The 72,089-nt window shown below is 43.0% G+C and overlaps 1 pseudogene; it reads right to left on the bottom strand.

The window, feature by feature from the left end:
• Nucleotides 1–28,207: 28,207 nt before the first annotated feature.
• LOC100715024 (serine/threonine-protein phosphatase 2A catalytic subunit beta isoform-like) lies at nt 28,208–29,200 on the bottom strand (annotated as a pseudogene).
• Nucleotides 29,201–72,089: the final 42,889 nt, after the last annotated feature.

The following is a 72,089-nucleotide window of genomic DNA, read 5'->3' on the forward strand; positions in this document are numbered from 1 at the left end:
GGATTACAGATGTGTGCTTCCGTACCCAGCTTTATTTTCATTTGTTCAAAAAAAAAAGAACTTCTAGTCCTAGAAAGAAGGAAGAAAGGAAAGGAAGGGAGCAGGGACAAAGAGAAGAAGGGAGGGGGAGAAGCCAGGAAGATGGGAAGGTGTTCAGTTTGGAAGCAGGACTGGGTGCAGGGTTTGTGGGATCTCAGCAGAGCCTTCTTTGAGAAAAAGAATATAGAAAGCATCCTTCTTCTGCAGATTGCACACTGCCCTGCAACCCCAAGCCCCGCCAGGCTCTCCCAAGATCTGGGAAGAAGCCAGAGTCCTCAGCTCTGTTGTAAGCAGCCTCAGCCTAAGAGCCAGCCCTCTTTGGTCTTCTGTTTTGAACACTGTCCAGAACTCTGTGCCCTGCCCCAGGGAACGAGGCCTTATTGAGCAACTGGACGGAAAGGTTCCCAGGCCAGAGAGAGCGGATTTGTATTCTCAGGCGAGCCCCTGCAGTGTGGGTAGTCCTGATGTCTCCCAGCACTTGCCCTGGGGCATGTTTCCTCCAGGAGCCGATGAGATGGAATAAGCCCAGGGCCGAGGGTCAGCAGGGCCTGGGTATAAGTCCCACCTCACGGCAAGTGAGATCAGAGCAGAAGCAGTGCTGAGGGTTCTGCTTGGCTCAGATGGGAATCATCAGTCAGCCAAGTGTAGCTGTGCTGGCATCTGGTGACACCAAATGACACGGAGAGCCACTGGCCAGTGCCGCTGCCAGCTGACACTGTCCAATGCCAGCCTTTGCGGACACCACAGGAGGTCCACCTGGCCATAGAGGACCACCATAGGAGGGCCACTCGGTCTCCTCCTCCTCCTTCTCCTCCTTCTCCTCCTTCTCCTCTTCTCCTCCTCCTCTTCTTCCTCCTCTTTTTGGAGACAGAACTTCATTAGATAACCCAGGCTATCCTCGAACTCAGGGCAATCCTCCTGCCTCAGCCTACCTCACTCATATGAGCTGCATCTTATTTCATTTTGAAACAGGCCCTCACTGGGCTGGCAAGCCTGTATTCAGTCTTGCAATCCTCCAACTTCGGTCTCCCGAGAGGTTGGGGTTACAGTTGTACCCCACCATGTCCAGATTACCTTCTCTCTTTAAACACAAGATTCTCTTCTTGGGAGCCATCGCTGATAAAATGCAGGTTCTTTTGCTTTCCTGCCTGCTTCTTGGAAGCCCTAGAAAGTGTGCTGTGAGCAGCTTCACCTGGCTTCTGTCACAAGCTACTACCTGTTCCCCAGTTTTGTTTTTGTTTTGAGACAGAGTCTCAGTATATAACGTAGGCTGGCCTCAAAATCATGATGATCCTCCTGCCTCATCCTCCAGAGTGCTGGGATGACAGATGGCACCACCCCAGCTGAGGGCAGTGTGACACTGTTGCTTCTGCCATTTGTCACTGCGAGAGAAAACAGTGGTCTTTGTCACCAGCTCCTCTTGCCTGCTCTTTATATATGAGGACACAAAAGGTAGATATGGCAGCACACATCTGTAACTGCAGTGTCAGGGAGGCTGAGGCAGAAGGATCACCAAGATTTTGAGGCCGGAAGCCTTCCAGGAAGATGGTAGAGTGGTGAGCAGTGAAGAAACAGTCCCTCAGAGATTTGGTGTCCAAATGCTGGAGTGTCACAACATGAGGAAGAGAAAGAGGGAGGAACTGGTGCCCAGGACCCAGCAGGGAGCAGAGCTGAAGCCCACGGGGAGACCCACGTGAGACATTAACACAGACGGAAGAGGTGGCAAGCAGTGGACACTGCAGACTTACGTGACTGGTGAGTTTTTCTGGTTCAGACATCCACCAGGAGAGGGTAATTGGCCAGTAGCCGGAGAGAGGCCAGCTGAGCTCAGAACTTGCAGGAGGTGTGGGTTCATCCAGTCTAGCGGCTCTAGGTGTGGGGAGGAGAAACCAAGTTAGACAGGGCAGGAGACCAAGGAGTGGAGTTCGAGCCTGCAGGAGACGTGTAAAGTACCGCAGGCTGGACAAATCAGGTTCCAGTGTCGCAGCTGGACACCAGCCTGAACTTCAGTGGGACTAGAGGGGCAGGCTTCCCAGATGCATCCACGCGGTTCTGGGCTCTGTCTGCCCCACTGGGTCTCAGAGGAATGGCAGAGACACATCCTGAGCAGGAAATTCTTTTTCTTACTTCTTCTTCCTTTTGAAATTCTTTTGCTTTTGCTTTATTTTTTCTTGATTATTCTTGTTTTTATGTGAATGTCAATACTTTCTCTAGTTTTTCTGTTGTTCAGTTCTGTTTTTGTTTTTATTTCTTCCTTCTTTCTTTCTACCCTGTCTTCTTCACTAGTTTCCCAAAGTTCTCATAGTCTTTCTTTTACCACCAGCCTTGTTTCTTTATTTTTATTTTATTTTATTTTATTTTTGGTACCAGGAATTGAACTCATGACCTTGCGATTGCAAGGCAGGCGCTTATGCCTCTGAGCTAAATCCCCAGCCCTGATTGTGCTACTTTAGCCAAGATGACATAATTGTTCTAATCAGTTCTTCTTCCTGATATACAAGACTGAGATTGCCTACGGCTCATAAATAATACTATAGGCCACTGCTAAAAATCAGGAGCTATGCCCAATAGGCAGCAACTTCTCACCCCTAATAAACTGAAAAGGTGGGATCTTACAATAGACTCAAAACCCAGAAGCAGGTTATGCCTGAAAGAATCTCTGAGAAGTCATCTCCTTCCATCTCCAGAAAGAATGGCCAGGATCAAGAAAACTACCAACAACAAATGCTGGAGAGGCTGTGGGGAAAAAGGAACTCTCCTGCACTGTTGGTGGGAGTGCAGACTGGTGCAACCACTGAGGAGGTCAGTCTGGAGATTCCTCAAAAAGCTGGGATTGGAATTCCCATTTGTTCCAGCTATTCCACTTCTGAGCATATTTCCAGAAGAACTGAAAACATCATACCACAGTGATATATGTGCATTCATGTTTATAGCAACACAATTTGTAATAGCCAGATCTTGGAAACAACCCAAGTGTCCATCAACTGAGGAATGGATAAAATAGTTGTGGTATTTTTATACAATGGAGTACTATTCAGCTATAAAGAATGATCACATTGAGATATTTATAAATAAATGGACACAGCTTGAGACCATACTCATAAGCAAAATAAATCAAACTCACATGTATTAAATACTATATAGTCTCACTAGTATAAGAAATGGTAAGAGTACATAAGATTTTATGGTAATCATGATTCCTCATTATATTGCTTTGAAGCCTTATAATGTTTTCATTCATTAATTGGAATGGTTTTATTCCAGCTTGTTTGATTTTATTATCTGTGATGGTATGAACAGCTATTTTGTTGATTTCTTTTTTTTTTTCTCACTACCGGGGATTGAACTCATGACAGTCTGCTTGCAAGGCAGGTGCTTATTCCACTGAGCTAAATCCCCAGCCCTTTGAACAGCTATTTTGAAGAAAACAAGACATTATAATAGCCAGTGCTGATTTAATATCATCTTGCTTTGAAGTTCTACCATGATTTTGTTCTTCTGTTTCCACTGGTTCTATCATGTTATATCTTATTGGATTTTATTATGTGTGATAGTATAAACAAATTTTTTATGGAAAATGGGATAATGTAGTAGCCATTGTTCATTTTTGTTTTTTTGGTTCTGAATACACTGTAATACTTTCATTCTCTTTAATGGTTTTAACTATTTTGTTATGTTTGATACTATTGTATGTGAAGGTGTGCTCAATTATTTCAAAGAAAGAGACATTATGGTAGTTACTGTTACTATTTGGTTGTCTTGTGATGAAATACTGTGTTGCTTACATTGTTCTGTTTTGATCTGCTTTGTCCAGTCCTCTTTTGTCTTAATCTCTTTAAAATAAAAAGATTTAAAAAAAAAAGAAGTAGTAATCTCCTAAGAGTTCTAAGTAAGCAATAAAATTACCTACTATAAGCAATTTACAAGCATTGGCCCAGAAATTAAGCTTTAAAAAAGTGTGTAGAAAAGAGAAGACATTTGAGTAAGATGTAACCCAACTTCCATCTCACCAGAGGCAAAGCCAGGGAGCAGTAAGTTAGAACAATTTGAAACCCACCTACCTGGATTCTCTAAAGTGGTAGTGGGAGAAGTAATTAAGCAGATGAATGAGGCTCCAGGAAAAAATCAAATCAGAAATACTTTCTCAGATAACTACAAAAATAGTGACCAGCATGAAAGGCATGGTTAGTAACTCTAGAGTAGATACAGATAAAAAAGAAAATAGAAGAATTTGGGGAAATGATGAAACCATGAACAGTCAACATAGGAAAGAAATGGAACCCATGAAACAGATAAATTCCATTGAAAGTGTACACTGCAGAATGAGCCAATGTGAGGACAGAATATCAGATGTAGAAGACAGGATTTTGGTTAATGATCATGAAAAGAAAGATTTCTTAAAAATAACAAGGGACCACAAAAAATCAATACAGTAGCTGCTAAATGATGCAAAGAAGAATAACAGAAGATTGATCAAAGTCACTGAAAAAGCAAGAGAGTGCAAATGAGATATAACACCTGTTCACTAAAACAATGACAGAAGACTTTCCAAGGGGGGGAAAAAGAATTTGACGTACAGATATGTGAGGTAAGTAGAACTCTAATTAGCCATGATTTTAAAACAGATCTATACTAAGGCATATGATAGTTAAGATTTCAGATTATTAAAAGCTGTTAGAGAAGAGAAACAAATCACCCACAAAGGAAAGCTCATTAGAATCACAGCAGACTTCTCAATACATATCCTCAAGTGAAGGAGAGCTTGGAGCGAAGTATTTTAAGCCTAAAAGAAAACAACCAGCAACCTAAATATGTACCCTCAAAACTATCTTTCAAAATTTTTGGAGAAATAAGATATTTCTGTGACAAAGAAAGCTAGACTACTATGACCAGGACTCCAGACTGTTCTGAAGACATTCTATAAGGAGATAATGAGGATTACAACTCCATGAACACCAACAGGATGAATCCACCAGACAAGGCAAGTAATTCAACAGAAGGGGAGAAAAAAATGAACCAACAATAGGAGAGTAACATGATAAGGATGAGTCAATACATATGAGTTTTAACCAGCAATGTAAATGGTCTCAATTCAATGAAAAGAAACAGACAGGCAGAATGGATCAATAAGCAGGACCCAACAACATGCTGCCATCAAGAAACACATTTCTGTTTTTGAGACAGGTTCTCACTAAGCCACTTAGGCTGGCCTTGAGCTCAGGCTCTGCTGGCCTTGAATTCACAACAATCCTCCTGCTTCAGACTTCTGAGTGCTGGGATTACAGGCGTGTACCATCACACCTGGCTGAAACACATTTAATTTAAAAAAGCAATTCATTGACTGAAAGTCAAGATGGAAAACAATACTCCATGTGACAGGAACCTGGAAAAAAGCAGGGGTAGCTGTTTTATTTCCAGACAAATGGTTTTCAAGCCAAGACTGAATAAGAGAGACAAAAAAAGGTCATTGTATGCTTGCAAAGGGAACAGTCCAAGATGGAAAGATAACAATCATAAATATACATACACCAAATACCAGGGAACTCAACTGTATAAAACAAATATTAACAGACACAAAAAATCAAATAAGCACTAATACAATTGTAATAGGGGTTCTCAATACCCCACTGTCACAAATAGATCAACTAGACAATAGAATCAACAAAGAACTAACAAAACTGAAACAAACCTTTGAACAACTGGATTTAGTAGATGTTTACAGACCTCATACATCAGAATGCATCACCACATTAGAATACACATTCTTCTCCACTGCACATGGGATGTTCTCCATGTAGACCACATACTAGCTCACCAATTTGTTTAAATAAATGCAAAGAAACTGAAATTTTCCCATGTATGTTATTAGACCATAGTGCAATGAAATTGGAAATCAATAACATAAGAAACTACAAAGACATAAACACATGGAAATTAAATACCACCCTAAACAACCAATGGGACACAAGATGAAATTAAAAAGAAATCAGACAGTTTCTACAATTAAAGAATCACAGCAATGCAATACCAGAACTTATGGAACTTAACGAAAATAGTCTTATGAGGGAAATTTATATCATTAAATCTTTTTTTTTGTTTGTTTGTTTTTATCGGTACCAGGGATCGAACTCGTGACTGCCTGCTTGCAAGGCAGGCGCTTATGCCGCTGAGCTAAATCCCCAGCCCTATATCATTAAATCTTCATATCAGAAAAACAGAGAACCTCAAATAAATGATGTAATGTTGAACCTTAAGCTTCTAGGAAAAAAAAGAACAAATCAAGCCCAAAGCTCATAAAGAGAAAGAAGTGATAAAGATCAGAGTAGAAATTAATGCAATGGAAACTAAGAAAACAATACAGAGAATCAATGAATTGAAGAGTTGATTCCTTGAATGATTAAATAAGATTGACAAACCCTTAGCCAACCTTGTTTTAAAAAGAGAAGGCTCAATTCCATGCAATTAGGAGTGAAAGTGGTTAATTCACAATGAATCCTGCAAAAATCCAGAAGGTCATGAACACCTATTTCAAGAGCTTGTATTCTAATAAGATGAAAAATGCAGAAGAAATGGACAGAGTCTGAGACACATGAATTTCCAAAGCTGAATCAAGAAGATATAAAAATCATAAACAAACGAATTTCAATCAATTAAATTGAAGCTGTAATTAAAATCCCACCAACAAAGAAGAGCTCAGACCCTGATGGAGTCACTGCTGAATTCTACAAGAAATTTAGAGAAGACCTAACACCACTCCTTCTCCAGTTCTTTAATGAAATTGAAAGGGAAGCAGTACTCCCAAACTCATTCCTGGAAGCAAGCATTACCCTGACACCAAAGCCAGGGAAAGAGCCAACCAAAAAGAAAGCTACAGCCCAATCTCCCTAATGAACATCAATGTAAAAATCCTTAATAAGATACTGGCGAACAGAATGCAGCAAATCATCAAGCATATACACCATGACCAAGTAGGATTCATCCCAGGGATGTAGGAATGGCTCAACATACATACATAAATAAATGTAATACATCATATTAACAGAGCCCTGGATGACAGCCATACAATCATCTCTATAGAAGGAGTAAAGGTATTTGAGAAAGTCCAATACCCATTCATGATAAAAACTACAGAAAGCCGGCCATGGTGGCACATGCCTGTAATCCCAGCACTCAGGAGGCTGAGGCAGGAGGATCATTGTGAGTTCAAGATCAACCTGGGATACAAAGTGAGCTCAGGGCTGCCTTGAACTGCATAGAGATGTGCTGTCTCAAAAATACAAAACAAACAAACAAAACCTATAGAAAATTGGAATAGACTGTCTTTATCTCAATATGACAAAAGCCATTTATGACAAACCAACAGCCAAGATCATATTAAATGGAAAAAAAACTGAAAATTTTCACTCTAAAATGAGGAGCAAGACAAAGATATCTACTATCACCACTCCTATTCAATATAGCTCTGAAAACAGTAACCAGCAAGAACAATTAGACAATAAGAAGAAATAAAAGAAATATAGATAACAAAGGAAGAAGTTAAATTATCACTATTTGAAGATGACATGATACTCTACATTAGAAGACCCCAAAATTCCACCAAAAGACTTCTAGATTTAATAACCAAATTCAGTAGTACAGCTGGATACAAAGTCAACGCTCAAAAATCAATAGCCATTCTGTACATGAGTAACAAACTCAGCTAAGAGAGAAATTAAGGGAACAGCACTTGTCACAATAGCATAAAAAAAAAAAGAGAAATACTTAGGAATCAACCTAATAAAGGAAGTAAAATATCTTTGCAATGAAAGCTACAGAAATCTGGAAAGGGAACAGAAGATACCAGAAAAAGAAAACATCTCCCTATTGTTGGTGGGGTGAACCAACACAGTGAAAATGACTGTATTTTCCAATTTGTTATACAGATCTAATGAATCCTGCTGGAACACCAATAGCATATCTTACAGAATTAGAGAAAGAAATCCTAAAATTCAGCTGGCACCAGAAAAGACTTGAAATAGAGAAAGTAATTTGGCAGAACAAAGGCAAGGCATCACAATGCCTGAGCTGAAATTATATTACAAACCTCCGTGATAACAGCAGCAGGGTACCGCCACAGAAACACACCTGAGGATCAAGAGAGCAGAAGAAAAGATGCAGAAACAACGCCAGGCATTCTTAGCTACCTTATCTTCCACAGAGCGGCCCAACACCTTCATGGAAAAAAAGAGCCTCTTCCACAAATGCTGCTGGAGAAACTGGCTTTCCTCATGCTGAAGATCAAAACTAAACCCATGCCTTTCACCATGCGCTAAGCTAAAATCAAACTGTGTCAAAGATCTAAATACTAAAACATAAACACTAAATCTGCTAAATAGAATAGTGCAACTCCTGAAGACATTGGTGTAGGCAAGGACTTTATGAGCAAAGTCCCAATTGCACAGGAACCATCACAAAAAATTAGCAACTGACATCTTTATTTTTTCTTATACCAAGAATTGAACTTACAACTTTACGCTTGGCAGGCAGGTGCTTATGCCACTGAGCTAAATCTCCAGCCCTGTGACATCTTATCCAAAAGCTTTTGGACAGCAAAAGAAACCATGAATAGGACCAGGGATGTAGCTCAGTGGTGTGGCACCTGCCTGGCAGGACGAAGTCCTGAGTTTGATTCCCAGTACAAAAAAAAAAGAAAGAAAGAAAGAAAAAGAAAAGACTGACTAAAGAGACAAGCATCAGTATGGGAGAAATTTTTAGCCACATGTTCCTCAGACAAAGTACTAGTATCAAGAATATATAAAGAGGGGCTGGGGATTTAGCTCAGCGGCATAAGCACCTGCCTTGCAAGCAGGCAGTCACTAGTTCGATCCCTGGTACCGATAAAAAAAAAAAAGAATATATAAAGAACTCAAAAAAAATCAGACTCCCCAAAATTTAAAGACTCAGTCCAAAAATTGCCACGTGTAATGAATAGAAACTTTTCAGATGAAGTACAAACAGCAAAATATAAAAAATATCTTCTATTTCACTTGTCACGCTGGGTGTGGTGGCACATGTCTATAATCCCAGCATCAGGTGGCTGAAGCAGGAGGATCTCCATAGTTCAAGGCCAGCCTGGGCTTCAGACCAGCCTGAAGTACAAAGCTTGAGTCTCCGTCTCTAAATAAGTGAATAAATAAATATCACGATCATTTGAGAGATGCAAATTAAAACAATGCTAAGATTCCATCTCACAAAGGTTATCATCAATAAATTAACCAATAACAGCCAGGCATGGTGGCTCACACTGGTAATCCCAGCACTCAGGAGGTTGAGGCAGGAGGATCCTTGTGAGTTCGAGACCAGCCTGGGCTACAAAGTGAGCTCAAGGCAGCCTGAATTGCACAGTGAGACCTTGTCTCAAAAAGACAAACCCGCCCCCCCCCCCCCCCAATGCTGGTGGGGCTATGCGGAGAAAGAAACACACTTTTCCACTTTTGGCAAGAGTGTAGACCAGTGTAATCAGTGTGGAGACATCTCAAAAAAATAAGCTTTCATTCACCCCAGCTATTTCCCGTCTAGGTATCTTCCTGAAAGAATTAAAAGCATCACACCACAGCAATACGTGTACTTCCATGTTTATAGTGGCACGGTTTGTCAGAGCCAAGCCTTGGAAACAGCCCAAATGCCCATCAGTGAACGGATAAAGATGTGGCTTTTTTAATTCAGTGGAATACTACTCCACCATAAAGCAGGAAGAAATTGCCACATTTCTAGGTAAATGAAAGCACCTCGAGACCGCATGAAGTGGACACACAGGTAGAAAATGTTAAATGTGACAGGAGACAGGGAGAGGGGATGGGAAGGGATGGGAGGGACAAGGGGAAAGGGAATAGAATAAAAAAATGGAAACAGCTTTTGTACATAAGGGGGAAGGACGGGTTGAAGGAAGGGGAGGGGAGGGGGAGAAAAAAAAGAGTTCAAAGTCAGTTTGGGCTCCATAGCGAGACCCTGTCTCAAAAAAACAACAACAACAAAAAATGAACAAACAAAAAACCCCTCTTTGTACTGGTGTGTTTACACTGGTGAGTCATCTTCTAAAGTGTGTCCCTAAGAACTATTGTACCTGGGCATCTTTAAATGTCAAATCGCACCGTTTGGCAGCTGGTCCTGGGTGTACTTTAAGAGCTCTGTTAAAGCATGGCATGGCAAAAAAAAAAAAAAAAAAAAAAACCAGACTGGGCTGGGAGTTTAGCTCAGTGGCTCAAGTGCTTGCCTGGTAAGCGCAAGGTCATGAGTTTGATCTCTGGTTCAAAAAAACCAAAACAAATAAACAAAAAAACCCCCCAAGCCAGACCTGAAGATAGAGGAACAGATTAGAAAATGCAGAAACAACTCCAGACACACTCAGCCACCTTATCTGTGACAATGGAGCCAAGCACATTCGCTGGAAGGAAGATAGTCCCTTTAATAAGTGGTTCTAGAAAAACTGGCTCTGCGCATGCCGAAGATTAAAACTGGACCCATTTCTTTCACCAGGCACTAAGCTAAAATCAGAATGGACCAAAGATCTTAGTATGAAAACAGAAACATTAAATCTGCTGGAAGATAGAGTCAGTAAAACTCTTGATGACATTGGTGTCGACAAAGACTTTATGAACAAAATCTCAATTGCACTGGAACCATCAAGAATCAATAGTTGGGATCTCATCTTACTAAAAAGCTTTTCACAGCAAGAGAAACCACCAAGAGAGGGAAGAGAACTCACTGTATGGGAGAAAATGTTTTCCAGCTGTTCCTCAGACAAAGGATTACTATCGCAAGCATATAAAGAACTCAGAAACCTCTGAGATTTAAAGGCCTAACCCCAAAATGGGCATCTGAGATGAACACATAATTCTCAGATGAAGAAATACAAGCAGCAAATAAATATGTGAAAAAATGTTCAACATCACTGGTCATTTGAGGGATGCAATTTAAAACAACATTGAGACTCCATCTACTCTAGAAAGAATGGCTGCCATCAAGAAATCAATCAATAACAAATGCTGACAGGGCTGTGGTGAAAAAGGGATCCTTCTCCACTGTTGGTGGAGTTTAGACTGGTGCAACCACTGTGGAAATCAGTGTGGAAGTTCCTCAAAAAACTAGGATTGGAGATCCCATTTAACCCAGCTATTCCACTTCTGGGTATCTTCCCAGAAGAATTAAAAATGTCATACCACAGTGATATATGTGCACCCATGTTTATAGCACACAATTTGTCATAGCCAGATCTTGGAAACAACCTAAATGTCCATCAGTTGAGGAATGGATACAAAAGATGTTGCATTTTTATACAATAGAGTACTGCTCATCCATGAAGAAGGATACACTTGAGATTTTTATAGGTAAATGGATGCAACTTGAGACCATGCTCATAAGTGAAATAAACCAGACATGCATGTATAAACATCATATTGTCTCCCTAGTGTGAGAAGCTGAAAGAAGCTGAAAGTATATAGTTATACTACTGATTTCTCTGAGTTCACGGAAGAGAAAGGTTTGCACAGGCATATTCAGACAGTCAAATGCTGATGTCTTGTGCTCTGGGTGACTGAATTGGGGATGGCAACGTGCAATGTATGTACCATTGTTGCCCCCTCACAGACTTGTTATGAAATTTTGTTTTACTTTTTTTCACTTTGATTTTATTTACTATTTATTTATTTTTGTGGTACCGGAAATTGAACTCAACAGGTGCAGTACCACTGAACTACATCCCCAGCCCTTATCTCTGAGATACAATGGATTTATTTAATAATAAATAAAGAGCTCTGTTAATAGGTAAGCACTCTCTCCTCATTGTCGCCCCATCTCGTTGATGAACCTGGAGGCCTGGACCGGACCTCACAGGGTTTCAAAGTGATGAGACAGCGTTTGCCCAGCTCGTGCCCCATTTCAGCTCTCTGTGTGTTTGCTTTCCACACTCCACTGGGTTTCACGGGTTTCTTTTTCTCGTGTGGCTCCTATCGGGAGCCCAGCCAGCAGTCCCAGTTGTCTGTCTTAAGAGTACGGTGAGAAAAATAAACGAGACAAGGATAGGAATGCATCACAGGCTGGGGAGTCAGGTCTCCGGATGGGTCCTCTACTCCCAAAGCATCCACTGTTTATTAGGGGTACTCAGTGACAGGGGGGCTGGCAAAGGGTTACAGATCGGCAGAAGACTCAGACTCCAGAGGGCGCAGATGATTCAATGGGAAACCTCAGGTGGGAGGTACCGATAATCCCAAACTCCATTTTATCCCAGAGGGAAGTCTGCAAAATTAGCCGCTGTAAATCTGTGGTCCCCAACAGCTTCTCCCTGTGGGACAAGCTCAGGTGTGCTGAAAACCTCACGGTGCTGACCTGGCCCAGGCCTGGTCAGGGAAGGCGCTCGGTGGGCAGAACTAGGGTGACGGCTGCAGAACTGGGGTGACAGCTGCAGACCAGCCTTGTGCAGAGCAGCAGACAGGCAGAGAGAACCAGGGGGACTCTGCCAGGTGGGCCACAGAGGTGCTGGGTCCCCGCAGCATATGCACCCTCTGTGCGTGTCTGTCGCAGGGAGCTCTCTTAGGGCGGGGAATGTGACTGTGTGCTTTCCCAGGACACATTTCTTGTGTGTTCTTTGACATAGTGTCTCCCAGTGCAGCCCACGCTGACCTTGAGCTCTCAGTGATCCTCCTGCCTCAGTCTCCTGAGTGCTGGGATTACAGATGTGGGCAACCATGCCTGAGTCATATCCCAGGACACTGCTTTGGCTATCTGGGTGTTAATCAGAAGGTGCTTGGGGAATGTAGTCGCTGCCCTTCCCCCAAGCAGGAAGTCCAGTGACAGGCGCAGGGCACCTGCCATGTCCACACCAACCTGGCCGGCTTTGTCTTCAGATCCCGGGAAACCCTGGCTGGCAGTGTGGTGTCCATCGCTTCCAACCACACCGCCCAGGACTCTAACTTGTTTCCTCGGGGTTAATCAAGGCTCATTTGGGGCTGCTGGGAGCTATCTAATTATGTATGATTGAATTCAATACAGATGGCATAGTAAACACCATACTTTGTTTGTTTTGAGACAGAATCTTGTTATGCAGCCCAGGCTGGCCTCAAACTCCTGGTGACTTTCCTACCTGATTGCAGGCACCGACCACCACGCCAGGCCCCGAGTTGATACTATATAAATTTTGAGCATAGTGGCATATCTATAACCCCAGCACTCGGGAGGCTGAGGCAGCAGGGTGCCTAGGCTTGGAAGCCAGCCAGGGCTACATAGTGAATTCAAGGCCAGCCTGGACTTGGTAGGGAGACCTAGTCTCATAACAAACAAAAAACAATTAGCAATCTTTGGGTTAGGGAGGAAAAAGAGGGAATTAAGGTATAACATTTCGGGGTGAGAAGGGAGGTCTATAACTTGGTGGAGAAAGTCTTGGGCAGTTCCGAGGAGCCTGATCTCGTTTTAATTCCTGCCCCAGGACAGGGCAGGATATAGGCCAGGATGTCGAGTTCTGCATCCAAGACTGAGAAGAAAGCAAAACAGGCCCCAACACTGGATAGAATCCAGGATATTGCGCTCCTGTGCTCCAGCCAAGCATCCAGTTTTCATCAGGCTATTCTGCTTTTTGGCCGAATTCAGCAGGTCGAGCTTGAAGCCACGTTGGACTTCACTGTCTTGCCGTCCGGGTTCCAGAACGCGATTTCTGTGTGGCTTCCTTCACCCGGAATCTGCCGAAGGGCCAGGGCGAGAGAAATTAATTTCCATGCACTAATTAAAGAGGGGTGGGCACCATCTATGCAGCGAAAGTCTCTGAAATGAATATTTGATAAACAGTATCTGGCAAATTAAAAACCTGAAATGTTAAATTAAATGCAAATTAAAAATCTGGAATGTTAAATTAATTAAAGACACAAAACAGCATCAAATAACATTACAGGTCTCAGTTAAAGCAGGGAAGGATGAACAAGAAAAAAAAATAGCTAAGTTGCTCAACACCGCATCCCGCCCGCGTGCACAGGTGACTCACCTGCTGGGAGTCTCGGAGGGCCCAGAACTTCTGGGTAATTTGGAAATAGATTATGCACATTGTGTGACCATTTCTGTTTTTTTTTTTTTTCCTTGTGAAATGACACAGAGGAATAGAATGGACTGCTCCCTATTGTAGCAAATAAGTCAGACTTACTCAAAAATCATTGACTCTTCTTTTTTGAGATAGAGTCTCACTGTGTAGTGGAGGCTGGCCTCAAATGAACTCTTAGGGATCCTCCTGCCTCAGCCTCCTGAGTGCTGGGATTACTGGCATGCACCACCACATCTACCACTGACTCCTCTTCTAGTTTGAGAAATGAGGGGGTGATTTCTACACAAGACAATTTTGTTTTTGAGGCCAGGAGTTCCACCGAGGCAAGGTGGCTCCCACTGCGTCCCGCTGATGCTCTGATTTACAGATGAAGTCAGGCCCCGAGTGTTCCTGCCAGTAGGCTTGAGAGCAAGGATCTTCTGGACAGGACGGAGCCGTGGCCCCTCGGGCTTCTTGAGAACAGGAGGTGCCTCGGGCTGTGACCTACTCTTCAGATTCTTGACTGGAGCCCAGATTGTTTGTTTTTGTTTTTGCACTGGGGACTGAACACCCGCTGAGTTTCCCAGGCTAGGCTTGAATTTGAGTTCTTCCTGCCTCAGCCTCAGAATTTAGGCGTGTACCAGGATGCCTGGTGGTCCTTTGGGTTTAAAAATCTCCACTGCTCTAAATAGAGGATAGATATTAGGAAGTGGGAAGGGCTAGTTCAAATGGGAAAGAGCTTTTTGGTTTGTTTGTTTGTCTGAGACAGGCTAATGCTTTGTTGTACAGGCTGGCTCTGCTGGTCTTGAACTCACTCTGTAGCCCAGGCTAGCCTTGAACTATGGGAAGTAGTGTTCTGCCTCAGCCTCCTGAGTGCTGGGATTTCAGGCAAGCTTCACCACATCTAATTTTGGAGACAGCTTTTGTAAATGGGGAGGGGAAGAAGGTTGAAGTAGGGGTAGGGAAAAAAAGAACAGAAATGTATTGTGCACAGGTACAAATTCCCTGTGAGGAATGTGGTCTTTAGTGTGGCAAACATGGATTAACACAAAGCACACGAATCTGTTTTGAAATTTTATTAGCACATATTTGTAATTCACGCATTTACAATCATCTTGGGGAGTGGGTACAGGTGCACACACCACTGGTTCCTTCGTTTTTAATTCCCTCCCTCCCCCTTCCCTTCCCCTCCCTCCTCTTCCAATTCCCTCTCCCGTTTTTCATTCTTGTTGATACTATTGATCTTAGCTCATGTTATGGTGCACAATGTTTGCATTAATTGGAGGAGATTCTGCACATGGCAAATTTTTTTTGAGGCACAATCTTATTATGGCAGTTCAGATGGTCTTGAGTTCGCTTTTAGCCCAGGTTGGGGTAAAACTCACAGTGCCCCTCCTGCCTCAGCCTCCTGAGTGCTGAGATTACAGGCGTGTGCCACCACGCCCTGCTTACCCAGGACATCTGTATTCCACTTATTTCCCTTGTTCCTCTTCCTCAGCCCTCACACCTTTCCCCTGGGACCCCATCCCTTTTCTCCATCCTGTAGTAGTCTTTCAAATGAGAGACACCATATGATTTTTTTTTTTTGGTCTTTTTCTTTTTTATCAGTACCCGGGGTCCAACTCATGACAACACACTTGTAAGGCAGGCGCTTATGCCGCTGAGCTAAACCCACAGCCCCCACCATACAATATTTAAGCTTGTGTGTGCATGATTTATTTCACTCAGAATTACATTTTCCAGGTGCATCTATTTTCCTATAAATGCCTCAAATCTGTCATTCTTTATAGCTGAGCAGTGTGCGTTGATCATAGATAGAACATTTTGTTTACCCAGTCATCTATTGATGTGCTTAGAGGCTGCTTCCAGGATTTAGCTATTATGAATTAAAGGTGTTACTATAACCACTGATACACATGGATCGCTGCAGTGTGGTGACTTTAGCTCTTTGGGGAAGAAAGCCAGCAGGCGAATGGCTGGGTCCTAAGGGATTTCTAATTTCAGCTTGTTGAGGAATCTCCACATCGATTTCCATAATGGTTGTACCAGTTTCTATTCCCACCAACAATGCAGGAAGGTTCCTCTTCCAACACAGCCCGCCAGCACTTGTGAAGGGCTGATTTCCTAATGATGGCCAATCTTTCTGGAGTGAGATGGAATCTTAGTATTTTTTAAATCTGCATCTCTCTAATGTCCAGAGATACTGAACATTTTCTTCACATGATTGTTGACCATTTGCATTTCTCCCCCTGTGAAGTGTCTGTTCATTTCTCTTGCCCATTTCCTACTGGATCTTTAATTTTAGGTGATTCTTTTTTAATTTTTTAAAGTTCTTTGCATATTCTAGATATTTGTACTCTCTTGAGGCATAGATAGCAAAAAAAAGTTTTTTTCCCATTCTGTAGGTTTTCTCTTCACTCTGCTGACGGATTCTTTTGTGGTACAGAATCTTTTTAGTCTGATGTAACCAGGTTTGTTAATTCTGTTATTGCATGTTTAGAAAATCCTGCATCCAGGTCTTCAGTTGTTTTACCTATTTTGTGTTCTAGTAGTTTTCATATTTCTTTTTTTAAAATTTTATTTAAGGAGAAAAAGAAAAAAAAACAGAAAAAGGGTACAAGCTATACAGAATTTCAGAAAAAATAAACAGTAGGAAATCACTAGTTAATAGATTACATATTGTCATCTTAGAAATAATTGTTCAAGTTACAAATTAAAGCATATAAAGTGGACATTCAAACAGTGAGACTGCAAACAGTTCTGTTTAATGATCCAACAAAACTCAAGAATATGATTATCTGTCTTATACACTTAAATATACATGTAGTTATATCCTTTAGAGCACTTTCTTTTCCTCTATTTTTTTACAATGACAATTACACATTTTGGATTTTATTACTCCCACAGTTCTTATTACTTTTTTTTTGAAGAGAATAAAACCAAATGTGACATAACAAAACAGAGTCAGTCAAATCAAAAGGATGGACATAATACATAATGTAAAAACAGAATACAAGATGATCAACAATGGTTACCATAATGCCTCTTGCTATTTTAAAAAGAATTGCATATATTATCAAGTATAATAAAATTGAACAAAACAGTAAAGGACAAAAACAAATAAAACCAAAACATTGGACACATTACAGAACTTCAAAAAAAGATAATAGTCAAACCAGAATGGACGTCATAGTGAATCTTATTGTCTTCACCATTGTTGCCTATACTCTCAAACTTGGTACTATCAAGCAAAACAGAATAGAGGAAAATCAGTCAAACCAAGATGGTGAGAGCAATACAGGGTTTCAAATCAAGTTAATAGGAAATCAAAGTGGGTTACTATAATATATCCTGCTATTTTTTATTTATTTTTCTCTTAATTGAAAAGATAAAAATAAAAAAGTAAATAATAAAAAAAGGAGATTGAGATAAAAGAGGACATAACAACAAAACAGCACAGGTCAGAACATAGCCATTTAAGCAAAATAGTGTTTCATCACAAGACATCCCGACATAAAAGTAGTTACCATAATGTCTCTTTCCTTGAAGTCTTTGAGTATAACTTTGTAAACTGTAGCATCAAACTTATCAAGACAATGTAAAACCATTCAAGAGAATGACAGTATTACAGAATCAACTAACAGAAAATGAACAATGGCTTCTGTATAATCTCCTTGTCTATAAAAGTTTTTGTTTATATTATCACATATAATAAAATCCAATAAGATACAACATGTTAAGACCGATGGAGACAGAAGAGCAAAAGCTTGATGGGACTTCAAAACAAGGTGATATTAAATCAGCACTAGCTATTGTGATGTCTTGTTTTCTCCAAAATAGCTGTTCCTACCACCCAACCTTCTCTGCCTCATTTCTGTTGAGCTCTTTTTCTGTCATTAGTTGTCAGTTTGTCTTCTTCATTTTGCTTTCTGCTCCATTCATTGTGGCCTCTCTGCCACTGTTTCTGGAATCTTGGTATTGTTCTTTTTTAGAATGTTCTGCAGTATTCTCTGTAGAGTTGAACTGGTGGTTGCAAATTCCCCTAGTGACTCTTTATCCTGGAAGCACCTTATTTCTCCACTAATTTCTAAGGACATTTGTGCAGGATATATCAATCCTGGCTGGAGGTTATTATCTTTCAAAGCTTGAATTATTTCCCCCCACACTCTTCGTGATTTGATGGTTTGTGCCGAGAAGTCTGTTGTAATTCTGATTGGTGTTCCCTTGTAAGTGATCTGTTTCTTGTCTCTGATGGCTTTTAATATTCTGTTCTTATATTGGATTTCTGGAATTTTGATTATTATATGCCTGGGTGTAGCTCTGTTTGGGTTGTAGGTGGCTTCGGTCCTGTATACCTCATACATCTGAGTATCTTTACCTTTTGCTAAATTAGGGAAATTCTCCTGGATTATTTCTGTGAATAGCCTTTGTAGTTTATCTGTTTGTATCCCTACTTCTTCCTTTACATTCTTAATTCTTAAGTTATAGATCCTCTTATCATCTTCTAGCCTTTGTATTATTGCTGTTTGTTTTCGTGTTATTTTAAGAAGGTTTTAATTTTATGCTCCCACATTACAAATCTGTCCTCCAGTTCTGATAATCTATCCTTAGTTTCTTTCAAGCTGTTATGCCAGCTTTCAATAGAGTTTTTAGTTTCCTGGTAATCTCTGTGAACCTGCTTCACGTGTTCTATGTTTTCTCTATTTTCTCCATCAAACATTCTCCCCTTTTTTTCTGTTCTTCCATTCCACCATCTGTTTTTTCTTGGGTGGTGCTTAGCATTTCTCTAACTATTCTACTTGTATCTTGCTTTACTTCATTAAATACTTCACTTTTGAACTCGTCTATGAGGCTCCAGAGATATCACTTTATGTCTGATATTGCATGTTTTCTGTCCTCATTCTCTTTTGCATTTACCTTTCCTGGATCAGTGTTCTCAGGATTGGGGGGCGAGGACCCTTTCTTGTTGCCTCCTCTTCTCATATTTTTTGTTCCTTCCATACAGGCGTATATAGGAAGCCCAGTTTGTTTCTTTGTGGGTTACAGTTTGTTTGAATCCGCTGGCTAGGTGTCCGCCCACTGCAGTGTACTAGGGAGACACAGACCTGGGCAGCCTCTGCTGGGCCTGCCCCTCCAGGTCAGCCTCCTGAAGGCTTCACTGCTAGGGTGCACCGCCAGGTGCTAGGACCTGGTTTGGGCTAGCCTACAGGATCTTAATGTGCAGCTTCACCTAGGTCAGGTGCTCCCCACCAATCCCGCTTGACAGGGGAATATGCCACTAAAGTCACTGCAGCATCCTGTTCCGGCTAGTCTGCCCATTACCAAAATGTCCTCTGTTGGAGCTTCCTAGTCTGTGGAAGGGTCCCCATTTCTCTCACTCACTGCAGGTCGATGCAGGGCTCCCTGCCAGCCCTGCTCTCAATTCTGTTCACCTATTCCTGCTCTCAGAGCTTTCACATCTCTGCTGTGCCAATTTAGATGCAGCTGTGGTGGCAGGAAATTCAAATCTGGTTTCCTCTGTTTTCCAGAGGCGCGGGTTCCAGCTTAGGCACTGAGATTTTATCTGTTCCAGTCATAGCATTGGGATTGCATTTCCAGTTGGTTTCTCTCAGCTTAGTTCGTTCCTGGATTGGCAGGGTATATCTCCCCTTGCTTAAGACTCCTCACAACGCACCATTCCTGGAATCTAAGCTGGCTATCTCAGAGAGCCTCCATAGCTGCTGTTATCTATCCACCATGTTCTCCCAGAAGCCGCTAGGTCGTTGTCTTGATTGTCTCTTTTTTTGTTATCTTATATTTTCAAGTAAAAATGTAAGTAATCATATCTATATCTCACAATAATATGCAAATTTCCCTTGATTCTGAACGGAGATCATTCAGGTAGCTTTCATATTTATGTTTGTATTTTATTTTATTTTTGATACAGGGCCTTGCTGTGTAGTTCAGGCTTGCTACATAGCCCAAGCTGACCTCAAACTCCTATCAATCTTACTGCCTCAGCCTTCTGAGTACTGGGATTACAGGCATGTGCCACCACAATTAGCTTAATATTTCCATTTTAATTTTTAGATCTTTGATCCATTCTGATTTGAATTGAGTATGTGGTGAGAGAAAAGGGCCCAGGTTATGCACACAGATGTCCAGTTTTCTTAGCACATGTGTCGGAGAGGCTGTCTTTTCTCCACATGTGCTTTTGGCCCCTTTGTCAAAGATCGTATAGCTGAATATGTCCAGGTATGGTGCTGCACACCTATAATCCCAGCACTCAGAGGCTGAGGCAGGTGGATCGATGAGTTCCAGGTCAGTCTGGGACACATAGCAGGACCCTGTCTCAACAAAACAAGATAACCACACACACACACACGCACACACACACACACACACACACACACCCAAAGCTGAATATGTCAGAAGTCGTTTCTGTACCCTCAGTTCTGTCACACTGATCCATGTGTCTGTTTCTGTTCCAGTGCCATGCTGTTTTAATCACTGTTGCTTTGTAGTATAATTTGAAGCCAGGCATTGCTATACCTCCTGCTTTGTTCTTGTTACCCAAAATTACCTTTGTTTTTTTTTTTTTTTTTTTTTTCATTTTTACCGGTACCGGGGATCGAACTCACGACTGCCTGCTTGCAAGGCAGGCGCTTATGCCGCTGAGCTAAATCCTCAGCCCCACCTTTGTTATTTTGGATCTCTCCTGGATCCACGTAAATTTTGATTGGGACTGTACTGAATCTGTAACAGTTTTGGGAGTATGGCCAAAACCTTTGACCATACTGGTTTTGCTTATGCAGGATCAAGGGACATCTTTTCTGTTTTTCTTTTCTTTTCTTTTTTCTGTTTGGTTTTTGGAGACAGGATCTTGCTATGTAGTCCCTGTTGGTTTTGAACTCACTATGCAGCCGAGGCTGGCCTTGCACTCGAGGTGACCTTAGTGCCTCAGCCTCCTGAGTGCTGGGATTAGAAATGTGTACCACCACTCCAGCCATCCTCCATCTTTTGAAGTCCTCTTCAGTCTCCCTCAGAGCATCGAAGTTTTCTTCGTAGAGGTCTTTTATTTCCTTGGTTAGGTTAAAGCCTGCGTATTTCCTTTTCCTTAAAGTGACTGTGAATGGCACTGTTTTCAGAATTCCTTTCTCATCTCCTTCATTATTGGTGTACACAGTGCTAATGGTTTTTGTGTGTTGGCCTTCCATCCTGCTACGCTGCATAAATCAATGTTTTTTAAAAGTCTGCCCTCCTCTAACTGTTGACAGTTCTGGGCACAGTGTGCATTTTTCCTAGTCTCTATTTTCTTGCCTGTGAAATGAAGCCATAACTGTCACCACCACAGAAAGTCACTGCTAACATAGTAGAGCACTGAGAATGACATGTTTGGTTCTGACTTCTACAGATGATTCAGCTTGCTTGCTTCTTCTTTTTTCTTTCTTTCATTGTTGTTTTTGAGACAGGGTTTTACTATGTAGTTCAGGCTGACTTTGAACTCACTTTGTAGCCCAGACTGGTCTCAAACAGGCAGTCCTCCTGCCTCAGCCTCCTGATGGCTGTGGTTACAGGCATTCACACCATGCCTGGCTTTGAGTCACTTCTTGAAAGCAGTGAGAAACCACCATAGTGGATTTTCTTGAGCTGTTCTACTCTCTGGACATCTGGGCTAGGAACTTGAAATATATAATTTATTTCTGAGAAAATAAAAGACTGAAGGTCTATGGAAAAGCTGGGGAGCTTTACAGAGTATTTCACCTTTGTTCAGACCATTTAGGACCTTGTCGGGATCCCTAAATTTGAAGTTAATCTGTTAATGCTTTAAAGGGCATTAAAAGTTAAATACTTATTTAAAGTCATATTAGTAATATATTAAAGCATTTTCTCTAAAATACAGGGCTGGGGACAACTCAGTGCTACAGCGCTTGCCTAGCAGGTGCAAGGTCCTGGGCTCAGTCTTCAGAATTTCAAATACATGCATAAATAAATTTGCATAAAATATACAAACAATATAAGAGAGAGAAGAGCTTTTCATTTTCTCTTTTTTCTTTCTTATTCTTTCTCAGTGCTGGGGATTGAACCCAGGGCCTGAGCTACTTCTCAAAACCTTTTTATTTTTAATTTTGAGACAAGGTCTTGCTAAATAGATTTTCAGGCTGGGCTCAGATTTATGGTATTTCTGCCTCAATTTTGCAGAGTGCTAGAATCACAGGCGTGCACCATCGTGTCCACATTTGTTTCCAATTTTTTTTTGGTCTTTTTCCTTTTTATCAGTACCAGGGATCGAACTCATGACTGCCTGCTGGCAAGGCAGGCGCTTATGCCACTGAGCTAAACCCCCCGCCCCCTGTTTCCAATTTTGAGCTAACATAAAGCTGCACTCCTTGTCCTAACCATGTGTTTTTCTAGAAACATAACAACAGCAAAAATTGTCCCATCTGAAACTGGCGTATTGGCACATCCCTCTAATATCAGCACTTGGGAGGCTGAGGCAGGAGGATCACCTCAGAGTTTAAATCCAGCCTGGGCTATATAGAGAGACTCTGTCTCAGAAAAACAAAAAACCAAACAACAAAAAAATGGAGTCAAGAGTGGGCCCATCAGACAGTGTAACATCTGCTGCTGCTCTGCCTTGGCAAGTTAGCGGTCGGAGCCGTGTTTTTCCTCTGGTAACAGAGGAGAGCATCCATTTCGCTACTGCCTCACAATTGAGCGGCACCTGCTCCTTACCTGTGGAAATCTGGTGGCAGAAAAGTGGAAGGTATAAGGGGTGTCCCCTGAACACGCACTGGACCAAGCAGTTCCTATATGCTGATTGAACACTGTGTTTCGTGATTTGCCTGTTCACGCCCTGACCTACTTCAAATCATCCATCCGTCCCTCCATCCATCCATCCATCCATCCATCCATCCGTCCCTCCATCCATCCATCCATCCGTCCCTCCATCCCTCCATCCAATGACTGGCAGTGCTGGGGGCCGCCCAGGGCCCAGCTGCTCCACCCCCAGCCACATCTGCAGCCCGGGTTTTGCTCTGTAAATTGAGCTGGCTTTTGGCCTGTTGATTTTTAGTTCTTTATGCAGTCTTCTTACTGATTTTGTGTTCAAAGTTTTATTTCCCATTTGACTGGTATTCTTACTGTATTGCCTTTAAACAGGTTCATTTTAATGACAGTACTGCTTCTCACTTTCATTTAAAATATTTAGATTTTGTGCATCGCAGTCCTTTGTCCACAAAGCTTCCCTGAGGCCTGCGCTATGCCTCACGCTCAGTGTCTTGACTGGCGTGTGTTTAACAAGTGAGAGTGAAGAAATAAAGTCACTCAACAAGCATTTCATAAGTGCAAAGTCTACCATGATGTGAGTTTTCACTCATTTAAAGGGAAGTTAGGCCAATAATGGTGATGTTAGGTACATGAATGCTACTGAAATAAAAGACTATTGTGCAAAGTTTTTGTGTGTGAGAGAGGGACAGGGCTTGCTATGTAGCTCAGGCTGGCCTTGAACTCACTGTGTAACCCAAGGTGGCTTTGAACTTGTGGAAACCTTCCTGCCTCAACCACCCGAGAGCTGAGAATACAGGCGTGTTTCACTGGAATGTTTTGAAAAGTCCATGAAGTATAGGGAGAAAATCTGGCTAAGATGTTCCAGTGTTTAACCTGGAAAGTTCCTTTAGCCTAGTTAGTTCCAAATCACACCAGAGCAGCCTTAAGCTAACGGGGTTGGTGAGGCTGTTAGATCACACTGAGAACCCTTCCCACGCGATAACACTGGGCCACTTGTGAGAGAAGAGACAGCTGGGGTGGTGTTCTTTGCATTTACAGGCCTTTTGTTTTTTAAAGTAGCCAATTTATCCCAGGCAATAAGCAGCCTGAGCCTGTTTTTAAATGAATACATTACATGAGTCTAGTGTTTAACTTGGGAAGAACAAGTTAATAATTAAACTGGCTCACTCCTTCAATGAAGGTGAAGATCACACCCATGCCCTTGGCTAAACAAGAATATTTTATCAGGCACACATGATCCTGTGTGTTACCTACCCACACATGTGTGTCAGGGCATGTTTGCACCATGCACATGTTTTTTTTTTTTCCTGGAAAAGTCTAGCTGAAGCACATATTAAAATAATATTCTAAGGTACATGAAGTAGAAAAATGAACCTGATACAAAGAAACAAAACCTCCAATGAATAGCAATGCACATTGAAAGCCTAAATTACTTGTGATTCACAGGACAACCGCAAGAGCACCCTGCATTGGGGAAGCGACCTTGTGCTAGGAAATCAAACTGAAAGCTGTGGGGATTCAAGATGCAATCCCTTCCCAGTGTTTGCACGTTCCCGCATGTACATTCCCAACTAAAGCATCCCCGGATTACTATTAATCCTTTAGCTTCCTTTTCTTTTCAGTATGAACTCAATTCCATCTTGAAGATTTTGTTCAGGAAGAAAAAATACCTCCATGTTGATGCTCCCCTCACCTGGAGCATGCGCAGGACCTGGGCATGGAAATACGGTAGGGAGGCTGGATTCTGTAGCAATTAGAAGAGAGGCTGCTCCTGCAGCCGCCCTTCCCCTGTGGGGATAGTCAATTTCCCCAGCAATGGAAGATATAATTATACTGATGTAAATCACAGGGAGACGCCTGGGAGGGACTGGCCCTTCACCTCCTCTAATTCATTGACAGATCTTATCTTTTTGACAGGTACCAGTCAGGCAGTAGCAGAGTTGCTGGGAGGCAGCTTATTTTTCTGTAATTAATTTGCTTGGAGGGAACAAAAAAGCATATGCTGCAAACACACCAAAGAACTAAGATCACGCAGCTCTGGCAGAGAGATCGCCAAGTGTTTTTCCCCGGCCTAAGTAGCTGTCCTTGTGTCCCGGAGCAGCGGTGCACATCTGGGCAGTGCTAGCACTCTGGAGGCTGAAGCAGGAGGGTTGCCACTGGATGTCTAGGGACCCACAGAAGTCCCCACAGGTCTCAGGTGCTGGGAGCTGAGAACCTGAGGCTGGAGCAGCAGCTGTCTGTCCATTTCCTATTCCACTCCCTACTTGTCTTTTTTGGCAAACCCGGACACAAAGCTACAGCCAAGACACTGTTCATTCCGACTCAGGCTGGCAAATATGATGTCACTTGTCCCTCAAGATGCGCTGTTTCCACAGGGCCCCTGGGGACAAAGGTGTGGGGTGGCTGCCCAGTTTCGGACATGGGGTACCTAAAGGCCCAGGGCAGAGGGTTTGAGCTATAGGCCTGTGCTCTCTTGTGTGCAGTCAACATATTTGAGTAGCTTAGGTTTGGAAGTATTAAAGTAGACGTTTCTAAAAACTCTTGCTAATTTAAAAAATTTTTTATTTTAAGAATCAGATTTCATTAATGAAAAATTAGAAGCCTCCAGCGTGTCAGCTCATGCCTATAGACCCAGTTATCCAGGAGGCTGAGGCAGGAGCTTCACTTAGGAAATTCATTTTTCTAAGATCAACACATTTTGCAGTGATTTCTTTCTTCAACTCTATCTTGGTTCTCGCAGTTTCCTCCTTAGCTGGTATCACTAAGCTTCTTGGGAGCCACGGTTATGATATTTTATGCAAATAAATGATAAAAATGCACAGTGTTGCAAGGCACTGTCCCAGCATCATGCGCTGTGTGGGTGACAGTGGCTCTTAGACCACAGCACTGCCCTCTGTGTCCCCAGTGAGACGGACACGTGATGCACTCTCAACCCTACAGGTTTTGCAAGTTGGATTTTCATTTGACTGTCGAACAAAATGATAAACGCCAAGCAGATTTTTATTTTGAAGTTTGCTATTCGAATAGCAAAAATTTGAGCTTAGAGTCTTTCAACGGCTGAGATACTGTATCATGGTAATGGAAAAGTCACACGATTCTTTTTTTTAATCTTCTTGAGACAGGATCTCCCTGTGTAGTTCCAACTGGCCTTGAATTCACCATGTAGCCCAGGATGGCTTTGAACTCATGACGATCCTCCTGCTCAGCCCCCCAAATACTGGGCTTACAGGTGTGTACACCACGCCCAGCACTAGTTTACATTTCTACCAGCAATGTAGAATGGTCTCTTTTTCCATCAGCCTCACCAGCACTTGTTATTATTTGATTTCTTGGTGATGGCCATTCTTTCTGGAGTAATACGGAATCTCTGTGTTCTTTTCCTTTGCATTCTCAAATGGCCAGCCTTGGTGAACTTTTTTTCATGTACTTATTAGCCACTTGTACTTCTTCAGATATGTGTTTACTTATTTTTGTTTGGATTTTTATTTTCGGTGTTCTAATTTTTTGAATTCTTTATATATCCTATATAATAGTCCTCTGTCTGAGGAACAGCTAGGGTCTTTTCCTCATCCTGTAGGTTGTAGCCTCATTCTGTTGTGTGTTTACTTTGCCATGCAGAAGCATTTTAATTTGATAAGATCCCATTTGTTGACTTTTTTTTTGTACCGGGGATCAAACTCACAACCTTGTGCCTGCCAGGCAGGTGCTTAGGCCGCTGAGCTAAATCCCCGGCCCCCTTTGTTGATTCTTGATGTGACTTTTGTTCGTGTGTATAGTTGGGGTTCTGCTCAGAAAGTCCTGGACTACTTGTCGTTAGATTACTTTATCCACAGATAGTTAAGTATCTTTCTCTAAAAAGCAGGAAAGTATCTTCAAAAACACTCATGACACCATTCTCATATCTAAAAATACTGACAGGAATTCTAAGACATCACCAAGTACAGGGGTACTCCAGTTCATGAACACTTTTGTTTTGCAAAAGACTTGGTTCACCAACAGAGGTGTTCGGTAAAATTTTGTTTTTGGTAGCAAATTCTGCCTCAGGTGACGAAGATGACCACTGCCATCTTTCCCACATGAGCACGAATGTGGCCGTCTTTTCCAAAACAGAAGAACAAATTAAGTTTGTGAACTTGGGTGCCATTGTACCTTGCTGGTGTTTATAGCTTCAATTGTTTCACAAATACTGTTTTTATAGTTTGTTTTTTAACTAAGCAAGGAAACATTTATTAATTATACTCACATACAATTAATGATTAGTGATCTGAAGTGTTCCCTGGGAGCTTAGAAAAGTCAAGTATTAGTTTGCACAGAACTTCTAATCCTATTCAAAGGGGTAAAGGGGGAAAATTTCATGAAACGTTGAGTACCAGCACTGCAAATGCCACTTCCCTCTGGGTAAATGGATGTTACGCTAAACAGCGCAATCCAGTAAGTGTTCTGTTTGCTTTCATGGATTTTCACTTAAAGAATTAATACAGGATGATGGTTTAACAGCTTTCTAAGGCATTAAAATCACGTGACTCAACAGACAAGGTACAAATATTTCAAAACTTACCAATCTGTCGATTATTTTAAAAAGTTCATGTAACTCTTAAGTATATATAGCAATATAATATTTATAATCAGGAATTGCATGAATAGACCCATCATTTAAACTCAACCTGAAAACACTTGAAACAAATCCCAAAACCTTAAGCCTGATGTTACGTAGTTTAACAATTAGATCTTATGGAAGCAGCACAGATTTCTTTCTTAAAGACAACCTCAAAATCCACCAGCAATATGACGAATCATACTACAGGTAACACAAATGAATCCTGTGGTTCATCTGAAGAATGTCAGAAAGCCACCAAAGAGGCTGTGTACTGGCCTTGATACTGATTTTTGTTTACCTAGAATTCTACAATTCTAACATTAGTTGATCTATCTTTAAAACAGCACCTCTTTTGCCCAGTGACATAATTAAAATTCGACTTTCTCAGTTCTTCATTTACAAGTTGATCATGAAAAACACTACAGTAACATCACATCTTACAGGAAGGTGGAAAACATTTCTGTTCAGAACAACTCAGCGGGTTCTGACTGTAACAGAGAGCGCTACCCCAGAAACTGATTTCCTCACCAACAATGTCGCTTCAGCATGCAGTGAACTGGCTCATTCTAAAGTGGTTGTGGCTGTTGATAACATATATATATATATATATATATATATATATATATATATATCTTTTGGTCATGTGAAAACAAGTTTTTGAATGTTAACTATTTTCTGAGGCTTTGGAGTTACTGTTGGTCTTCCCATTCCCATTAGGTCAACAAATGTTTATGGCAAGACCATACAGGTTTAAAATGTCACTACAGGAAATAGTCTGGGGTACACTGAGTGACAGGGGGCTCCCCTCTACAAGGTGCTAGAGAAAGAATCTTTAAAAGATTCATTGAGTTCCATGATTGCAGCTTGACTGCCACAATGATAGCAACAGTTTGGAGCCCTGAAAATTGTTACTGCACTCAGGTCAGTTATATCTCTCCATCACCTGCCGGTAAGCTCTTGACACCAACGAGAGACCACTGGCAGGATTAAATGTCTCACGTACATCTTGGCTGAAGATGTCACCAGCTCCCCGAGGACATATACCCAACCACTACGATCATCTAGTTTGGACCACAGCAAATCACACACTGGACCCTCTGGGAAGCTTCTTGTAGGTGATCAAGGGTTGTGATGTGATCCAGCATATCGGAGAGAGACCACCACGCAGTCACCCGTCGCTAAAGCAGTGAGCAAAAGATAAACTTGTAGGGGCTGGGGATTTAGCTCAGCGGCATAAGCGCCTGCCTTGTAAGCAAGCAGTTGTGAGTTCGATCCCCGATACCGGTAAAAAGGAAAAAGACAAAAAAACAAAACAAAAACTTGTAAAACATTCCCAAACACTGGCATTTCCATATTTTCTTAAACCCTCATCAACGAAACCATAAACTTGTGTGATTTATCTGCTCTCAAGATTCCCTCAAAGAACAATGATGTGCTCAGGGCAGGGAACCTTAAGAGCTACGTGCAGTGTAACTGTTTCAACTGAAGAAGGGCTTTGGTCAACATAATCTCCCACAAACAAGTAATTTGCATCTGATGATTCGCCACCAATTCCACACCCTTCCATGCGATCATAGGATTGCCCATGTACATCTCCTCAAACAGTAACTGGACATCGAACCCCTTGCAGGTGGATTCTCCCATCAGGATTTCTTTAGCCTTCTGGAAGAGCCTCCTGCCTGTGATTTGGAGGGCAGCTCGCACTCACTGAGCTGCTCAATCTGCTGGTCTAGCTCCTTGGTGAACACCGTCTCATCCACGCGGCCACTTGCCCACACACGCTGCGGCCGGTTCCTGGGGTTCTTCTGTGGTCCCTGGTGGTTGCTGGACCTGAGGCCGGCCCGCTGGCTCTCCCTGCAATGCTGGGCTGTGCCTCCCCCTCAGCTCACCCTAGCTCCAGAGCTCCGCCCTGTAATGGCTATAATTTGTCTGAATGACAGTTCCAATGAGGTCCACACATGGCAATTATTTTGGGGGAGATCTTTTAAGCCTCTACGGGTCCATAAGTCTCTTCTGCTTTCCTTGCCATTCTCTGTCCATCTCTCTAAACACTGGCTTACCTGTTGCACACAAGATTACTCAGCCCTGGGGGTTTCCATAGTCTAGGATGTTTCACGTGTAGGTGTGGGGTGTTTGACAATTGAACCCAAGGACCTTTGCACTGAGCTACATCATCAACTCTTTTACTTTGAGACAGACTCTTGCTAAGTCTCTAAGTTGCTCAGGCTCGACGCAAGCTTGGGATCCTCTTGCGTCAGTTTCCCTAAGTGCTGTGGTTACAACTATATACTATCATGTCTACACACCTGAATTCTCCTTCTATCTCTTGGTCCACTCCCCTTTTGCAAAAAAAGTTTGGGTTTCGTAGATCACATCCTTGCTGTGTACTTAGTGTGCTCCTCTCTCTGCCTCCTGCTTTTTCCTCTTGATTTAAGAGGAATATTTGGATTTAAAAGTTCAAAAAGACTGACTTGATTTGTCCTTCTGTATGATTATGTGAGGTGGCTTTCAGTCTTCTAACCAGGGCCACCAGTCGACCGTCTCTCTTGTGACCTTAACTGTTTTTGATGACCTTTGCCTGGGCCCATTTGTCTATTAGTGGCACAGCAGGCTGATATTCTGATTCTGTCTTTCTGTCTTCATCATTATGCTATTACTATATACAGTGCATGCATTTATCAGCCAGAAAACTCCTCTAAAGAGAAACTTCCGTCTACTATCTATTAAACTGCGATGGGCCTGGGATATAGCACAGGTTCAGGTCCTCTCTGGGAAGTGCACAGTTCTCACTTCGATTCCTGGTACATCTGCCCCCCAAAAACCTGCTATGATTTACTGCATGATATATACATGTATATATATGTGGAGAAATTGGGGTGCTAATGATCCATCAGCCTTTGTCTAACAAAATTAACTCCTTGACATTTTTTGTTGGGTGGAAAAGCTCTGCTCTTCCGTTCTTCTCTGGCTCCTCACTTCTCTTTCTTTTGCTTCTCTTTCCCCCCTTCCGGGTGATTGCTTGTGCAGCCTCAGTTCTATTGATGATCATTTCGAGGCCAGGGAGATCTGGGAGCTCTGAACACACAGAAATTAGATTTCAGCAGTGTTTTCTTTTGGTTATTCAAGAAAATGTGGTTTCCTAGCAGCACCTGCCACTTGCGGCTGGATTTCCTGGTGAAGGTGCGAGCCGGCCAGGTTTACTGGAATCCCTGTGAGCAGAGGGTGAAGCCCTTTCTGGAATCTGTGTGTTCAGTTTTTCCTTTCCGGGTATCTCACCGCAGCTTTCAGTCAATTTGTGATGTCTGTGAGGGCGCTGCAGAGCTGGCTGAAATCCACTTCTTATCACACAGGATGCCGCCTCACTCCAGGTCAAAGGACCCTGCAGCTCTCCAATAAAGCTGCTTTTGGCATTGCAATTTAGGGGTTCTAGAAAGATCTGTGCAGGTCGTAGGCTCAGCCTTTGCTGAAATGGTCACACCTGGAAGTCGGCAGAAGGGGTCTTTCTGGCAAATAAGTGCAGGGAGGACTGTGACTGGAAGGTGGGACTCAGGGTGGGGGTGCTGGGCTCTGTCCCCCAGGGGAGCCTGGGTCCAGTTGTTCAGGGGAGGACCTCTGAACAAGGGGCAGCAGGAAGACCCTGGCATGGCTCCTCTGGAGAGGGCTCCTAGATAAAGGCTGACTGTGAGGACTGTTGTGACAGTCAGCCAAGGGTATGTCAGTTATATATTTATGTATTTATTTAGTTGACTTTTTGAGGTAGGGTCTTGCTATTAGGTAGCCTTGGCTGACCTCAAACTCACAGATCCTCCTGTCTCAGCCTCCGGAGTGATGGGATTAAATGCATGTGCCATCATGCCAGGTAATGCCCTTGTTTTGTTTTGTTCTGTTTTGTTTTTTGTCTTTTTGAGACAGGGTCTCACTGCGCAGTTCAGGCTGGGCTTGGGCTCATTTTGTAGCCCAGGCTGGGCTCGAACTTGCAATGATCCTCCTGCCTCAGCCTCCCGAGTGCTGGGATTACAGGAGTGCACCACCACGCTTGGCTAATGCCTATTGAAATGTTATGAAAGCCTATTCAAATGTTATGATTGTTTTATTTACAAAAAAAGGAAAGAAAAGAACAGCATAGTAGAACCAGGCTCAGTCCCAAATATTCCACAGGTGGAGGGAATAGAATCACCTGATCACCTGAGTAGAGGTGAAATCTAGTTTAAAAAAAATCATAGTGAGAAAAACATTATACGTTCATCTCCTTCACGTTTTATTTTTATTTTTTTTTTTTTTTGTCTTTTTCGTTTTTATCGGTACCAGGGATCGAACTCACGACTGCCTGCTTGCAAGGCAGGCGCTTATGCCGCTGAGCTAAATCCCCAGCCCCTTCACGTTTTATTTTTAATGTATTCATTTCTGATTAACTTGCTTTGTTTTGTTGGTTTTTTTTCAGATAGGGTCTTCCTATGCAGCCCAGGCTGGCCTCAAACTAACAGTGAGTCTCCCGCCTCAGCCTCACAGAAGCCGGGATTACAGGTACAGAACACCACGCCTGACTTTATGTTCAGTTTTCATACGGGTTCTCACTGTGTAGCCCAGGCTGGCCTCCCATTCATGACCCTTCTGCCGCAGCCTCCGAATGCTATGATTACCTGCATACACCACCACATCCAGCATTTGTTTTTGTTTTTTTTTTTTTTTATTATTTATTTTTTTCCAGCATTTGTTTTTATTTTTGCATTTTACTTCTGGTTATTACATATCAAACTTTTAGAGATGAACTTGGGTTGCCTCTATAGCTTAATATTTTATTATTATTGTCGTTCTGGATCATTGTATTATCCTTGTCATTATTATTTATGTGTTATAACCGGGGCTGAACATTTAGGCAAGTTCACTTTTGTATAGGGAACAGCCAGGAACATTTTTGTATGTAAATCATTTCCTCTGATTAAGTCCCAGGGGTGCAATAACTGGGTGAAAATTTACGGAGGTTTTATGGCTCCTCATAGATTTTGCTGTACTGCTCTCCAAAGGCTCTGACAATGAACCTGACACCGGCAATAAAAGCATGGCCCTTGAAGTGATGATTTGCAATCAATTATTCACCAACCATATGTGAAGGCCTGGGCCGGCCCGCCTGGCAGGCCCTAGCATTTCTGACTCATTCATTCATGAAAAATCAGACCGGACGCTGCACACACTGGCTGCACGGCAAGCTCCGGCAGGGGCCTAGAAAACCTGCAGGTTTGCCGGCCCTGGGATCTCCCTTGCCTAGGTGGGTTTTTAGCCCCAGCAGGAGAATTTTTCGGCTGATTCTTTGGAATGCACAAAGCACCAATTAATGCGTCCTCATCTGGATTCTTTCATGAACACATGTATATAAGAAACAAGATTTGTTTTTCCCATGCTGTTGTTACAGAGGTTCTGTGGTGATGTTGACATCAGGAGTTGTAAAAGGTGAAGATTTATACAATCTGAAGGGAAACCTGAAGTCAGGTATTGGGGTGCCCCAGCGGCACTCTTTTTACTCAAGATTGTTTACTTTTGAGGATTTTTCTTCCTGCTTTTTGTTTGTTTGGTTGGTTTTTGAGACAGGGTCTCACTATGCAGCGCAGGCTGGTCTTGAACTCAGAGTGATCCTCCTGCTTCAGCCTCCCAAGTACTGGCATTACAGGCACGCCCACCTCACCTTCCCCCCTCCTTCCTTTCTCTTTTAACTATTGAGTTTTGTTAACAAGGCAATAGTGGCTTCTCGGAGTGAGTGTGAAAGAGTTTCTTCCTTTTTTACTTTTACATAATATTTTGAGGAGCGTTGGTATTAGCTCTTCTCTAAAAGTCCGATAGACTTCAGTAGTGATGAATCTGTCCCGTTCTGAGCTTTGCTCTGTTGTCAGACTGTATTACTACTGTTTTAATCTCATTATTTGTTATTGATCTATTGGTAGGTCCTTATCCTGATTTGCTAGTTTATTGGAATATAAGTTTCAAAATATTTCTTAATGACCCTCTGATATCTGTTGTAATATCTCCCTTTCAACTCTATTTTACTTGGTTGAGTCAGTTCTCTCATTCTTTTGTTTAGATTGATTAAGGGTTCATAAATTTTATGGGGTTTTATGTTGGTTTGCTTTGGGTTTTTGTTTTGTTTTGTTTTGCTTTTGGTACTGGGGATCGAACTCATGACCTTGCACTTGCCAGGGCAGGCACTTACGTAAATTTTATGTTTTTAAGAGCTTGTTTCATTGATCCATTGTATTGTTCTTTTAGCCTTTTTTTTTTTTGTCTTTTTCAGACGGGGTTTCAAGGTGCAGTTCAGTTTGGCTTTGAACTGATGGCAACCCTCCTGCCTCAGCTTCCCAAGTGCTGGCATTTCGGCTTGTCCTTTGTCTGTAGTCCGTTTGCTTCTTCTCTGATTTTTTTAAAATCAGAGTCTTGCTGTGTTCTCCAGGTTGGACTTGAACTTTTGAATTCGCTCTGTATGCCGGGCTGGCCTCAAACACATCATCTTCTTGCCTCGGCCGCCTCAGTGCTTGAACAACATCCCTCACCCTACTGTGCTTTTTAATTAGCATTTTTAAAAAAATTGTGCAGAATTGTCTTTTAAGACGGAATTCTTGCAGCTTTGGGGTTCTGCTTGCAACAGTCCTGGGATGAAGGGATTCTTTACTGCTATTGTCAAGAGCACCATCTTCTCAGTAGCTCGGCTGCTGGTACTTCTTGTTATAGAGTCCTTGTCACAGCTCGTGAAGTGGGACCTGTTATCACTCATCAGATCAAGCAGAAGAAGTTGCAGCCCAGAAAAATAAAGAACTTTTTCAACTTCTTGGGCTAACAGGTGGCAGAGCCAGAACTTGAACCCAGATTCATCTCTAATATCACACTAGATCTGTGATCTATACCACACTTGCCTTGAGAGCCACTTTTCAAATAAATATAATTCAACTTAACTTTTTCCCATTATAAAAGAAACATACCCTCATCAAAGAGCATTTAGAAATATAGAGAATGATATTTAAAGAGTGTCAGACTATCTTTTTACACACAGCACCGAGTCTAAGATACTGTAAAGACCATATTTAATTAGCTGTCTTCCCAAAAATAAAAGCATGGAATTTAAGCCTTGAGTCAGCACTTTATTTTTTTTTTTTTTTTCTCATCAAAAGTCTGGCATTCTCTAAAGCTTAAATGTCTAACTCATCAGATCCCACCTACCTGGTTTATGTACGCGCTAATTTCTGGTTTCATACTTATTTTATTTGTTCACATTGGAAGAAAACAAATACAACAAAGAGAAATCAAGCCCTGACTCTGCCCAGTAGCTCACAGAGCATCTTAAATCAACACAGCCACTGTAACCAGCACTGATTCAACTAATTATTTTTGTCTGTAGCATTTTGCATTGTCTCTCCTCCTCCAGCTTGCTGCTCCTTAGCCAGGGAACAATGCCTGGCCCCGATGTTTATTGGGCCAGCTCTCATCCTGTCCCGGGCTTATGAAAAGAAGATGCCTTTTCCAGTCAGACTTCCACAGCTACACCCTTTCTTTGGACTCCTTCAGAGGGGTAGCAGAAATCATTCCTCGAGACACAGTGGAACAGGGCGGCAGCGGCCCTGCAGCTGGAGTTGGTATTAAATTACTTCTTTCATGCCACATCGGTTTACAGGGAAGTTGGGACAGGGTCAGGGAGAGTGCGTCATGGTTACCCGCTCTGCTCAGGCCACACCTGATTGAAACGTTTGGTGTGAGAACAAGATCCAACTTGAGTGTTATTTGGAGTTGGAAGCAGCAAACGTCGCTGCAGAAATGAGCCTGCTCCCACTGGGCTGTGCGAGGGGAGCTGAGCCTGCCCAGCAGTCCCACGGGTGGCTCTGGGCTGGGTTCTGTGCGGCCTCATCAACGCTGACCCAGGAGCCCAGAGTCACCTTGGCTGGGCCTCCAGCTGCTGGCAGCTCAGTCCAGCTGCCCACCCTGTCAGCGTCCACCCTCATGATTGCCCAAGTCAGATCTGCGACAGCTTCACCCCTGCTCCCAGACACAAGTTCCACACAGCTGGGGCTTCAGACCTCTGTCCATCCTCTGACCCAGCAGCACTGGTACATCTTCCTCAGCATCGTGTTCCTATTCCAGCTGCTGGCAAGCAGACTGTTTTAATGAAATTCATATCAGGTCTCAGGGGCTGTCATTAGATGGAAATTATGACCAACTCTTCAGGCAACTCTCAGCTGAATTTGGGAACCTCAAGAATTAATTATGTTCAGAGACAGTACAAGTTCTATTGGTCAATTCGTTTCTTCTCATTTCAATTGAATTTGCCAAACATTCATTGCATTCCTACTGTGTACTAAGCACACAAATGAGTGGGATGTGGTTTGAGCCCTAAGGAATTGTGTGTGTGTGTGTGTGTGTGTGTGTGGTGTCTGTCTGTCTGTGTGGGTTGAACCCAAACCCTTTGCATTGAACTGTATCCCTAGCCCTTTAAAAACAAATCTGTTTTGAGGTGGGATCTTCTTGCTAAATTGCCAAGGCTGGCCTTGAACTTATCATCTTCCTAACTTCTCCTTCCAGAGAGGTAGAATTACAGAGGTGCCCAACACACCCAGGAGTTTTGGTGCCCTTATTTCTCCCTTGTTGCTCATACCCAGCAGGGGTCCTGTTTCTCTTCTGCACTTCCCTGTTGCTACAGATACAGAATCCCTGCCCCATCCCTGTCTTCCCCTGTGGTCCTCCTGACTCGTGACCCTGTGAATGTCAGGCTTGTTCATCTGAATTTGAAGATGAGGCTGGTTGTTATTTTCACTTAAGTGGAGCCAAAATCTTAACCAGGCGGGGATTTGTTGAGGGAAAAAATAGTCATGCTTCATTTTCTGAGTTATGGGAATAAAAGTAGCTACAATTTTTAGTTCTTCTAAAGCATTTGAAGGTGAGGAAGAAAATGTGCAGAAGGTTCCAATCTTTTATGCACGACTTTTACGAGTCCCCCAGTTGTCACAGACCATTTGCCCAGCTGAGGATGGCTGTGCAGAAGTTTTAATTGAAAATTCACTTTGGATTTTCCAGTTTGGACCTACAGATGAGAATCTGCTTTGGGAGGCACAATTGAAAATGAGCAATTTGCCTTGAAAACAGGCATATTTTCCAGCTTCCTATGACTAATGGCACATGAAGGGAATCTAGTAATCACATAATTAGTTTGCCATTACTAAGAAATCATTTTCAGAATCCATGAGATGTGGTTTACAATAATTTCAGTGGTTCTGCACCAACAACCTAGACTTAGGAGGCCCACATTTGACGACAGAGACTTGATTTTCATTGATAGAGCTTTGGGGAATTTCTCTAACTAGAGGACAAAGCAAGGTTTAACTGATTTTCTCTGTATATTGCTTAGAATCCAATCCTTGGACCACGTTCAGGAAAAAACATCCTGGAGGATTTGTAAGCGCTTTATAGAACTCAGGCCCTACTCCATTCGCAGACTCTGCCTTGATTCTATGCTGAGTCTGGGAGTTTGATAGATTATTTACACCTTGTATTATTATTTTTTTTTGCAATTTCTATGACTATCAAACATGAACCCAGAAAGACAAGGCTCCTTTTCATTAATTTGCTTGTTTTTAATGAGCCAAACAGAAATAAAATTGAATAGTGTTTGTACGTTTCCTGGGATTTTTAATAAGAGAAATCTAAGTGATTACAGGCAAACTGAAGAGGAAAAAAAGTAACCTTTATGTTTCTCATCTAAAGTTAACGTCTGCATCAGCTCCGAGTTAGACATTGTGGAAGTTATATGATAGGAACTTGAGTTTTAAAATTTTAATTTTTATGTGTTTGAAGTTTTCTATAATAAAACAAAACTTCAATAAAGTTAGACATAAGACATCCAAGAAGGAAGAGATTAATAATATAAAAAATTAGAATGGGAGAAAGAAGAAGGACGAAAAAGGGAGAGGGAAGAAAGAGAAAATATGCAGAATCCAGTCTTTTATGCTTTTATTCTGGAAGGAGATGGGATGGGGGAGTCAGCTGCTTTGGTTTTTTTTTGTTTCTAATTATTAGGAGCCACAGGACAGCACCCTGGAACCACTGAACTACAATAGGTCATAATTATAGCCCGTTAATGAATACTAAGTATGAACTAGGACTTAAGGAACATTGTTACATTTAACCTGGACAGCCACTCTGTGCCAGAAAAGATGCCAAGATCTGCATTTAAAAAAATGTAAGTGCTGGAAGAAAAAAAATTAAGCCCCGAAGTTTCGAGAATTCTGGGGACTTTCTCCAGATCATAGGACAGGAAGTGGGGACCAGAGCCATGCTCCCCAGCACAAGGCCATTTTATTATTGCCTTCCACAGAATGCAGATGCCTGGGTGGGGAAGAAGTCATCCTTGAGTCATGACGTGGGACTTAGTTAGAGCCTTGCCGAGCTCCCTGCGACCCGCTCTGTAGAGGACGTGGTGTGGACTTGTCCTAGGGCAGGTGTCCCGCATCCTAATTCCCTGCTGGGTAAAGCAGAGCAGGAGTGCTCAGTAGGCACTCAGCAGCGTCTGACTGGAAGTTTCCTTGTGCTCACTTTTTCTCAGGGTATGCACACGCGCTGGGCTGCTTGTGACACCAGGGACCAGACCGAGGTACTTCAGAATGGCTTTGGGCAATAAGAGGAGGCCTAAAAAGTGGCCTTGCCTTCTATGATAGAATATGGGATCTAGGCCTTCTTGAAATGTCCTTCAAGTTAGCCTGACTTCTGGTGGTTGTTTTAAAACTGCAAGAGCACACGGGTGTTTTTATAACTTAGTGAGACAGGGGTGAATCATTACGGCTGAGTCATCCTTGCAGCACTGGGGCTGGGAGGAGGACGAGCAAGGGCTGCTCAGCACCGACCCTGCATTCCCCAGAAGGCCGGAAGTTCTTAGGGTGCCTGGATTATCTTCCGGAGGACATGGGCACACTGCTGGTTACTCACCAAGGTGCTCCTGAGTGTCTAAGTCTCTGATGCCAACACCAGGTGGCCATGGAGGAGAAAGATCATCAGTGAAAAGTCAGGTGAGTTATGTGAAGTGCTGGAGAAAGAAACCTCAGGTGCTAAAAACAATAACCCGGTAATCTTACGAACCCGACCAAGGCAAAGCTAGCTGGAAGATCTCAGAGAATGAGTCTATCTGAACGCAATGCACAGGTATGTGTACAGCATGACGGTTCTCCCAGAACTAGTCTTCCTGTGTGATCCACTCTCCCCACACCGATTAGGACGGTGTGCATGGGCCTCTTGGTTTGTCAATGTCTTACTGCACAAGGGTTCTCCTCAAACTCCTCCAAAGGGACCTTAAAGAACTTATTGTTATGAAATAACCATTTTCATACCCTTTGGCGAGTGGCCTGTCCTTCTTCCCGTATAAAGAAGAGCAGTACTTATTTCCAAGTGCCACAGTTCATTGCAGCTGGAGAAGCTGGCTTGCTATAAAGCGGACATGGCCTGTGGTCATAGATTAAGTACTACTTAATTCTTAATTTAGGTTCGGGTCATTTTAGGCAAATAGGCTGGTGAAAATAATTCTCTGTTTAAAGCAGGCAGTTTCTTTTCTCCAAGAACTCTTTCGCAGTGCAAGTCATTTCTGTTATAAAGTGGCTTCTTATTTACAACTCCATTGTTAAACTCCAGCAGGGAAGGACAAGGAAGCCAAATAAAACATCAAGTAAAATCATATGGTGTCTCTTAAATTTTATTTGGTAGTTTTAAAAGCTTAATCTTCCTGAGAAGAAATCCGTTTGGCTCCTCTGCAGAAAGCACTCTGATTTGTAAACTAACTACATAATATATTTCATGTTTGCAGCTTAATTTAGTAGCTTGATCAAATTCCTTTTAACAGCCTCGGGAGTTACATTTAAATAATTACTTCGGAACTGGGCCCAACGTAGGTTTCTGGAAGGGCTGAGTCTTCAGAAGTGGATGAAAAGATTTAGTATTTGAGTGTCAGGTGGAGGAAAATGAAATGAAGCTTCTAAGTTTCATAAACTATTAGACACATTATTTCTGCTCCCATCGACGGGCCTTACAAATAAGACCAGGGGAGCTGCTGTGCGGAGGCCACACCATGCGATGTGGAAAAGTGACACTTTGACATGTGCAAAATCCTGAGAATTATCCTGCAAATCTGTTGTCAGAATAAACAGTCCTCAGTCAGCTGCCGATCCGATCCAGGTGGTCTTCCGGGCAGCTTTTTTTTTTTTTTTTTTTTTCCTGCATGAACAAATGAAAAAGTGGAGGCATCTGACTGTTCCATTAGTGAATAAGCCGCTTTGGGGGAAAAATGCAAACTGGATTAAGGATGGATTTTCTCAGAAAGAGGATAGGATCTAAGACCTGGAGATTGGTATTTGGTGTGTGCATACACAATACCCTTTTAGAGACCGGCCGGACACTTAGTGTTGGCTGTGGAAGGGAACTCTAGACAACCAGCGTCCACACAGGTGAGGACTCAAGATAGGGGCCAGGGAGCCTTCGAGGACCCGAGAGGGAGGATTCGGGGCCGGCTGGCCGAGGGCGAGATGGAAGAGTCTCCATTTCCAGATGCACCCAGCTCCAAACCCAGCCCAGGTGCTCGGTAATTTCCTCCGAGACTGCTTGTGTTGGTTGGGATCCATATTAAAAAAAGAAGTACCACAAATAACAAACTCAACAATGTACATATTCTAAACTGACTCTTGAAATCTCATTTTGAATGTTTTCTCCTCCTCCTTCCTCTTCTTCATTCCTCCTCCTTCTTTTCCTTCTCTTCCTTCTCCTCCTCTTCCGCTCCCTCCTTCTACCTCCCTTTTTTTTTGAGACAAGTTCTTACTTGAACTCACTGTGTAGTCCAAGCTGGCCTCAAACTCCCAGGTATCCTCCTGCATCAGCCTCCCGAGTGTGGGGGTTGTAGGCATGCACCACTTCACCTGGCGCGTGGCAGGTGAATAGTCTACAAGTTATTCCATCACTGAAAACGGGATTTGTTTTCCATGCTCTGTTTATAGCCAGAGTAGGCACTTCAGAGAACACACAAGTGAAGAAGAACGTAAATGTTGGGGTTTGATGCACACTAGTTGGAGTTTGATGACTAAGCTACACCCTGGCCCAGGCAGAAGGACACTTTATTTTTAAACATTATTGGGCCATTCCTCTGTCTTCTTGGAAGACACATTGAGAGTTGTGTGTACGACTACTTTCCAATTTCTGGACTCTCCCAGTGGTATGTGATAGAATTCTGTGGCTTTCGTTAGTTTAATAAACTTTCATATATGGGTTAATCATTGGTCCAGCTACACAGCCCAGTTGGGAGCCAGAGATTAACTTTTCCTATGAGCTGTCATAACACAACTACTCACCACCTTTTCTTTTTAATAACAACAATTCGTGTCCTTTTTAATGAGCTGGAGCTGTCCAGAGGGCTCTGTTTGGCTCTCACTAGAGAATGAAGAGTTTAATTTGTTTTAATTCTGATAACATATATCCTTAGAATATGTACGTAGAAATAACTTTTTGAGGGGTCATGATATTCAACCAAATGCTAAACTCTCAGGAATTGTCAATAGAACTGAACTTTTTAGAAATAAGAAGTCCCTCATAAACTTTTAAAAAATTTTTTGAATCACTGTGTAATTCAGTTGGAGATCTTTATGGGGGGGGACTGGAATCAAACTCAGGACCTTGTGCTTGCCAGGTAGGCACGGTTCACTCTGTAATTCAGACTGGCCTTGAACTCACTGTGCAGTCAGGCTGGCCTCAAGCTGCAGTGAGCCCTCTGCCTCGTTTCCCTGCTGGGATTACAGGTGTGCACCACCACACCCAGCCACAAAATAGAGCTAAGTGTCAGTACAAGTTTTTGAATGAAATTTACAGTGCCCAGAGAATTGGGTTAATGGCAGCAGAGTTTTACACCACATGCCTCATACCTAAGCAGTATTTTTATCAATGGGTGCAAAAATAGGCTCGAGATAGACCTGAGACATGGGCCTTATAGGAATGATGCACCCGAGAACCTGGCCTGTGATTCTGTCACGGCCACTCTGGGGTTGCTGTTCACTGGTCGCTTGTTTATTTAACTCTGTTACGGAAAACTCACAACATATAAGAAGATAGTATCCTGCTCCCTTGTGTACCTGCCACTGAGCTAGTCCCCTCTCACATTATTTTAAAGGCCTTTCTCTCAGTTTTTCTCAAACTGTGAAGCCAGTCTTGACCTGTTTACTTTTAAAAGGGAAGCAGATAGGCGTCTTCCCAAACTCTGGGGAACATTCCTGAGTGTGAGCCTTCCCAGCGGGCAGAACCCTCAGCCGAGGGCTTCATTTCAGTCAGGCTATAAACCCTTCCTGTTGATAGCTGCCTGTAGACATGCGTGCGCACGCGTGCACACACACACACACACTCACATGCACACATCTATATACCCACTTAGATCTGTGTTCTTTGTATTGCAGAAACTTAACTTCTAGCTGTATCCAGGGTCAGGTTGTCTGTCAGCCAATCTGGTGTCTCATCTTCACACTCAAGCCCTGGTTAGGTGATTAGCAGATGGTTCTCTTGTGTTTCTGCTCTTCCACGTCACTTTTTTTTTTTTTTAAACAGTAATAGGTATCACAGTATATTTTGTTATCTTTATAATAGTTGTTCTTTCAATCACGTATATCAAAATGAGATGAAATACAGAACACTATAGAACTTATCAAAACAGAATATTGAATAGAGCAATACCATTAATCAGAAAAGAGCAAAAGAATAATAAAAATATTTGCCTTCAGAGAGATGGTAGAAGGAAGTCCCCCTTATTTGCTATGGTCAACCTCCCAGGAGATGCTCAGATTTCTGGTTCCCATCTGCTAACGAGGCGGGGCGGGGGGGGGTGAGACAAGAGAAGGGGGATAGGGGAAGTGGGATGTTAGACTCTAGGCTGTGCATCAGTAGGTTCACTATTGCTTAGCAGGGAGGCAGGTGTTTGGTTTCACAGCGTCCTAAGTTCCAACATGGCGGGATCTCAGGAGCTGCTGCTGGTTCTCCCCCTGGAAGGGCAGCAGTCTGCCAGACCACCACCGCTTACCAGGGAGGGGAGGTGCTTGCTTGGCTTCCCAGGGTCCTAAGTCTACGTCACTTTTTTAAAATAGTGAAGTTCCTCTTAATACCTTCACTGATCCTTTGTATTAATTGTGCTCCCATTTTGCTTGATAACTAAATTCACTGATGTTAACTGTGTGCTAAAAAATACTGTTTCAGTGACGCATAAAAATAGAAGCCTAAACCAGGCATGGTGGTACACGCCTATAATCCCAGCACTCAGGAGGCTGAGGCAGGAGGATTGACATCAGTTTGAGGTCCACCTGGGTTACATAAGAGAGTTCAAAACCAGCCTGCACTATATAGTGAGACTGTGTCTCAAAAACAACAACAACATTAACAATAAACAGAAGCCTAATGCAGTGATAGCACAGTTGTGAGCGTGTTAAAGATTTAACAAAATTAAATGCAATATCCAAAATTCTCCCCCAAAAGATATTAAAACACAAAAAAGGATAAGAAGGGGCTGGAGATTTAGCTCAGCAGCATAAGTGCCTGCCTTCCAAGCAGGCAGTCATAAGTTCGATCCCTGGTACCGATAAAAAAGGAAAAAAGACAAAAAAAAAAAAAAAAAAAAAGGATAAGAAGCACACACACACACATAAATGTACACACAAATGTATCACAACAAATATGGTGCTTTCTTTTGAAAAGAGTCGTTTACTTATGAAACAGGTATTAGAGGTGTTACATCTGTCAATTATTAGGCAATAATAGAAGAGTTATCAGAGATCAATAAAAAGGTGCAACTCAGACTTGGAGTCACAGTTCACAGAGCTTTCCCAGGTTTAAGTTTAGGATCATATTTTTCCATCTTGGAGGTCTGGATCCACCCAGCCATTTGCTGATGATAGATATCTGTCTCATCAGAATTTAAAATCTGACCCAAACAATAGCCTTCTTCTTCAGCTAACTTGTGCGTACTGCCTGGGTATTCTTTGAAGCTTCCTCCTCTGCCCCCCTGGTTTCACTGGGCTGCAGAATGGTAGCTGTGTGTCCAACAATTAAAGCAGCTTCCCCTACCACGCAAAGGGGCTACTTCTGCAGGATCTGCTGATTTCCATTCAAGGTCTTTGCACACAGATAGCATTTTCCTTTAAGCATGCGCTGCTTAGCATTTTAAATCAGGGAACTTAGACAAGTTTGGGATATTGAATGACTGTTTGTTTAAATGGAAAAGTTCATGAGTTGGCAGAATGGCAAAACACAACCTTGCAAGGTGACGTCTTACAAACTGAGGGCAGGTGGGTGTGAGAAATTCATCTGTGTGTTCAGCGTGTCCCCACCCATCTGGCTGGACGCGGTTTTCTCTGTCCACCTAACATTTCTTGCAGGCAAAATTGGGTATGAGCAAATGTGAAACCTGAGTTATGTTCAGTTGTTTCCTAGTATGTCATGTTGGAATAATCTGTGTTGGAATAATCTGTGTTTTCAAATAAGAGTTATAGCAGGATTGAATATAGTCAAATAAACACATTTACTGTACAGGGTGGCCAGGTGTGAGAGGGCTCTAATCATTTATTTGCAATTCCAAATTTATAAAGGGCTGAAAATTCAATTTTTTTATTTGCTTGTTTTGGTTTTTTGAGGTTAGGTTAGAGCAATCTTCCTGCCTTGGTCTCCCAAGTGCTGGGATTACAAGCATGGGCCACCAGGCCAGCAATGTGCTTTTCTTCTTCTTGTTTTTTGTGATGTAGCTCATTTAAGTTCATTTGTCACCAGGCTGGCTTCAGTTGATATGAGGATCCTTGTTTCCCTTACTAAGTGGGACTATATTTTGCTATAGATATTGTTTTGAATTTGATAGTTAAATGCTGTCCTGGACAATAACAATTGGAAATTTAAATGTTTTACAGTTAAGCAGCTTTCCCAAGGTTCTAAATCCTTAAGTACACATGAGTCTGATCATTTTGGATAAATGATTGTATGCATAATGGTAAAAATATATATGATCCCTTTCAGTTAACACAACACGTTTGTATTTTAACAAAGCTTTTCCTCACCTTTTAACATCTAAAGCCGACCACGAGAGCAGGTCTGGGGACAGAGGCCTGGCCGATGAATTCTTTATTTGGGGAAACCATCTGTCGACTCCAAGGCCCTGTGTTCTGGTCTTCCCGCTCACTGTGTGCTGTTCTTAGGTGTCACTGTTTCTCTTTTCCTGCTAACATCAGTGTTTTAAAAAGTGTTGTCTGCTTCGCATCTGCATCAGAGCCGTGCAGGGACCTCACTGCAAACTCCTGAGCTTCAGGCCAGACTTCACCAGTTAGAAACTCCGAGGGTGGAGCTCGGAATATGTATGTGTAGATTAAACAATTTAGTGCATCTCAGATGCACACCAAAGATTGGGGATCCCTAAGGTAAATGACGGTATTCTTCAGCATCCTTTATTATAATCCCTTCCGAGAGTCTTTGAACTCACTGTGTCAGTGTCTCACGTGCAATGACAGCTCTGTCCTTAATCTCCATCCTCAAGCTTCAGAACCTTGCCTGCGACTCTGCACTGGACACTGGCAATATGAATGTCACGCAGTCACTCAAACAACTGCTAAATCAGCATGCTCACAACCAGACTTACCTCCCTTTCCACTCAGCAAACGGAGTTGCAGCTATCCCAGTGTCCCAAGCTCAAACCTCAGCTCATCTTTCACTTTCCTTTCTTCTTTTTTTGTCTTTTTTTTTGTTTTTATCGGTACCGGGGATCGAACTCATGGCCGCGTGCTTGCAAGGCAGGTGCTCATGCTACTGAGCTAAATCCCCAGCCCGTTTGTCTTTTTGATATAGGGTCTCACTATGCAGTTCAAAGATGGCCTTGAATTCACTTTGTAGCCCAGAATGGCCTTGAACTTTCAACAATCCTCCTGCCTCAGCCTCCCGAGTGCTGGAATACAGATGTACTACAATTTGATTTTTCTTTCACTCTCCACTTTCACACTTTATGCCCAATACTGGGCATATATAGTGCATGTCTGCAACCCCAGCACTATGGGAAGCTGAGGCAGAAGGGTCAGAAATTTGAGCCCAAGCTGAGTAGCTTAGCAATGTAATGAGAACCAGTATCAACAATAAAATAAAATAAAATAAAATAAAATAAAATAAAATAAAATAAAAAGGCCCGGGATGCAGCTCAGTGTGAAGGCCCTGGGTTTGGCTCCCAGCGCAGATCTATCTTTCCACTTTTCTCTTCCCTTAACCTAGGCCGCGCTCACCCCTGCCTGGCCAGTCCTTCAACGCGATCTTCCCCTCCCACCTTGTTCTCGAGTCCACTCTCCACAGTGGAACCTGCTGGCTCTTTCTAAAGAGCAAATCAGAATACAGCACTATCCTGTGTTAGAGCCCACACAAGCTTCCATGACTCTTGCTAATGCCCCAAATCCTCTTCAGGACCCGCAGGGCTCAGCATGGCTTTCTGTCCTCATCACTATGGGCCTTTCCCCTGTGATGCCCAACCTGGCTCCTCCCGTGTTATGAACACCTGCTGCACACTCCTGTGGGCTCCCGCCAGACTGGATGGAGCTGTTTATTTAATTATTCATCTTCGTCATCACCAGACCCTAAACTCCACGATGGCTGATGGCTGATGGCCGATGGCCGGGTCTTGCCTGTCTTGTTTGTGGTTGAGCATTCCTGTGGAAAGCGTCCAATTAATATCTGTGGAACACAGGAGCAGGTGACTGAGGCTGGACGGCTCTTTCTAAAGAGCAAATCAGAGTACAGCACTATGCTGTGTTAGAGCCCACACAAGATTATGCCAGCCCTCAGGATCGGCTGGAGACCTCCTCTCCCCATGTTCCGCTGTCCTGCTTCAAGGATTTGCCCAAGTTATGCCTGTTATGGGTTAAAAACTGGTGGTCACCTTAGCACCATCTGAACTCAGGCAGCATGGCACCCAGTGTGGATGGCCCACCTGAGGACTGTGGCCAGCATAAAAAGGAAACCTGGAGAGGAAGAGAGTGTTGTGGGTTCTCCTAAGCTTTGCTGTTGTTTGGAGCTGTGGGTTCTCCTGGAGAAGCTTGTGGAGCTTCTTCCCTGACACATACTTGGCTGTTCTCGTCATCAGAGGGGCTCTGGACCTTGTTGCTAAGGATGGCTGTGGTTCATTTTGGGAAGCTCTGGTCCTTTTTTTGAGCATTGCTTCCTGGCTCTGGAGGGGCAAATGTGTGCTGTTTAAACTCTAGGAGAAGTTTGTCACGCTGGCTTCCTGATATGCACTCAGCTGTTCTCATCGTCAGAGGAGCTGGGGACCTTGTTGCTGCTGAGGATGGCTGAGCACTTTTTAGGGGAGCCCAGGTTCTTATTTTGAGTGCTGCTTCTTGTTGCCAGCTTGCCTGCTGGCACAGCTTCTCCACTACGTTGGCACAGACTTTCTAGCTTCTCCTGCTGACCTTTGAGCCTTCCCAGTGCAGATTCGTGAAATAGACTTGCATAAGTTATTGTCGTGGGCTCCAGGTTTTCAGCTGAACTCAGATTATTACCATGGAATCCAGGCCCTCAGCTGGATTTCCTAGGTCTTGGGTATGTGGATAGATTTCCTACACTTTCTTTGTATTTGAGTTGTTGGGTTTTGATCATAAAATACTACTATAAATGATGTGTCACGTATGTAATTGTTCTCCTTGAAACCCCTGACTACATCAATACCCCATTTGCCACATTCATTAGCAAGAGAAAGGAAATTGTGGTTCCTATAGACCCTCGGCCACTGAGCAAGCCCTTGTCACATGAGATCACACCAAGGAAAGAAGGGAGACCTGGAGGGGGAATGAGAAAGATGTTTAGTAATCAGCTGACCTGGGCAGCTTTGATTCTCACATCTCTAGCCAGACACCATAAAGCCACTTGGTAGGTTTTTGTCACCATGCTATTAACAAAACATAATGATAGCTGAGGTTTATGAAGCTCTTCCTTACTTGCATTGTGAACTTTTATTGTAGTAAGTGGAGTTCTTTGCCAGCCCATGTTTTTTTTGTCTTGTTTTGTTTTGTTTTGTGGTACCGGGGATCGAACTCATGACCTAGCGCTTGCCAGGCAGGCATTTATGCCGCTGAGCTAAATCCCCAGCCAGCCCATGGTTTTTGTAAGGAAGTGTTTTAAGAAATATATTTAACATTATTATTGATGTTATAACTGCCTTACATATTGATCATTTTTCTGTGTTAACATCCAAAATCTCCTGTACTAGTTATTTTGAAATATATAATTAATTATTGCCAACCATAGTTACCCAGTGTGCTGTAGACCATTAGAAGGTATTTCTCTGGTCCAGGTGCACCCGACCCATTACTCATTCTCTCTCCTTCCCCTCCCTTCCCCAGGTAATACTTTCACTACTCTCTCTCTGTACAAGATCAACTTTTTAGCTTCCATATACTAGTGAGAACATGAAGTATTTGTCTTTATGGATCTTATTTCTCTGACTATGATGTGCTCCTGGCTCATTCATTCACTTTGCCATGAATGATGGGGTTTCTTTCTTTTTAAATAATATTCCATTATGCATCTATGTTTAGCTAACATGAACAGTGCTGCAGTAAACACACAGGCGCAGATATCTCCTTGACAAACTGATTTTTTTTCTGGAACTGTGTACCTGGAGTAGATTTGCTCATCATATGGTCATTCTGCTTTTGGGGTTTTTTTTTCCCTTGTCTTTTTCAGAGTCTCCCTATGCAGTTCAGGCTGGCCTTGAGCTCACTTTGTAGCCCAAGCTGGTCTTGAACTCACAAAGATCCTCCTGCCTCAGCCTCCCAAGTGTGGGATTATTCCAGATTTTTGATTAATCTTTATATTGTAGAGAGTCCTTCATGACTTACTTAGTAAAAGAGCTGGCCAGTTTAGTAGTCAAGGTAATCCTTAAATTTAAAGGTTGTCTTCAATTCAAATTTTTGTTCTGTATAATCTATTATTATATTGATTACATAGTTTAACTGAGGTAATTTTACATGCAGTTAAGTGTCTTTGAATAAGTGCTTATAGGCAACTAGTGACTCTAAAGAAAACTTACAGTTTATTGTGTGGTTCGAAGGGAAGTGTGTCGATGTCGCTCCCGGCCGGCAGGAAGGACACACGACAAAGTCTGGCAGTGGACAACCTTTTCTTTTATTTTCTCTCCGTACAGCCTGCCCTGGGACCGCTCCCAGCTGAAGCCTCCTCTGGTCCGCTCCCCACGGCTCCTTTTGGGCTTCTACTTCCGGTCTTCTACTTCCCCCCCAGGGGTGGCACCAGTATATATACGGATACAGTGTCCAATCATGTTAAAGTAAGCAAGGCAAGCTGATTGGCTAACATCACCAGTTGCCAGGCAGACTATATTGTTGAGCGGGTTGCTTACGCGGTAAGCAGGAAACTAACGTGCTCGATGGGAGGGGTAATCTACCTCAGGCTTTACTCTTTACTACAGGCCTCACGTCCGCCAAGTAAGGCGACCGGGCTCGGGGCTGCGGCTCCCAACAGAAGTGTACTGTGTTTTTGAAAAACATTTCATTCATTCACAGATTTGTACACTAGCTACTCTGTGCTAAAGATTTCTAGGTTCTAGGAATTTTGGAACTGAGAGGGTAAGGTTGGTGATTGACTTTGACCACCATCCATCATTCCAGGTGTTTCTATGGCCTTTCTGCTAGGGGTCCTGACTTTTCTTCAGGGTTCTTTAAGAGAACCCTAGGGTTCTGCTATGATCAGATAGGTTTAGAGAAACAATGAATGCCACATGGTCAACTTTGCTGAGCTCAAACAAGCAAATCTCCAGGACATTCTTCCAAAAAGAGATCGACTTTAGGGGCCAAGAGTATGAGCAGGTGTCTTAGCTGCTTCTCTCTGCCTGCAGACACACAGCACCTGACACCCGCGACTCTAAGGAGGAAAGGTTTATCTGGTGGGGGTGGTAGTTGAGGTTTATAGAGGTTTCAGTTGATAGAGGGCTGGTCACGCAGGTGGCCAAGTAGAGGGACCTGGAAGAGAAAAAATAGTTCGTGGCACAGCGGTGGGAAAGAAGAGAGAGAGAGAAAGAGAGAGAGAGAGAGAGAACAAACATGTAAATTACATATATATTAAATAAGTAAGTTTATAAATTCAATGAGGTTAAGCGTGGCATGTTAGATGAGTGACATCAGAGGAATATAGGCAACTTGTAGCCCCAAAGATGGAGAGAAAATGTCTCTCAGGTAATGTTATGGGATGAATTCTGTTTCCTGAAAATTCACACATTGATATACAAATATCAGCACCTTGGATAGATGACAGGGCTTTTAAAGTAATTAAATTGAAATGAGGTTATTAAGGGGAATCTTAATCAGTATGACTGAGATCCTTACAAGAAGAGGGGTTCAAAGGTAGGTGTGGTGGCACACACCTCTAATTCCAGCACTCAGCAGGCTGAGGAAGAAGGATCGCCACGAGTCTGAGGCCAGCCTGGGTTCCATAGTGAGACCCTCTCTCAAAAAACAAACAACGATAACAAATATAAAATAATGAAATCATTTTAAAAAGAAGAGAGGTTCAGGACACAGACACACATACAAGGAAGACCATGCAAAGCCTGAGAAGCACCGAGAAACCAAGAAGGGGGTTTCTACAGCCCGGACCTGCGGCACTCGGGCAGGGGAACACGTGTGGGGTGCCGCTCCCCACGCTTTGCCCCTCCTGCCCGTTGTGAAGAGACGGGTGTCGTTTTGGCTTCGAATAACATGTGACTCTCAGAATCGCCAATGAGTCATAGGAGCCCGTGTCTGCTGAGCCCAGGCAGAAGCCGGAAGACCTTATGTATGTCCCCACAGTCGCCCTTGAGGAGGGACACAGGACAGAGGGCTGTGGATGACAAGCAACTAAGAAAGCACACCCTGCCCAAATCACTCCGATGGCTTTATAAGGAGCTGAACTGATGCAGCGGAAAATCCAAAAAAAAAAAAAAAAAAAAAAGTGCAAGTCCTTAAATCTAAATTCAAAAAAGACAATTGCATAAAAGGTCAAGTGGGAAAGAAGCCATTAAACATGTATGTAACCAGGTGTAGTGGTGCTCACCTGTAATCTCGACACTCTGGGAGGCTGAGGCAGGAGGATCACAAGTTTAAGCAGCCTGGGTAAATTAGTGACCTACCAAGACCTTGCCTCAAAAGTAAAAAAGAACGTAAGGCCTGGGATGCAGTGCAGTATAAGCAGTTCAAGCCCTAGTACTGAAAAAAGATTAAAAGTCATGATGATAACAATAGCAACAGTATGTATTGAAAACAGTATGAGCCAAATAAATGATGAGACTATCCCCCAAATATCAGATATCCAAAACCTTTTACTTATAGTATTTTTGCTTCCAGGGTTGCCTGGTAAGGAGATAAGCAACTTTCATACTGGTCGTTAGTGAGCTTCCCATTGCTGGAGGTATTCAAGAAGTGACTGGCTAACTGCTCCTCAGGAATGTGGCAGCGGAAAACTTGAACACACACCAAGGGTGGAGGTTAAACTCACATTGACTGTTGCCCATGGAATTGCAGACAATCTGCCCCTGCGTAATTTTGAGTTTTTCCTTACTACTCTCTTTTAAATATTAGTAATCAGGAAAAATGGGAGAGAAAACTAGTGATAATACCAAAGGCAATGATATCAATATTTAGTTTTTATCTCAATGTATTTATCTTTTTCTCTGAAGAAATCCTTTCTTTAAGTGGGGATTTATAGGCAGCCATCTTTGGCTACCTTGAGCACAGCTGGCCTGGCCACGCCAGCAAGTGACTGAGTTTGATTCATTCTGAAGTTATTGTCTTAAATGGTGATATGTTGGTGTCAATAGCTTTTAAGATAACCAGAACCAGAATGATCCAAAGAACTTATGTTTACCTGTGTAGACCTGTGAAATCTTTTGCTGGGAAAAGTCCTCGTTTTAATAAGCTTTAAATAAACAAAACAAAAAAAAAAATGCTACCTTAGGTGCTAATTAGAATCTGAATTCAGGTGTTAACCTCTCTCACTGAAAGAGCATGTTGAGTAATTGCAGGAAAGGGGCCAGTTCCAGGCACGGCAGTAATTACTGAATTAGTAGAAAAAAGTTCAAGTAGGGCTTCAGATTTCAGATCATTACTGAGCTTTCTGAGGAACAGCTAATCCTGGAGTGCCTGGGCTTCTCACACCTGTGTGTGCATGCCTGTGTGTGTGTGTGTGTGTGTGTGTGTGTGTGTGTGTGTGTGCGCGCACGCGTGCCGAGTGAGTGTGAAGGAAAAGCTGCCAAAGTTTCAAAGAAACAGTCTCGGAAGGTCATCTATCACCGGCACAGAATTATCCACTAATATTTCCTGTTGTTTAAAAATAGCATTTTGAGACCTCTGAGTTGACTTTGGATGCACTTCCCCCTTTACTTCCAAGCTGAGAAAGGAAAAAAGAACAGAATGTTTTATTTGATGAAATGGCTTTACTCTTAAAATTTAGTGTTCCACATCTGTGGCTCCTCTCATATCCTGGGAGTATCCTAGAAGTGGCGCTTCAGACACCCGGTCTACACCAAGGACCTCGTGGAATTTTGTTGTTGCTACAAGTGAAAAGAAGTCCTTAAGTTGGCTGTGGGGACGCTGTGCAAAGACACTGAGGTGGGAACATGTGGTATCTCCAAGCTGCTGCCTTTGCTGGTAGTTGGTGAACTGCTGCGCAGAGACCCTGTCCTCTGACTTGAAAGTCTAGTGGTCCTACATGGAGATAAGACCCACAGAGACAAAATCCAACCAGACCTTCCCAGGATAGTTTTTGGGGCTCATGTGCTGCTTCACTGTGGTGACACTGAGGTTTCTTTGATTGTGAACTTATTTGTAAGCATTGGTTCTGGCTTTGTGAGTGCTAAGTGGTCTGTAGTTTGGTAGAGTTTCTTGCTTACACTAGTAGCAACAGTGAATTAATAATGCCTGTTTAGTGACTTTTCTCTCTGGTTGTTGAGACAAAATGCCTGATGCCCAAAGTTAGGGAAGGGAAGATTTATTTCCCACAGGTTGGAGGTTTCAGTCCATACTTAGTTGGCTCCAAGGCAAAATGACATGGCTGAGAGGTAGCAAACAGTAAGCATGTACAGCAAGAGAGAGAAGACATGCCTTCTTCCCAGTGGTTACACTGTATGCTGGCTCCACCCCTGGGTGGGTGTAGCACTCACATCACCAATCCAAACTCTAGACAATGAACCAATCACAAATGCAAGATTTGGCTGCATCCATGAATGCATGAAGCTGGAGGGGCAGGCATCTGAACATAAACCATAACAGTGCTCACCCACTAACCTCAGAAGTACAGCTCTGGAAATTTTGAGGATTGAAACTGGATACGCAGATTTTTCAAGGAGACTCTGAATTGGAGGGCAAAGTGGTCACCATGGGTGAAGTATGGATCTCTTTCTAGAACACACAGTGTGTGACATAGAGAACGTGCAGTGTGCTTCATGCCTTGATAAAGAGGTCACTGTCAAATAAGTTACAGACACATGTAAAGTTAGATAGCAATACCAAGTAGGCAAGGGAAAAGAAAACCAGGATAATCTGAAATACTCATCAAGGTGGAACTTGGTGGATAAATTGGGAATGATCAGATACCAGGAGACTTTGCACCCAGTAAGGAAAGTTAGGTAGTTCTTCATTAAAGCACCGGTACATAATAATAAGTTTCAAGGTATATATTAAACATAAGAAGAAGGTATAGAAAAAGAGCTTAGAGTTTTCTCATTTGTATGATTTTCAAAAAATAAATGAATATTGATAAATATATGTGTATACTTAGATAAATGTAATGTTTTTTTTAAAAAAATGTTTATAAGAAGTATAATGCTAGTTATTTTTCAGGAAATAGGATAATTTTTTGTTGGTGCTGTTTCTTTTTTGAGACAGGGCCTCATAATGCAGCTCAGACTGACCTTGAACTTACTATATAGTCCAGGCTGGCCTCAAACTGCTGGCAATCCTCCTGCCTCAGCCTCCTGAGTGCTGGGACTACAGGTATACACCACCACTTCCTGTAACAGAATAATTATAAGAGTTTAGGAATGTATAAGCAGAAAGAATTACTTTTACAGTGTGGTAGTCAGGGGTTGTGCAGAGAACAATTAAAAACAGGACATGGAGTTTATAATATTGTTTTTACGATGGTCACCCAGAGTTAACACGAGAAAATGCAGGAAATCTATCCGCATCACCAAAGACATAGAATATTTAGCCAAGGGCCTGAATCCCACAGCAATGTCCCACATGAGTCCAGATGAAGACCCTGAGCTTGTGACAATGCCTCCCACAAGACCAACTGGAGGTCCAGAGCCCACAAGAAGGACTCACGCCAGTCTCTTTTATGGATCCGTGCTGGGAAGGCCCAAAGGTCAGTGGTGGAAGCTAGAAAGTCCATGCCAGTGGGGTGAAGGAGCTGTGCTGGTGGGATGAGGGTTCTATGCTGCAGCTGAGAAGTCACACTCACGACCAAGACCAGGGCTGTCCTGAAAGGCACCACAGCCATCCTCAGTGACATGGAGACCCCAAGCTCCTCCTAGAACAAGCACAGTCGAGTACATGTCAAGAAGACAGCGTGACGAGTTCATCCTGGAGACCAAGTGGCACACGTCTTCCCCTCTGGAGCCAGGAAGCAATGCTCGATGTGAGGACCAGAGCTTCTCCAAGAGAACCAGTTGCTCAAATAGCAACTCGTAGAAGAACCCACAATGCCTTAACGCAATAATACTTCAAAGCATCAGTGCCTAGCTTCTCCTTCTCTGCATCAATATGCTGGCAACTTTTTCCAGGTGGGACATCTACGCTCAGTGCCATGCTGATGTAACCCAGCTGTCATTAAATTGACCACCAGTTCTTAATCCATAATATACAGTGTTTATATCTTGTAGCATTTTTGGTTTACTTTTTACCACCTGTATATATTGCCTATTTTTTTCAGTATTAGGGATCAAACACATGCATGATAGGCAAGCCACTGAGTTATCCTCCAGCTTTGTGTATTGATTCTGTTTTTAAGATATAGGTAAAATTTAAAAAGGATATAAGTAGCAGACTTGTAGCAAAAATTAACAAGGTGTCATGGTATTCATTATCAAATGAATATTAGAGGCAGTGGAATTATTAGATGTTTAATGGAGAGGCCACTAGATGAGATTTGGAATTGTTATTATAATGATTCCATTATGAGAATGGAGCATTAAGACAACTTTTGATGTATTTCCCTTCATTGCACTTATTGTCTTTATCAATATTTAAATTATTACTCCTGTCACTGGAAGCCTTTTCACACTGGGTCTTGAGTCCTTTGGATATAACCTCAGTCATCTTTGAGGACTTCCATTTTTCTTCTGCTATGAGGAGGTTTTCCAGAATCATCCTGTATCTTTCTCACTCAAGAATAGAAATGGTCATTTTTTCCAAAGAATCCTGTTTAACAGATCTGCTGGGAAATGACATCTTTCTCATATACATATGAAATAAAATATATGAGTTCACACTTGTACTGTCAGTTCAAATTCAAGATTATAGAACTTTTCTTACCCTCCTTCATCGTGTATATATACAACATTTTTAGTATGAAAAATTCGTTTTCAAAGACCCCAACATAATTATATAACCATCTCAGAGTAATACTATCAATACTGCAGTTAATATAACTTCGGAAAATAGTTGTAATTTCTGAAACCAGTTTTCCTTAGAACGTACTCCACTAAGAACACACAGCCAAAATAACTGCTGCTGGTCACTTGGAGCTGGGCGTGATGGTGCGTGCCTGCAGTCTCAGCAGCTGGCAGGCTGACGCAGGAAGATTGCCATAGCTCGAGGCTGGCCTGGGCTACTGCTGGGAACCGTGAATTTACAATGTATAATTTTTCATGTTTCCTGTGGGATAAAAGGAAGGATTGGGATTATTGGTACCACCCATCTGAGATTTCCCATTGACTTCTAAGTATAAGATCATCTATCCTTTCATGAGTCATCTCAGGATTATACTCAAGGGCAAGATACTTCTAAGCATAAGATCATCTAGGCCCTCTGGAGTCTGAGTCTTCTGATGAATTGTAATCCTTTGCCGGCCCCACCTATCACTGTGTGCACCTAATAAGCAGTGGCCACTTTGGGGGTGAGGAGGTCAGATCCAGAGACACTGACTTCCCAGCCATTGGGGAATATACCTGTCTCTGTTTGTTATTTTTCTCACTGCATTCTCAATATTAAAAATTGGGACTCTTGGCCGAGTTCCTGATACGCCACATAGTGAGTTTAAAATCAGCCTAAACTAGAGCTGGGCGTGGTGGGTCACGCCTGTAATACCAGCACTCGGGAGGCTGAGGCAGGAGTATCCTTGTGAGTTCGAGACCAACCCGGGCTACAAAATGAGCTCAAAGCCAGCCTAAACTACATAGTGAGACCCTGTCTTTAAAAATGGGGAAAAAGAAGCCATTTGGAGCAGTTCCTATCGGTGAGGTCATGTCACACATTGGCTACACATTGAGGTTCTTTGCTTATTTAGCTTTTGATTTTGTATGAATTGCATTTTAAAGCTAGATTTCATTTAGTAATTATGTAAACTGTTAAGTTGACCACAAAGTCAACTCTGTAAAATAATATATACCTATTACCTCCCTTGATAATCTTTTTAAATTTTGTGTTGTGAACTATCTTTTCCTTGTTTTATTGTTAGTACTAATTAAATCACTATTCTTAGAGAAATAAAAGCATGTAACATAGCAATATATGCTAGAGCTCTGACCACAATTGTAGGTAATATCTTTCGTTTTTTTATGTAGTATTTGTTATAACATTTTCCCTTGCTGGAGTTAGTAGTCTTTTCTAGGGTTTTTTTTTTCCTATCTTTTTGTCTTTTAGGACAAGAGTCTCACTGTGCAGTTCAGGCTGAACTTGAGCTCATTTTGTAGCCCAGGCTGGTCTCAAATTGATAAGGATCCTCCTGCCTCAGCCTCCCGAGTGCTGGGATTATAGGTGTGAGTCACCACATCCAGCTAAATTTGGCTTTTTTTTTTTTTTAAAGATACCGACCTTCAGTTTGTTTTTTGCCCAGTCCCCTAGTTCTCTCAGTCTTTTCTTCCAATGAACACTCAGGTGCCCACGCGCTGTCCTCAGGGTATCTGTCAGCATCCTGGAGAGTCCTCCCCCTCCGGTCATCCTGGGGCTTTCCTCCTTTGCCCACGTGCCCCACTGTCATTTTTTCGCTTTAAGCCCTCATTTTCATGAAGCCTGGCCAGTTCCTCTTGCAAGACCCCACTATGAGGTTCATGGCTCTCATTCTTACTGCTGTGTTCAGTCACCCAAGGGTGCAGCTGTCTCGGCAGCCACTACCAGAGTGTCCCGAGATGTGCTTTCCAATGGTCTTCAGTGAAGTGATGCACAACTGTCTCAAACTTGGTTTGGATTCTACCCTCACTCAAGTGGGCCCTACCTAATGGGGGCCTTCCTGACGATTCATGAGTGAGTCACCTGCTGTCTCATGGGACAGCTTCTCTCCCTGCTGCTGAGCACTGTCTGGAATGATGGGCACACAGCTTGTAAACAAGACTGGAAAGTCATTTCGTGTGTGTGTGTGTGTGTGTGTGTGTGTGTGTGTGTGTGCATGTATACATGTGCACATACGTACATGTATATCTATGTGCAAGGTAGAAATACCCCCTATACAAAGCTGAGAAAGTGCCAAAAGCTCTTACAGCATGATTGTCACCATCCGGTGACCAAGGTGTCATGAGGCCAACAAGACTAGGACAGGTATGATACCTCGGTGCCAGAAAAGCATGATTTTTATATACACAGAAAATAAAATTCCCAGAATAGATTTAAAATGGTGCTTCTACTACCTGCATTTAAAGCAAACAAGCAAACCCATGATACCACTATCTAGCAAAATCACTTCTAATTGAGATATGCGTGATGCAAGCATTAATGAACTCTGCAGAAAAAGAGAAAAAGTTCGCTGATTCACCGACAGGTTGTTGGTTATGTATTTGAGCAGTGTACAGGGTTTGTGGTTTATAACATCATCAGAGTTGTACAAAAGCGTTACATCCCAGAGAGGTGCGCAGTTATCTCTCCCTTTCTCTTCCTTTTCTCTGCATACAATGGGGGATCTAAGGCTGGATCCTTCCCCTGCCTGGGACATTTCCTCTTTGTGCCTCGTGAGCCTTTACCAATGCTAAGATTTACTGCTTTGGGGATGGATTCAGAACAAATGTTTCAACCAGCCGTCTGCCTCGGGCAAGGTAATTTTGGACAAATTCAACAAGATTTCAAAGGACGCTACCTACTACAATGCCAAAGGAGGATAAAGACCTGATTTAAATGAATGTATTGCAATTAGTGGGTATTTACTTTATATGTTGCCAAGTTCTGATAGCTTTCTCTAACCCTCCGGGAAATAAGATATAGGTCTACTTCTAGTGGAAATGGAATGTGCTTCCCAGAGAGACAGGTGTTGTGAACATACACAAATCTAAAAGAGAAAAGATAAAAAGTCCACAAAGGTGGAGACAAAAAAGTAAATACAATATTTGTTTTGAAGTTTAAAAAAGAAGGTGCATAAGAAGCCGTGTTTTCTCTTCCCCGAGGTTGGGGGGGGGGCTCTGTTGTAAAATCTATTCTCCGAAAATAGTTTGCATTCACTCAAGAAAGTAAAGGCGGGGGATGTTTAGTATCGATAAGTGTAAGAAAGCCAGTGATCGATAGAGACAGTCTCGGGCCACCGTGCTGACTTGGACACATTGTGAAATGCTGTGTGTTTAATCCAATCATCCAGCACGACGCGTTCCAGCAGGAGAGGAAATGAAGGATTAAATGGTGGTGGGAAGAAACGAGAAAGCCAGAGGTTGGATTGGAGCCGGAGTGGACTTTAATCAAATCAAGCCAGAAGCAGACCAATGTAGAAATCGAATAGCTCAGTGTTCTCATGTTCATTCCGGACCTCACAAACGAGGCTTAGTGTGAGAACCATCCCGGGAAAGGCTGGCTTCTTGTCTTCTCTCAAAGCAGAAATGTGGACCAAGTGAGCCTAAATTGAATCCACAAGCACTGCACGGGGTTTCCCTTTTCAAATTTGTAATGGATTCTTAATTGACACAAAGTAATTGTACGTAGTTATGAGATACAGTGCGATATTTCTTTTTCATTGTTTTGCTTTGAGCTACATCACTGGCCCTTAGATATTTTGATACATTTATGCAATGTGTAATAATCAAATCGGGGTAATTAGCATGCCCAGCTGGAACACATTTCATCTCCTTGTGGTGAGAAAATTTTGAAATATACAATAAGTTATTGTTAATTATAGTCACCCTTCTGTGCTAGAGGGTTCTGATGCCTCCCGTCTGATTGTAATATTTTACCCACTAACCTCTGCAAAGGGACTTTACCTTGGGGCAGGAGAGCTGAAGAAGTTACATGCTAAGAAGCCCTCTAATCTGATTTCTTGTTTCTCTGAAAAGATTCCAACGAGACAGAGCCAAATACAGCTTAATCATGTTCCTGCCTACTCCAGACAGTCCGCAGTCAAGCAAATAAACTCTCACTGAAAACTCCAGTCCAAGACACAGATTTGAAAGTAGGTTCTGAAACAGGAGAAGTCTGTTAGTTAAAAGCCTGTGCTACCCAGACTTTAACATTTGGTTATCTAGATTTTTCTCAGCCACTCCACCATCAGAGACTCGGTCCCGTCTCTGGGGTCCCTTCACAGGGGGTACTATTAACTCTTCCCTAAATTCTGAACTCAAAATTATATTTGGGTAGCTAAGAACTTATCTAATGGATGAAAACACTTTCTAAAAGTAGCCTTCCTGAGTTTTTAAAATATCCTTTTGCTAATGTTACTATGTGAATCTTTATTATGTGATTTTAAATGTTAGGTGAATGTTTATGATGATATATATTTATCCCTTGATATCCTGTGGTATTCTTAAGTCTAGAAATCATTCCACTGCCTCTATACTTGTGAGATTTCTGAGATTGCTGCTATCTTGATGACAGGTGTTTTTGAGGAAATGGGAAAAGAGAGAGAGAGAGAGAGAGAGAGAGAGAGAGCAAGCTTCATTTAGGGGTGGGGAGCGAGGCTTCTGAGGGCCTGAGACTATTTGTTTTAATCAATCTTAAACCACTTTGACATGTGCTAATGGTTGAAAGGTAGGTATCTTGTAGGTGTGTGGCCTGGAGCTGGCTCCCGCTGTTTACTCTAGTGGCTTGTCTGTCTGAAAGCCAGGCTACCACAAAGCCCCTTCAGGGTCTCTGAGCATGATGCGGCCTGCAGACTGCAGACAGGAGCCCCCGGGGCCAGCCCTGTAAGCCGCTTCGATAGGATGCGAGGTGCCAGGGGTAAGACTGGCTGGAAGGATGGGGGGCGGGGGGACTGGGGAGCCAGCCTGCCTTCACCTGGATGCCCTGAAACAATCAGAACAAGGCTCTCCCTGGAAAGATAAAGGGAAATCTGCTAAGTGACTCTTGTCACGTTCTGAATTGCCATGTGATGCTAATTTTTCATTTTCTGGACCTGCCATTCCGCCCAAACCAGATTCTGCCAGGCACACTTGTTAACAAGGGAGATCCAGTTGATTGGTGGCTTTTAAGTAAGGAAGCTTTCTAATTTTTAAAAACACATTAGCAAAGGAATTTATTCTCAGATAAGGACTAGTGAAGTGGCAGTGTAAACACAATGACCTAGGGAAAGCGGCCTTTAAACCACACACACACACACACACACACACACACACACGTGCACACACGCACACAGAGGTAAATAAAAGATTTGAAACAATCAATCTCCCCCATCTGGTGGTCACATTTTAGTAGATATCTTTTTGGCTTTTTTTCTAGAACAATGATCACTAGCAACATTTAAATTGTTTCTTTCCTCTTCGATAATCTTTCTTTTTGATCACATAGTTGTGTATAAATATGGTGTTGCTGAAAAAGACTCAAATAAGACTTTCCTTTAAAACCTTTTTCCTACTACTTCTTTATGAGTAACTGTTGGTAGTATGTAATAATTACATTCTCTGCATAGAGTCGATACAGTTACAGCACACATCTTTTTTTTACTCTCTGTTCTCCTCCCTTCTCTCTCTCTCTCCTTCATCTCTTAGCTTCCTTCCCACTTGCAAAAGATCTGTCTCCCTTCAAAATATGTGACGGGCATTTTCCAAGTCAGTGGATATTTTACTGTTTGCATTTCTTCCCCCTGAAGTTCTGGGTATTGAGCCCAGGCTCTTGCTTGTGCTGGTGGAATGCTCTCCAGCCAAGGTGCACTCCTAGCTCCTTTTTATTTTAAGACAAGGTCTTATTTTAAGTTGCTGAGGCTGGCCTTGAACTTGCCATTCTCCTGCCTTAGGTTCTGAAAAGCCAAGATGAGAGATATGTGCTACTTTTTTGGTTCTTTGTATTTTTCAAGTGGCTGAATCATATTTTTGAGGTGGAATGGGCAGAGTTCTTTATTCATTCCTTATGAACATTGAGATGATCTCTTCTTCCCCTCCTCCTCCTTCTTCTTTTGAAAGGAAATTGAACTCAGGACCTCACTTCTGCCAGGCAATCTCTTCTATTTTTATAGCCAAACTTGGAGCATTGTTTCTCCTACACTGGTCTGAACTTGATTTTTGCAGAAGTTGGTTAACAAGCAGGATTATTGGGTAACATTGACAATCACGCTATCCTTTTTTTTTCCCCACTAAAACTCATCTTCTAACAAACCAATCACAGGCTTATAGTGAATTTTCACTATGTACATGATGCTATAAGCAAGATATTGACACATGTGTCTTAGCGAGGAATATGTCTGATTCCCATTTGGCGCATAGGCCTTTTCAGATAAGAACAACTTTTTAACTTGTCTTGGTTTCTTTAGTCAAAAGACTGTCTTTTATAGTAATCAGAGGCCTCGGGCTTTGCTATAAAGCTGCCTGAGGCTGCTTTATTATTATTATTATTATTATTATTTTTTTTTTTTTTGAGATAGGTCTCACTATGTAACCCAGACTGGTCTTTTTTTTTTTTTTTTAATTTTATTTATTTATTTTATCAGGGGGACCGCCTGCTTGCAGGGCAGGTGCTTATGCTGCTGAGCTAAATTCCCAGCCCCTCCAGACTGGTCTTGAAATCCTGGTGATCCTCCTGCCTCAGTCTCCTGAATGCTGGGATTATAAGCATGCACTAGATTCTGCTTTATTATAATTTAAAATTTTCTATTTAGGACCCAAGCTATGTTGTTACTGAACACTACTGGCTTTTGACAAAGTGATTTATTTATTTATTCAGGCAGGGTCTTGCTGTCGAGTCCAGGTTGACCTCAAACTTGCAGTGACCCTCCTGCCTCATCTTCCTGAGTACTAGGGTTTCAGGTGTGAGCCACCCCTGCTGGTTTGACTAAGTGATTTAAAAGGACTGGTGATAGTTTTGCTTGGGAATTCCCAGCCATGCATGTACCCATCCCTCCTAGCCTAGACAGCCCTTTCCTAGAGTACCTGGTAACCTGCGTCCTGGTTAGGGTTGGGCTCTGGAAGACCTCAGTGCCCCATGGGCTCTAGGACAAGGGTAGGATGTGAGTCCTGTGAGACTCTCCAGGGTGCTGGGGCCCAGGGAAGCCAGCTGTGGGGGGATATGACTGGCCTGCACGGGGTGAGCAGTGCAGCGGGCACTGGGGTTCAAGTGGTACAGTTAAGCACTGGGTCACCCTGCAGCTATCAGCAGAACAGGCTTGGGGAGAGGTGATTGGGTGGGCTTGGATGGCATCCGAGGACTTTCCAGAAGGGATCTGAATGACTTAGTTCAGGCTATCAGAAGGAGGAAAGAGGAAGATGAAAAGTAAAATCACAAATAACAAGGATGGCCACAGTGACAGCAGGAATGAGCCTTCTTGATCACTCCTGCACGGCAATGTTCTGACAGGTTCTCTTTTAAATTGTATTTGACCCTTAATAATTTCTGACAGTTTCTGCCATTCAGCCCATTGCCTCCAGGGCGGGTGGTGCGGGGCTGAGAGGGAGGTTGCTTTTCCTGTCTCCCAGCCCAGGAACCTCGCAGGAAGACGTGGTTTAGCTTGATTCTCTTCCCATTCCCAATGGCAGCTGCCCTGGCTGATTTGGAGGAAGTCAGACTGAGATGCTAGCAACTGAAGTAAAGACAATAACTTGATGCTTGTGTTGTTTAATTGACTTTGCAGGCCTGGGGCTGGTGGCCTGAGCATCTATTGGGACAATCACAGCATGCACTATAGCAACTGTGGGGGGTTTCCTTCTGTCTTGTGTTTGAAATCCAATGTTTTGTTTGTTTTACTGCTGTGTTTCATCATTTCTAGGTCTGGTAACCTGAAGCTAATAATGTGCAACATAACAACCATTGTTAAATTCCTATCGTCTTGTTTTGAAAACCTACGTAGCAATTGGTTTTGTTGTTTTTGCTGTCATTTTGCTTTAGTTGTTGTTTTCTCGATTTCTTGATTTTTCTGTTTTTCTCTTAAAAGAAAATTCTGATGAGATAACACTATCCCCTCTCCCCTTTACTTCTGCAGAAATGAGACCCGAAGACACAGCAGAGCCAGCAGAGACAGCAGCCTGGCTGAGGATGGTGCAGGACCGTGGCCAGCGAGGACCCAGGGCAACGGCTGAGCACGAGCTGGCTGGACTTGAGAGTCTCCAAAGAGATTCGACCACACGAGTGGGCACTGGAGTGACATGAGAGTGTGGCTCTGATACAACCTTTTACTTTGAAGCTGTCTGTCCTGGCTCTCTGATGAGAGGTGGGGACCCCAGTTCTCCCCAGCTGTGAAGATGTGTGTGTGTGTGTGTGTGAAGGAAAAGCTGGCCAGAAGAAAGCCTGACCCATGGCCCTTTCCTTTCCCCTGCCTTGGGAGCCCTAGGCTGAGACCGCAAGTGGTCTCCTGCACTGTGACACCTGGTGAGGAAAGGCCATGAGCCCTGAAATCAGAAGGACCCGGGAGCTTCTGATGCTTGGCGGGGTATCTGGTCAGCGCCCCTAACCCTGAGGTCCCACCACCCCCAGCCCAAGGACTCAGGAGTAACCTAGTCCCGCACTGCCGAGAGCTGCATCTCTCCTGTAGCTAGTGTCTGACTTCCCCGCAAGCTTTGTCATTAAAGTGGGGGTGAGGATAAGTGATCTGATTTGCCTCCTTTAGAAAGGAATTCTATTTCCTGTTCATCAAAGTAATAGATGTTCACTGTATGCAGAATCTGGACAATTCAGAGAAGTTTAAAATAGATTACTAGAAGATACTCTGTAATAGAGATGAGTACTTACGTTTTTATAATTTATGCAGTAAAAATGTGATCATACTGGCTATAAAATTTCTCACCTACTTTATTTACTTATTTTTGAGACAGGATCTTGCTCTGTCTTACAAACGGGCTTTTTTAGTGTACTAGGTAGCCTAAGACTGGCCTCAAACTTGTAGCAATCCTCCTGCCTCAGCCTCAGAGCCCTGTACCATCAGGCCCGACTCTAGTCTAGCTTATTTTTTTAAAGTGTCATTTTACCATAAGAATTTCCCCAGACCTTAAATAAATTTTCAAATAGGATTGTCTACATATAATCCCATTATATGGGCTTCCTTTGCTGTGTTAAAAACCTTTATTATTATTGTATAGGCACTTGGTTTGCCGTTTTTAGTGTCATAGTAAGGAACCACCTGCCTAGAGCTACCCTGAGGTTGGATCTCTTTAAAGGTGCTCCCTACCAGCACTTCCTAGCAGAAGGCTCCACGAGAGGGTGTTGGCTTGGAGACCAGGGACCACTGGTTTTCCGAGGACCAACCCCTTCTCATCTGGAACCTTCCTGACACACGTAGTTGCTCATTAAATACTTGTGGAGCAAGTTGGTCTTATATTCTCCATTTTACTCTTCAAAGGAGATTGCTGAGGTAAAATTTTAATTTTTTGTCTTTTTGGTACGGGGATCAAACTTATAACCTTGTGACTTCCCGTTTGCCAGACAGGAACTTGTACCACAGAGCCAAATTCCCAGCCCTAAAACTTTAGTTTAAAAAGTCTTTTTTTAACTTATTTTTTTTCTCTTTAAAAAGTCTCGATGATACTTTTTATACTATTTTAAAAACAACTATATATATCCTTCTCTTAAAATCTCTCTAGTATAAGAAACTGAAGGAGCACATAAGATTCAAAAAGTACAATAGATACTGTGAAACGGAAAGAAAGGAAAGAAAAACTGGGATGGGGGAGGAAGAAAGAAGGAAAGGAAAAGGAAAAATAATACAAATATAAATATATGTGTATATACACACAAGATAACTAAGATAATTACATTACTAATCCTATTGGCTCAAGGAAAGGAACAGTTAGTGTTCATATTGTTTGATCAATTTTGAAGATAACAATATGCAATATAACAACCATTGTTAAATTCCTATCATGTTGTCTTGAAATTCTATATTGCTATTGTTTGGAGTTTTGTTGTTGTTTGTTTCTTTTGTTTTTCTAAAATTAAATTTTAAGGACAATATAAATTCATAAAATAACACTTTAAAAATGCAGGTAAGTGGAATATAGAACACAAGTTCTCAAACATTCTGTATGTATTTATTTACTGTCTTTTTGAGCCAGGGTTTTGCTATGCAGTTCAGGCTGGACTTGAACTAACTCACTGTGTACTCAGGCTGGCCTGAACTCAAAGCAACCCTCCTGTCTCAGCCCCCTGAGTGCTGGGATAACAGACGTGCACCACTACACCTGGTTTTCATTTCAACGTTCAAATTTCCCTTTAAAGTTGTGTCCACTGTTTGACCAAAAGTTTTGGGAAACAGAGTTAGGAACAGGCAGTTTTTCTGCAGTTCAGACTTGATTTGCAAGTGCTATCTGGCCTGTAGCAACACATTTAATCTTGTTTTCTCTGTAGCAACTAAGACGGTACAGAAAGTTTGAGCACAGGGTCTCCATTCTCTATCTGGTGAACTCCTTTTCTTCCTGTAAAGCCCAACTCAAATGCCCCTTTCCACTATGGAACCTTTTCTCCCACCCTTTGGTATCTCCAAATTGTACTAAAGTGGTCATGCTCATCTTTGTGTCCTGTGATGCTCTGTGCACAGCTCTGTTTTCTCACCTTTGTGCTTTTGGTTAAGTGTGTTGGGGTCGATCTTCCCTGCAAGGTGGAGCTGCCTGCAGGCTGGGAGGATGCTCCTTGGTGTCTGGAATGATAGATACGTGACTCAGGATAGGTGCTCAAGAACTTGGGTATTTCCAGGATCCTTTTAGTCGGGAGCATCATCAGCTGTAAACGCTCTTGAGTCCTTTCTCGTCTGGTGAGCATTTCTCAGTGAGTGGGCTCTGTGGACAGGGCGGGTCCCCAGACATCTGCAGCCCATTGTTCAACCCAGGAGAAGGCACCGTGGGAGGGCAGGGCCCAGACTCCCCAGGCAGACGCTGGCCTCAGTCTCCTGGACACCTGCCTCTGAGGACAGTGGCTTGCATCATCTCACCCACCGGTCTACCAGACCCATGTGTTTAAGCACCTACAAGTACCACTCATTAAATAGCCCTAAAAACAATAATTAGGAGCTACAGCTCAAAGGGAAGCGATGTGTGTTTCCATTGTTCCCTGGCAAAGCGAGGCTCCCACTGCTGGTATTGTGACAGCTAAATAAAAAGCCCAGGAATATGTGCATTTCTGGTTTTTATTCTTTAATTTTTTTTTCACCTTGGGGATATAAAGCCTCCCCTGACATAATAAGACACGAGGCCTCTCAAAAGAGCCAATATCTATTAAACTCGTCAAGGAGGAATAGTTCAGTACTAAAATATAGGAGGCTGGCTACTGTTAGACTTTCAGTCCATCTCTTGGTAGGGGGAGCACCCTATGAGGAGTGGGCGATCAGAAATGCACAGAAACCTCTGGAGTTGACCCTGTCTCTCAAAGGCAGCTGCTAACAAGCCACGCCGAAGCTAGTAAGAACCTCACCTTGCACTGTTTCAACAGAGTGCCCCAGTACCGAACCTGATTTTTATAAAGAGACCAATGTCTTAGTGTCCTACCAAGCGTTGTCATACACAACACGACTTTCAGCCCCTGGCTGAAAAGTTAGGTCTGCATTGCTTGGTCAGAGGTGTCAGATTTAATTCACAGGCTTGAGAAGTCGGCCTTCCCCTCAAAGGATCTTTCTGGCTTTCTAGGTGGAGAATCTCTCTCTCGACTGTGTGTAGTAACACTCAGGTGGTGAACAGCCGTGTCACCTGCTGACTGGAGCACTCGGAGAGAATCTGAACACCCTGGGCAGCTGGGATTTAGACCTTGACTGTTGTAACTGATGGGTTAGGCTTGGGATTTTGTTAATGAAAGTCCAACACCTAAGAGAAACATGACCCGAGGACAGGGCTTGGGCACTAGGGACAAGACTTAGCAGCAGGAACAGGCACCAGAAAGACACGATGCTCCTAAGGCAGGCACTCAGACCCATGCGGACCTCGTCTGCCGAGAGGGCCGTGGGCCATGTGGATGACGGAACTACAAGGCAGAACAAAACCAGTGAACCCAGGCACCTTCGGAAGCCACAGCCATTGGAGAGCTGGCACTAGAAATGTTTCCCTGCTGGGCGGGAAGAGTTGTTAGGACTGGAGATGTGGAGGAGCTACAGACAGGAGGAAAGCAGACAGAGCAGGGGCTGGAGGTCAGGCCTCCGAGGTTACCTCAGACTTCACATTGTCAGGCACTGCTCTGAGGGCTGTGTGCTCTCAGACTAAAAAGTTCTAATTTTTTGAAAAGGACTAACCCCTGTGGAAAGAGAGCCCTGTTAGTGGCACTGACCACTAATACAGGACGGTAGCCATTTACAATATTACCTACAATAAGAGCACGGGTAGTCTAGAAGAGAAAGAGATTTCTGGAAAAGAGGTTCTTCAGAAGGGGGTTCTGAGGAGCTTTTAAATGAAGAGCCTTCAGGAGGCAAAATCTAGGAACATGACTGGAGGGAAAGACTTTCCTGAGAGCTGAGCTATTTTGCTCTCAACACTCCTGGGCATCTTTGGAGTCTGACCCGTTCTCACCATGGTGCTTACTTGGTGGGTTTTCCTGAGATTTGTCCTGAGGGGCTCTGACCACCCGGGGGACTCACAGAGAGCCCTGTCCCCCTCAGCTCTCCCTCATTCCCAACCTTCTCCAAGGTCTCCGCTCCTGAGGAGAAACAAACATCCCTGGGCCTCACAGGAGACCCAAAGACGATTGAGCCTTCTGAGGTTCAAGGCACTAGTGAGTGAAATTTACCCGTTGGGTATTTGTACAAATGTGAGCACATTTTACAGCCTTTAGGCCCTAACTTAGGACTGCGTATCCCTTATCTAAAATGCTTGTTGATAGGAGTGCTTTGGATTTCAGATTTCTTCAAAACGTTGGCACATCTGCACGTGCATACTGAGATACCTTGGGGATGGGACCTAAGTCTACTTATAAAATCTGTTTTGCTTCATTTACACCTTATAGACCGAAGCTCATTGTACACAGTAGTTTTAGTGAGCCCACGTTTTGCCACTGACCCTTCGCTTGAGGAGAGGTGACAAATTTTCCACTTGTAGTTTCATGTTTGCACTCAAAAAGTTCCCTATTTTGAGATATTTGAGATTTGGGGTTTTCAGGTAGGATGCTCAACCTGTACAGAGAGCTATTATAAAACTGAGGAGGCCAAGTGGTCCAGGGCACAGACTTGCTGGGCAGATACTCATCCCTACAGGGCTCTCCTAGAAAGGGAGGGCCAATCCAATGTGATTCCAATCGGTATTCTAGGAAAGCAGCTTCCGTTTTTCTGTTCAACCCAGGAGACAGGAGTTTGCTAGGCAATGAGAATAATTTTCTTTCAGTGCTGTCTTGCTTTCTGGAGAGGTTCAGTGAGCACCAATTGGAGGGGTGAAAGGTGGGAAGGTACATGGCCCAAGGATGCTCCATCCTGAGGCAGCCTCAGGGGCAGCCACAGCGCCCTGCCTTGGGAAACTGCTCCCCCAACCACCCAAGGTGACTCCGGTGCCACAAGAATTCACTGATTCTTTGCCAAAGTAACGGGTGGTTACAGTAAGTGTCCCTCCTGTGGCCAACCTCTCCCCAGCGTGGCTCTGCTTTTGCATCTGAAGCTTCTGCAACTCAGCATCAGAGACATTAAGTGAGTATTTTGGGGTTTGGCTTCCTGTTTGGTCTGGTACATCATATTTTGAAAGAATAAATGATTCTAGTATAATTTTTTAAAGACAAAAATGGCACTGTTGCTATCCCAACCTTGTCGGTAGCCTCTACAGATCACTCCCAAGTGGGCTTCTGGAGTTTCTAGGCAACGGATTTATCAAAGGTAATGCTAATCTTAAACTGCAAGTTATTTTGATTAGTCTTCTACTCTTCTTTTTAATTTTTAAAATATACTCACGGGAGCCTCTTGGTTGTGTTCTCCTGGGCAGTGCCCTGTGATGACAGATCCTTTGAGGTCTGGCTCTCAGAGGTACATGTGGCCTGTCTTCTGGACTGCCTGGTCCGGTCCCATTTCAGGAACTGCAGGTGCTACGGGATATTGCTTTTCCTCTGTAGTTGCTCCATGGACATAATCTCCTACCTCTCCTCTCTATTTTCAATCTATTTTCATCCACTGCCTGCTGGGCAGAAGGAGAACCAGGAATCAGAGGAATTAAAATCCTTCTGTTCCAGAGCCATCACCAACAGAATGGTACCCCAGAGCTCTGGAAACATCACGAGGCTCAAAGATGTCTCTGAAATGCTTTCCCCCTTCTGGCTTCCAGGGGATGGGTGGAGGAAAATGTGTGGTTTTGTCTGCATCTGTAGGGAGTCTGGAGCCACAAGCTTCAGTCCCTGGAGAGAGCAAAGGACTGGGGGCTTGGTTGTTGGTAAAATGCTCAGTGAAACAGGCAGTGTAATATGCCCTAAGTTGTGTCACCTACGTAGAGAAGAATGGGTATTGATAAAAGACCTAAAGGCAGTAACCTAATCAATGGTGAGTTATGATTCATGGATTTCTTGTCCTTGAAACCAAAAAAGCTAGAGTTTTCTCAAAAAAAAAAAAAAATGTTTAAGGAGGAATAGTGTAGGTGTAGGAGCTATGCTTCTTTTATTTCACTGCTGTGGTCAGTGTCTTCTTGAGTGGACACCTGGCCCTGCGCCTGGATGTGATTCCCCAACCTGGTAACCTCGGGTGTGTTTAGCACTCCCCAGACACAAGAAACAGAGAAAACAGGCCCCAGAGTAAGTCCCTCGAAGGAGCTCCTAACCTAGGGGACCCTGTGGGCTCACCTTGGTAAATCAAGTTCCACTGCTGGCTCGGTAACTTCAGTAACAGAATCATAAAGTTCTAGACCTAGAAGGGTTATGAGGAACCATTTGTCTCTTCCAATTTCTTGTTTCACAGTGTAACCCAGAAGAGATCTTGCTACCAGCACCCATCTTTAGTGAGCACCCACTACCCGGCAGGAGTGGTGTTACTTTGTCCTTTAATTACACTATCAAGGTAGTGGAGTGTCAAGGTGGGTTTTATAGACAGCGAGGTTAAGGCTTGGAGGCTAATTTGGAGTTCCTGCGGCCTTGAACCCCTGTCTGATTCATTTAAAACTGGCTCTGACTGAGTACAATTCTGCTTTTTGATTTAGCATGGGCTACCCGAAACCCAGCCTTATAGCTTTATGACTCATCTCCACATTTAACACTCAGGTCAGTGTTTACTGTGTTGCTGAGTGAATCCGTCCCAAGATTCACCTCTGTGGCTGGGTTAGTTTGCCTGCATTGTGAAGAGGCCCATTCCTAAGCCAGGCCCACATTTGCGCTTCTTCAAAGCAATATGGCTGCAGGCCTTCAGTCTGAGCACAGACTTCCCTTCACTCATTCACCTCTTTCCTTTTCAGTGTGTTTCCACGCGCAGGCTGTGGGAAGGTCTGTGCAGAGAGAGGGCCGGGTGACCCAGCAGCAGAGAGGCGAGGAGGGGAACAAGGTGCCGGCAGCCCAGGAAATCTCCTCAGGGAGAGCTGCCATCACCTGGCCCAGGCTGGGGGCCGACACTGTGGGCTTCTGAGGTGAGGGCTGAGGGGACGCAGGGCAGCCAGTCATCTCTTTGAGACTCTTACGTCTTGAAAGGGATTGACATCTAGTAAGTTCCTCATGCTAAAGCCTGTCCAGAGACCTCTGGTTAGTAAAACATTCTTAATAAGTGTAGAGCTGAACTCTCTGCTAGAGATTGTAACCAAGTATACGTAGGAAGTCAAACTGCATTAAATACAATTAAATCTTTTTTTTCTTTTTCTTTTTTATGATTCATAAGACCTTCGGGATCATCATTATGTTTATCGCCTTTGATGAGGCAGGCAGCTGAATAACAATACCAGGCCTCGCCCTCTCCCTACCTACCTGGGTGGCCTTTAGCAGGTGAAACTTCAGAGTCCTCTCCAAATAGGGGTGGCAAGATTACCTCACAGGGGTGTCATAGTAGAATACTCTGCATCAAGGATACTGGCATCATTATTATCATTTCTATTTGCTACGAAGACATCAAACTGTGGGCTGATAGAGAATTCTATTGGAAGTCTTCCGGCATGATTCAAAGTAATTTATTCTAGCATGAAAACATGGCTTCCTTAGCAGCAGGGATTGCTGAGAGGTGATATTTAGTTAAGGATTAGAAAGAGTGCTTAAACATTGTATTTAACCTGCAAGAGTAGTGCAGCTTATTGTGAAAAACTCTAGTACTAAAGAATACATTAAAAAATAAAACGTCTCCTTCTACACTCATTGTCTCAGTGTTTCCCGGAGGTAAGCCTTTTGTAGTTCAGTGTACGTGTGAGGTTTAAATTATACCATTCATTATTGTTCTATGACTTTGCTTTTTTTCCACTTGACAACATATCTTGAGGATCTTTTCATTTTTTTCTTTTTTGCAGGTGCATCTGCATACTCTTCCATGATATGAATGAGTGTTACCTTGTGTAACCACTGCCCTGTTGATTAATATTAGGCTATTTCTAGTTTGCATGGCAGAGTGCTGCGATGAACACAGAATGGTTTTCATCCAAGCTAGTTATAACCAATCAGGTTGCTTCAACTCACACTCCCTAAACCAATTTTTCCACCTTTTCTTGTCAGTGTGGAGACTGAGCCTATCTTGTGCATGCTTAGCACATGATCTACCACTGAGCAGTATACCTAGCCCAAACGCTACAGATTGTTGATCTATAGTCCTGTCAGAAGAGACGATATCCAGTTTGAACAAAGCAAGTGATTTTTGCTAGGGAATAAAAGCTTAAAGAGAGAGTGCACACTTAGTATGCTTTATGTCCTGGGTTTAATCCCCTGCATCACTAAAAACAATAACAAAACCCAAAACAAAATCAACCAAGATTTAAAGAAATAATTTGGACACCAAGCATGGTGGTGCACACCTGTACTCCCAGCACTCAGGAGGCTGAGAGAGGAGGATCATTGCGAGTTCAAGACCAGCCTGGGCTACAAAGTAAGGTTTAAGGCCAGCTTGAACTGCATGGTGAGACTGTCTCTAAAAAGGAAAAAAGAGGGGCTGGGGATTTAGCTCAGTGGCACAAGCGCCTGCCTTGCAAGTGTGCCATCGTGAGTTCGATCCCTGGTACCGTTA

This window comes from Cavia porcellus, unplaced genomic scaffold (genome assembly GCF_034190915.1).
Source record: "Cavia porcellus strain 051 isolate PalLab524CR breed Dunkin Hartley unplaced genomic scaffold, mCavPor4.1 scaffold_17, whole genome shotgun sequence".
In the NCBI taxonomy this organism is placed as follows: Eukaryota; Metazoa; Chordata; class Mammalia; order Rodentia; family Caviidae; genus Cavia; species Cavia porcellus.